General features: G+C 48.0%; 12 protein-coding genes across 17 annotated transcripts in view; 4 read left to right on the top strand and 8 right to left on the bottom strand.

Moving 5' to 3' along the window:
• LOC117146525 (trithorax group protein osa) overlaps positions 1-14968 on the top strand; it is a 16681-nt gene extending 1713 nt beyond the window's left edge. The window contains exons 2-3 of one of the 2 annotated variants that reach the window (XM_033312792.1): positions 1-3608; positions 12088-14968. The exon at positions 1-3608 is cut by the window's left edge and continues 672 nt beyond it. In XM_033312792.1, the coding sequence (XP_033168683.1) occupies positions 1-3608; positions 12088-12158 (3679 nt within the window). In that variant the 3' untranslated portion in view covers positions 12159-14968. Of the gene's footprint in view, positions 5375-12087 lie in introns of those variants that run through there. The other variant, XM_033312791.1, reaches the window with a different exon arrangement.
• Positions 14969-18765: 3797 nt separating this feature from the next.
• Positions 18766-21918, top strand: LOC117147568. The gene is made up of 5 exons (XM_033314511.1): positions 18766-19821; positions 19878-20588; positions 20676-21070; positions 21133-21367; positions 21429-21918. The coding sequence occupies exons 1-5, from the start codon at positions 18844-18846 to the stop codon at positions 21720-21722; spliced, it is 2613 nt and encodes an 870-aa protein (XP_033170402.1). The 5' UTR covers positions 18766-18843; the 3' UTR covers positions 21723-21918.
• LOC117147569 (ATP-binding cassette sub-family D member 3) lies at positions 21813-30020 on the bottom strand. 2 transcript variants are annotated; one of them, XM_033314513.1, is made up of 9 exons: positions 29665-30020; positions 29261-29459; positions 24567-24679; positions 24311-24501; positions 24146-24243; positions 23617-24080; positions 23117-23546; positions 22809-22983; positions 21813-22742 (listed from the first exon to the last, which is right to left on the bottom strand). In XM_033314513.1, exons 2-9 carry the CDS (start codon positions 29371-29373, stop codon positions 22329-22331), a joined length of 1998 nt encoding a protein of 665 aa, XP_033170404.1. In that variant the 5' UTR covers positions 29374-29459; positions 29665-30020; the 3' UTR covers positions 21813-22328. The 2 variants fall into 2 exon arrangements, with proteins under 2 accessions (XP_033170404.1, XP_033170405.1); XM_033314514.1 differs by having other exon boundaries at positions 29908-30019.
• Positions 30021-30719: 699 nt separating this feature from the next.
• Positions 30720-32453, bottom strand: LOC117147573 (FAD-linked sulfhydryl oxidase ALR). The gene is made up of 4 exons (XM_033314519.1): positions 32327-32453; positions 31572-31976; positions 31254-31492; positions 30720-31194 (listed from the first exon to the last, which is right to left on the bottom strand). The coding sequence occupies exons 1-4, from the start codon at positions 32426-32428 to the stop codon at positions 31032-31034; spliced, it is 909 nt and encodes a 302-aa protein (XP_033170410.1). The 5' UTR covers positions 32429-32453; the 3' UTR covers positions 30720-31031.
• LOC117147571 (beta-parvin) lies at positions 32417-34855 on the bottom strand. Its single transcript, XM_033314516.1, has 4 exons — positions 34615-34855; positions 34180-34269; positions 33829-34100; positions 32417-33629 (listed from the first exon to the last, which is right to left on the bottom strand). The coding sequence occupies exons 1-4, from the start codon at positions 34733-34735 to the stop codon at positions 33009-33011; spliced, it is 1104 nt and encodes a 367-aa protein (XP_033170407.1). The 5' UTR covers positions 34736-34855; the 3' UTR covers positions 32417-33008.
• A 354-nt stretch (positions 34856-35209) lies between these two features.
• On the bottom strand, positions 35210-35871 carry LOC117147576 (transmembrane protein 203). The gene has a single exon (XM_033314521.1). It carries the CDS (start codon positions 35844-35846, stop codon positions 35400-35402), a length of 447 nt encoding a protein of 148 aa, XP_033170412.1. The 5' UTR covers positions 35847-35871; the 3' UTR covers positions 35210-35399.
• On the bottom strand, positions 35823-36521 carry LOC117147574 (ribonuclease P protein subunit p20). The gene is made up of 2 exons (XM_033314520.1): positions 36272-36521; positions 35823-36198 (listed from the first exon to the last, which is right to left on the bottom strand). The coding sequence occupies exons 1-2, from the start codon at positions 36419-36421 to the stop codon at positions 35848-35850; spliced, it is 501 nt and encodes a 166-aa protein (XP_033170411.1). The 5' UTR covers positions 36422-36521; the 3' UTR covers positions 35823-35847.
• A 48-nt stretch (positions 36522-36569) lies between these two features.
• On the top strand, positions 36570-40257 carry LOC117147577 (cytochrome c oxidase subunit 6B1). Of its 2 annotated transcripts, none has more exons than XM_033314523.1 (2): positions 36570-36671; positions 39774-40257. In XM_033314523.1, exon 2 carries the CDS (start codon positions 39799-39801, stop codon positions 40030-40032), a length of 234 nt encoding a protein of 77 aa, XP_033170414.1. In that variant the 5' UTR covers positions 36570-36671; positions 39774-39798; the 3' UTR covers positions 40033-40257. The 2 variants fall into 2 exon arrangements, with proteins under 2 accessions (XP_033170414.1, XP_033170413.1); XM_033314522.1 differs by having other exon boundaries at positions 36571-36671; positions 39771-40257.
• On the top strand, positions 37303-39489 carry LOC117147572 (arginine/serine-rich protein 1). 2 transcript variants are annotated; one of them, XM_033314517.1, is made up of 2 exons: positions 37303-37492; positions 38042-39489. In XM_033314517.1, the coding sequence occupies exon 2, from the start codon at positions 38066-38068 to the stop codon at positions 39161-39163; it is 1098 nt and encodes a 365-aa protein (XP_033170408.1). In that variant the 5' UTR covers positions 37303-37492; positions 38042-38065; the 3' UTR covers positions 39164-39489. The 2 variants fall into 2 exon arrangements, with proteins under 2 accessions (XP_033170408.1, XP_033170409.1); XM_033314518.1 differs by having other exon boundaries at positions 38029-39489.
• Positions 40258-40466: 209 nt separating the features above from the next.
• On the bottom strand, positions 40467-45199 carry LOC117147570 (transmembrane protein 198). The gene is made up of 5 exons (XM_033314515.1): positions 44660-45199; positions 43424-43789; positions 43202-43366; positions 42752-43093; positions 40467-42661 (listed from the first exon to the last, which is right to left on the bottom strand). The coding sequence occupies exons 1-5, from the start codon at positions 44744-44746 to the stop codon at positions 42476-42478; spliced, it is 1146 nt and encodes a 381-aa protein (XP_033170406.1). The 5' UTR covers positions 44747-45199; the 3' UTR covers positions 40467-42475.
• An 887-nt stretch (positions 45200-46086) lies between these two features.
• LOC117147340 (AP-1 complex subunit beta-1) lies at positions 46087-49687 on the bottom strand. The gene is made up of 3 exons (XM_033314198.1): positions 49578-49687; positions 47848-49297; positions 46087-47782 (listed from the first exon to the last, which is right to left on the bottom strand). Exons 2-3 carry the CDS (start codon positions 49270-49272, stop codon positions 46442-46444), a joined length of 2766 nt encoding a protein of 921 aa, XP_033170089.1. The 5' UTR covers positions 49273-49297; positions 49578-49687; the 3' UTR covers positions 46087-46441.
• Positions 49688-50453: 766 nt separating this feature from the next.
• Positions 50454-63025, bottom strand: LOC117147642 (probable cationic amino acid transporter). Of its 2 annotated transcripts, XM_033314610.1 has the most exons (13): positions 61294-63023; positions 57796-57921; positions 57577-57730; positions 57226-57357; positions 57058-57156; positions 56777-56985; positions 56512-56683; positions 56091-56274; positions 55438-56030; positions 55057-55222; positions 54768-54978; positions 54590-54686; positions 50454-54254 (listed from the first exon to the last, which is right to left on the bottom strand). In XM_033314610.1, the coding sequence occupies exons 1-13, from the start codon at positions 61327-61329 to the stop codon at positions 53986-53988; spliced, it is 2448 nt and encodes an 815-aa protein (XP_033170501.1). In that variant the 5' UTR covers positions 61330-63023; the 3' UTR covers positions 50454-53985. The 2 variants fall into 2 exon arrangements, with proteins under 2 accessions (XP_033170501.1, XP_033170502.1); XM_033314611.1 differs by lacking the exons at positions 50454-54254; positions 54590-54686; positions 55057-55222 and having other exon boundaries at positions 54825-54978; positions 61294-63025.
• Between the last annotated feature and the right edge of the window lie 4280 nt (positions 63026-67305).

The following is a 67305-nucleotide window of genomic DNA, read 5'->3' as shown; positions in this document are numbered from 1 at the left end:
CGGGGACATGCAGCAGCAGCAGCAGGGCTACGCCAGCAGCTACATCAACAGCTACGAGCAGTTCTACCAGCAGCAACAGCAGCAGCAGCAGGGCACTGATTACGCCTTTGGCGCCGTTGGCGTTGACTACGGCAAGAGCGCCGGTGTGCGCTATCATCCCTACCTGCAGACGCCAACCTCCGGACTGGGCGGCATTCCAACGGCCAGCGCGGCACAGGAGGAGCCGGGCAGTGCGCCCAGCGCGGTCAGCACCACCACAGCGGTGGCCATGAGTCCGCGTGTGGTTAGCAGCAGCAGTCCAACGTCGACGTCCTCGCACCTGCAGCTGGGCAGCTCCAGTGGCCAGACACCAGGCTCACCAGGCGGAGCCGCCGGAAGTGCCGGATGCAAGTTGCAGTGCAAGAAGTGCGGCATCCTCACCACCAACGAGTCGGAGCTACAGGAGCACATCGCCAACGTGCACGGGGAGTCGCCGTACGGCAGCAGCGGCTACGCCAGTTCGCCGTACATCAAGGAGGAGATGCCCACGCCACAGCCACCCGGCGTTGGATCCGCAGCGGCCAATCCCGGCGAGTTACTCGACCTAGATTCCCAGAAGATGGTCTATCACCAGCAGCTGCTCCAGCAGCAGCAGCAGCAACAACAGCAGCACGACGTGGTCGCTGGACTGCCGCTGGGCGCTCTGCCGGATCCGCTGCACTCGATGCAGTCCATGCAGCAGCGCGCACTCCACAGCTGGGAGCAGCAGCCACAGCAGACGGTGGCCTCCGTGGAGGGCCTGCCACCCTACATGCAGCAGGGATTGGGCGTGGGGCTGGGAGTAGGCGTGGACAAGTCGCCCTACTACTCCCCAAAGCAGTCACCCTATCATCAGTCAACCGGCGTTGGCGGAGCCACGCTGATCAAGCAGGAGTACGGCGGCCACGGACTGATCAAGTCCGAGTATCCCGATTCGCAGCATTACGTGGACAAGTCCTTCGATCCCACAGCTGGCGGAGCCGGTGGCGCGGAACTGTGCGCCAGCGTGGCCACCAGTCCGGCGGAGTTCCCCAGCACCACTACAGGCGGACCCGGGCAGGAGGGCGCGGCGGGTGCGGCGCCAGGAGGTGGATACCGCGGATTCGAGCCACCCAGCTCGAGCTCCGTGCTGCCGGCCAACAGCCTGACGGCCAAGGCGGCCACCTGGAAGTCGAACGAGGCGCGCCGTCCGAAAACGTACAACTGCACGGCCTGCAACAAGTGGTTCACCAGCTCGGGCCATCTGAAGCGCCACTACAATACGACGCTGCACAAGAACGCGGTTAAGTCGAGCGGTCAGCCGGATCCAGCCACCTTGCCCATCTCGGCGCACCACCATCCCGCCCGCGACCCGGTGACGAAGCCCAGTCGCAGGGGCAATGCCGCAGCCGCTGCGGCCGCCGCTGCAGCTGCCGCCTCGGCCAGCGGTCAGGGTCAGCAGCAACAGCCGCCGATAGCGCCGCCGCCGGCCAATGTGCCACCCCCGGAGCCGCCCAGAAGTCCGCCCGATTATGGCGGAGGAGGCGGCTTGGGCGTGGGAGCGATGGGCGGCGCTGCCATGTCCCAGTACTCGGCCTCACCCTCGCCCACGCAGCAGCAGCAGCACCACCTCAACCACCATCAGCAGCAGGCCAACGGCTACGCTAATGGCACCGCCAACGGCTATGGCTACATGCAGCAACAAGTGCAATCCACGACAAACGCTTCACCACAGCACGCTTCCAACAACAACAGCAACAACCAGCAGCAGCAGCAACAACAGCAGCAGCACCATCAGCAGCAGATGCCGCAGCACCACAACTCCGTTTTAAACGGTCACCCAAACGGGCTAGCAGGTCCCTCCGCCCCACACAACAACAACACCACCCAAATGCCGTCCTCCCAAATGAGGGGCCTGCTGAACGAAACAACAACCACGCCGCCACCAACAACAACAACCCGAGCACCACAAATCACAACAACAGCAATAACAACAACAACGGCGGCCACCACGGTAGCTATAAAGAGCGAGCAAATGGAGGACAGCAACCACACTCACACCCACACACACACGCATCCCAAACACAGTCACAGCCAGGACAGGAGCCACAGCAGCAGCAGCAGCAGCTCAATGGCCACGGAGGAGGCGGAGGAGCAGGAGCTGCGGGATCAGGAGCAGGCGGACGATCACCTGCATCAGCATCAACAGGCGTCGCAGCAGTATCTGCTGGCGGCGCGCCACTACCACAGCAGCACGCCCAACACGCTCAGCAGCAGCAACACCAATCCCAGCACGCCCAGCAGCAACTCGCCCCATACTATCTACCGGCAGGAGCAGCAGGGAACGGATTTCTCGCGCACCACCCCGCCGCCGCAGCCGCTGCCGCCTATGGGAATGCTGCCGCCTATGGCAATGGACTACAACATGCTGGCTTTGGATATGCCCATGCCCATGCCCACGCTCATGCACAGCAATATGCTGCAGTGCAGCAGCACCAGCACCACGCCGCTAGCTACTACCATCACCACCAGTATGCCGGACACTATGCAGCCGCCGCAGCAGCAGCTGGTGCACCACTACCAGGCGGTGCTCCACCCGCTCCATCAGCAGCTGGGGGAGCAGCACCAGCGCCAGGAGGCGGATCATCATCAGCAGCAGCGGGAGCTTCACCAACTGGATCAGCAGCAGCAGCAGGCGTTAATCCTGGCGGACAGTTTGCCGCACAGCAGCAGTTCGCCCACCAGCAGCTCCCCACCGCCCACCATGCCCATGCCGCTCACCACCATCACAGCGCCGCAGCTGCTGCCGCTGCAGCCGCCGCCGCCGCACATCACCAGCACCATGCCCATGCCGCCCACCATGCACATGCCCATCATGCCGCCGCCGCCGCAATGCTACCAGCAGCTGCAGCCGCTGGACCCCACAATGAGCTATCACACTATTATTGGTAGTGGCCCGGAGGCGCATGCCGGAGCGGCCGGCGGGGGCTACAGCAACCAGATCACCACCAGCGATGGCCAGATCCTGCAGCTGATGCCGACATCCCTGTTCGCGCCCTATGCCCCGCTCTCGCCGTACTCGGTGGCCGCCCAGCGGTCGCCGCAGGAGGGCGACCTGCCGCCGGTCCACACGCTCACCACGGCCCTGCATGCCCATCAGCAGGGCGGGCAGCAGGAGGCGCAGACGCCAACGCTGACCGTGCTCTCCACGCCCTACTCGCCCACAGTGAGCAGCTCGCGGGCGACTCCCGCGCTGGAGATGGACATGGCCACGCTGATGCAGCACCAGCAGGACTATGAGATGGAGCAGTACCAGATGCAGCACCAGCAGTTGGAGCAGCTGCAGCAGCACCAGCAGCAGCTGGACCACCAGCAGCAGCAACAGATCCTGGCGGATCAGACCCAGTCGATGGCCCAGCAGCCGCTGGCCAAGAAGCGGCGTGGCGGCAACGCAACACCATCGACGACGAAGCGACGCCGGAACAGCAGCGTCGGATCGACGTCGCCGCACTCGACCACCCTGCCCTCGGGACGGATCAAGTGTCTGGAGTGCGACAAGGAGTTCACCAAGAACTGCTACCTCACGCAGCACAACAAGAGCTTCCACTCCGGTGAGTACCCGTTTCGCTGCCAGAAGTGCGGCAAGCGCTTTCAGAGCGAGGATGTCTACACCACGCACCTGGGTCGCCACCGCACCCAGGACAAGCCGCACAAGTGCGAGCTGTGCCCCAAGCAGTTCCACCACAAGACGGACCTGCGCCGACACGTGGAGGCCATCCACACGGGGCTGAAGCAGCACATGTGCGACATCTGCGAGAAGGGCTTCTGTCGCAAGGATCATCTGCGCAAGCATCTCGAGACGCACAACCGGCCGCGGGTGGTGGGCAAGAAGTCCGCCGCGGCAGCAGCAGCCGCAGCAGCAGCAGCCTCTGCCACGGCGGGATTGGGAGGTGCGCCAGCCGCCGGTTCCATCAAGGCGGCATTTGCCCGCTCGCTAACGGTGACGGCTGTGGGCAGTGAGCCAGGCGCAGGAGTTGCACTTCCCTCAGCTCCTGCCACTGCCGCATGTGCTCCTGTATCTGTATCAGCGTCTGCTCTTGTCCAGGCCGTCAATCCCAGTCTGACTTCCGGCCTCAGTCTGAAGCGGCACATCGACGATGTGGCCGTGGACGACGACAGCCTGCTGGAGGAGGACGAGGATGAGATGGAGATGGAGATGGATATGTTGGAGGAGGAAGATGAGGAGGAGGAGCTGGGCGCTCATCACATGATAATCAAGAGCGAGTACGTGCAGGAGGAGTTTCAGATGATCGAGAAGAGCATAGAGCTCTACTGAGTAGTGGGCAGGCCAGTTTCTGGGTTTTGAAATGCTCCTGGGCTTTGGGCTTTGGGCTTGTCGAGGATGTGAGGATCTGAGGAGCGGAGGATCAGCGGGCAACTGAGTGCGGCTTGGGCTGCGGGCGCAGCTGGAGCGGCTCTGCAGTTGGGGTACAGGATTCGGGTCGGGCTGGGGGTTGTTCCGATTCAGTTTTAACGAGTTTCGCCCTTGCTCGTTAAGAAAAAAACACACTTTGTTGCTTGGCAGGCAATAATTCGCTGTTTTAGCCGTTTCACTCGTTAAATTAATTGTTTTTTTTTTTTGTTTTTTTTTTTTTGTATTGTATTTTTGGGGGGGGGTAAACACAAACACGAAAGTATTTAGAATTGATCGCAAAGCCGCAGCATTTCAATAACTTAGACAGCAGGCCGGCCACTCCCCCCGCCTCGCAACATCGCATCGAAATGCCGAAGTGACAATGTGACAATGTGGCAATGTGGCAATGTGACAATGTGCCACCCACCGCGCCACAATCCCAATTAATCCATTCATTCCTGTAATTTGTAGTGAGTTTGCCATATGTATGTGTGAAACGATCGAAAGACAGCCAGAATTCCTAATTGTTGTAGCAGCAAATTATTTAATTTTATCTGTATGTTAAATTGTATTATTATTATTTGTAACATTTACGCATTATTTGTAAGGCCTCTATGATAACGTGTAAACCTAAACCATCAAGTATACCTCAGCAAACAGCAGTCCACGAAACGCTTTAAATCAGGGCGCATATAATTATACATATATACACACACCTATATATATAGAGAGATATATAGATATTTATACATATTCCATTTTACATGTGTAAACTCTAGTTGTAGCACTTTTTTTTGCCGTATTTTAATTTGTAACCTGTTTTAACTATTATTTGATTATTGATTATGTTTTGTAATCGGGAGGAACAAACACACACGAATGCCATATACACGATATGTAAACTAAAAATCAGCAACTACATGCCAATTGATATATATACATACAGAGGTGGTCAAAAGTATTTACACAACGAGCTTTTTTTTCAATTAGTTGACAATTGAAAAAAAAGCTCGTTGTGTAAATACTTTTGACCACCTCTGTATGTTAGCCTTCAAAACGCCAAATTGTCTGTCATAGCAAAAGGAAGCAAACGCAAAAGCAAAAGCAAAAGCAAAAAAGAAAAGCAGAAGCAAAAGCAGAAGCATGAGCAAATGCAAATGCAAATGCAAATGCAAATGGGAAAACCAAGCAAGGAAATGCGAAATCAGGGATATTATTATGTTTCTAAGCCACAAACGCACGCACCTGTTCGCGTATTATTATACCTACATATATATGTATTTATTACGTTTAGTTGCCCCTAACTTATGTTCCGCCAATAAAACCAATTGTAATTATTTAACATTATCATTTGATACCCATTTCTAGACACCCAGCATCTTGTTTGTAATTATTTCTCTTACCTTATTTGTTAACCAATGCGATGCTTTTCCCACAACTTTTTTTTTCAATCACAAATATAAAACAAAACCAAAAAAAGTGAAAATTACGCAATTTATGTTTTTCTTTCATTCGATTTCATTGGACTGCATATTATTCAGTTTGTATTGCATAAGTTTGTATGCACATGTGTGTTTTTCAGTATGGCTTGGATGTAACAACCATTATCCGGATTCTTCAGTTTTGCTGACCATGTTTTTCTTTCGCCCGAAATCGCCGACCAACCGTTGGCCATAAAATGTTGAGCAAATGCGTGTGTGCGTGTGTGTGTGTGTGTGTGTCGCTTCTCTCTTTCGTTTTTCTTAATTATTTTTGTAGAAATTCATTGTGGTTCCTGTTGTTCTTCGCAGCTAGTTCCAAAGAAATTACGTGCGTGTCTTTAATATTTATTTTTCGACGCCGCCTCTTCAACCCCCCCGCTTTTCAGTCGTGCCCCCCCTCCCCTTCCCCCCTCTGATCCAGTTGCTGAGGTTGAGAATCCGCATCCGAATTCGTAGTTCGGCTGTTCGAGCGAGGCTCAATTTTTGCGAAGAAAGAGGCGCAGCAGAAGCGCCGATTGGCGGGCCAGAAGCGACATGTGTAGATACAAAGATACGCGTCGCTTGTGTGTGGCAACCGGCTGGCCTGTTGCTCCGCTGCCGCCGCAGGATCCTCGGGCACAAAGGACTTCGCCATCCTTAGCCTGGCGGTGGCATCGCCAGGCGATCTGGGTTTTCGCAGCGTGAAAACATTGCGCCAACACATGTTCGAGTATCTTTGTATCTGCTGCTACCTTCCTCCGCTCCCAGGGAGCGTAGAAAAACGCACGAGATATGCTCGGCGTACAGATCGGCAAGCACGAAGCCCAGGGGTGCCCAATAGACCCAGATACAAGTTATGTATGTATCTGTAAGTGTGTGCACGCACATACACTGGCAATTTCAATCTGGGTTGCATAGCAACCACATAGGATTTCATTGGAAAACAAACTATTATTGTAGGATTCACTCCATACGGAATGATCTATATCTATATCTATCTATGAACTCTAATCAACAGATACACTTACTCTGACCAAATGGTTCTTAATTAGCCATTTTAAGCAAGGAAATCTCTGCACAAGATACATTGTCTTGTTGTCTACCAGCTACTTAGTTAGGATCTCTCAGGATCAGTGGGCAGCTTTATAAGATTATGCATTAGCTTGATTATCTCTGTCTTCTAGCTTAATCCCTATCTATGGGCTCTTGGCAACTGTGGCTCCAAGTTTGCCGGCATTGTTTTCGGGCGGGTTTTGGGCATTTTCAAAGATTTTTTGGGGGCTGCGCTTGCGCGACACTCGAAGCAAAAGCAATAGCAAAAGCAATAGCAATGGAAAGAAGGCAAAAGCAAGAGCAGCGGCAGCAGCAGCAACAACAACAGCAACACCAGTTGCGGCAGCAGCAACAATTGCGGCTATGCCATCATAACGCTGCCCTCCGCCTCCTCCAACGTCGCCTCCTCCTCGTCTTTGGCCGCTTGGTCTTCTTGCCGCGTTTGGCGCGCATCGGTGTGTGGTGTGTGTGGTGTGGTGTCCGTATCGGTGTATGTGTGTGTATTTGTGTGCCGCCGCATGTGTATCTGCATCTGTGTTTGTATCTTCTACTCGGTTTTCGGTGCCCGTGCGTTTCTTGGTTTCTTGGTTTCTTGGTTTTTGTTTGTTGAACATAAAAACTGGTTTCCTGTACATATGCTCATCCAGCAACAAACCATCTGTAATTTTAATTTTTCGGCAAGATGTTGCGCTCTGTTGCTGCCTCCCTCTTTCGCCGTTTCTATCTTCTCGCTCTCCTCCTGCTCTTCGTATTCGTATTCGTATTCGTTTTCGTTTTCTTGTGTTTTTCGGCAGAGATTTTGATCGGGTATCCAGGTAGAAATTGTCTACCTTCGTGTCCGTTTGTCCCAGTGTGTGCGTGTGTATCTTGTAGATACATTCGTACCCTCGAAAGACAGTAGATCGCCCCGTCTCGCTCGCACGCGAGCAGTGTAATCCTTGAAATGTGCGCTCGTTCTCCATCCCTTTTGTGCTGTTCTTTCCTTCTTTCCACCGATTCTTCAGCTATACGGTACGGGTATATGTATGTATGTGTATGTATGTATATGTACAGCGTTAGCACTTACCATGATTCATAGTTATACACACACAGATCGGGCGAAGGAAGGAATCTTCCTTTGAATGGCAAAAAAAAATAAAATAAATATGTATATATGTATATATGTATATGTATCTCTGTATATACATGTATATTGAAATCTTCTCGCACAATACACAATAGGTTCGCCTTGACAGGCTTTTGTGTCTTTGTTTTGCAGAAGGAAGCGGCACGAAGGCACTATGCTATTCAAAAGTGAGGCAACCGCAACCGAAAATTGTGCTATATGATCGATGTGCAAATTTCGCATTCAACTTCTCCACACTCCTCTTCCTCTTGCTCTTCCTCTGCGGCTCCGAAGACCCGTCTTGCACATCCACAGCCCCTTCTTCCCACGCGATTGCCGAAACATGTGTGATCCGCTCGCTCTGCTTCCTTGGCTCTTTCCTCTTCGCCGACTGTGTTTACATTTCTGGCCGGGATTGGATGTGCGTTCCCCGCGCCGGGCTAACTGTTCTTTTGTATTTGCTGTTCCCAGGGTCACCCCTGCATCTCCATCTCCTGGCCGAGTTCCCCAATTCCTCAGCCTTGTTCGTCTAGAAACCAGTAGTTGTGCGCCCAAGAGTTTACAGTTCTAAGTGGGCAAAGATACTGGGGTAAAGATACTACATTACACTATATTATATACTATAATACTATATATTCATATGACATCATGATATTATCATATGATTTATACACACTTGTGCAAAGTACATGTACATTTGCAATCTTCATTATCTACCCTTGCACTTTGGCATTGACAACCAAAGAATTGTGTTAATGTTGGTAAAAAAAAATAGAATAGAAAAGTACCAGCTTACATAATCCCAAAATAATCAAATGGTCTTGCCTAATTTCACGTCCTCGGTTGGATGAAAAGGTTAAGTTGGAACTGTCAGAAAGCTACGGCTCTGCTGACATCTAACACAGGAACTCAATCAAATTAGCTCTCGGAAAAATGGAAATTATCCCACTGCCCACCCCCGTTTACCCCATTTTTGGGATGCGAAATGTTGTTCTTCTTTCCGGGGAAATGTGAAATTTTCCATCGTTTCTTTTTTTTAAGGTTTCGATAGGTTTTCCCCCCTTTTGACTTTGGCTTAGACCGAGAAATTTCCTTTTTAATTACCAAACATTTGACAGCATCCTAAAATACTTATTGTGTTCCACATATAAATGTATGCGTGTGTGTGTATTGTGTGTATACTCATCAAAGGCTCTACACAAGCGTCTTGGCTGTTTTTGTTAACCATTTCTTGCTTTCATTTCGGGCATGTGTGTGCGTGCGTGTGTGTGTGAGCACTAGAGGAAACCAACCCCCGAGAGCTACGGTCTTAGATATTTGATTTCCAAAATTCAATGACAAACGGCAAGAAGAACAACAGGAACTCGAAGGCCAAGAGATGCGAGCGGACCAAGATGACAGGATAGCATGGCCGCCGCATCATCATCGGCATCATTATGATTATCGTCTCCGCTCGGCTTGGCTGAACATTGTTTCGAGCATCTGCCATGTCCGGCCAAGAATGCGAGCGTCGGTCTAGAACCTTAATTACGCCGCTTGGAAAATGGCCAGATATAGATACAGATACCAAAACAGATACCAAAACAGATACAGATACAGTCGCAGGACTCGAAGTATCTAGGCGTAGTTCCTTCCTATATAGAAATGGTATAGCTACACAAATCGCCTGCTAAATGCATTTGGAACAATACAAATTGAAGGCACTTGTCTGGCAGGAAATGAGAGAAAGTTGCAGAGATATATAGTATATGATTCCCAAATAGCGATGCATCTTATTTTATATAAGAATAATACCTTAGAATCCACGATCCTTTGGGGAATCTAAAACTCCTTCTCCGCATAGCAATACATATTTGCGAGTATGCTTTTGGGGTTATCCGCTCATCTAAGTGACTAATTTCTACCCATTTTGCTGCTTAGTAATAGTGTTTGTATTTTATTGAGTAACACTTTTGTGTTTATTTTTATGCTACGAGGATTGGTTGGTCCAAAAATAGAGTAGCTCAATTGTTACCACTTCCTGGCTATTCCGTGCCATTCCTCCTGCTTGATCCTCTCGGATATATCCTCATATATCCCTGCTTTATCAGCCCAAGTCGATCGGCCGCTAACTGTATATTGAAAATGCCGGTGGGAATTCAAAACAAAAGACTTAGGCAACGAACTTGCTAACGAACTCCGCATCCTCGGCGAAAAGTAAGCGCTGAGCGGGGGGCGCGGGGCAAGGTGTCGAGCTGTGGGGCATTTCAAAATCTGAAATGATAAATGGAGAGCAGGGGCGGTGCTGGATGGGCGGGGCAGTGGTGCTGTGCTGCCGCATGGCAAAAATGAGACAAAAAAAAAAGGGAAAACTGAAGATAAAAATAAAAATAAGAAGCGGGGGGAGCGTCATCAAATGGCGCACAGCTGCGTCTTCAAGCGAAAATCAACAACGTCGTGTTTTTTATTTTTTTTTTGGCCGTTTTTGTTGGCCGTTCAAAAAATTGTTGCTACATTTCGAAGCTTCACTTCATGTGTGTGTCCTAATTCCAATTCAGACGAAATTTTGTCTCACAATCAGTTAGAAACAAAAAACCTAAAAAACACACAAAAGCAAAAACAAAAGCAACGACGACAGCAAGAAGTAAAGTAAAACAAAATAAATCTTTTTGAGCCGCGAAACGAACCGGCGACTGAGTTTCTGAGTTTTTGAGTTTCAACCAAAAAAACAACAAAACTTAACTATGGCCAAAACATTTTTTTTTCTGTTGGTCTTTTCGCTTTTATTTCTATATACATTTTTGTTGTTGTTTTGTGCCTTGTTGCTGTCGGCGCTTTATCCCCATCTGTGTTGTTGCTGCTGTTCTCCCCTCCCCGCCGCCTCGCCCTGCTCCTCCGGTACTTTTTTATGACGAGTTTCCGCTAATTGCTGATGCGCTGCAGATTAAGTGAAGCCCGGCGATCCGGCAACAAAGATCCCAAGTCCGAAATCCAGCCAGCCAAGATAAATGGCTGGAATGGCATAGAGATAGGCGGCGTGGGAGGTGGGGGTCGCATTTGGGTTAGAAGCGACCATGCCGCGCATTGCATGACTCCAGCTCCCAAAGTCTAGGGCAAATTGTAGAACTATATTAGCTTTAATTAAGTAGAAAACGATTAGTGTGGCGATACTAGACTGCATACTAGTGCTCATTCCACAGACCGAACAAAAACGGTGCTTAAGTTAACAAAGCTAGAAATGATCAAAAAGCAGAAAGCGAATATATTGTTATATCTTTTATTGTTATAAAATGCATTAATCTGATTTTCTGATTTTTTGAGTTTTATAATTTCTCGCTGTGTATAATCTAAGCCTTGGTGTGACGCATGCATACACACATCAAGATGTAAGAAGAAGACAGCCGAGCTGAAATTAAAAAAAAGGAAAAAAAATAAAGGCGTTCCCCCTTGTTGTTGTCGTTCTTGTGGATTGTGGGCCACAGAAGAGAAACAACAAAGCGAGCGATGGAGGAGAAGATGAAGAAGAAGAAGCAGAATCATACGAATTATAGGAATTACGCCGAAACCGAATCGGCGACGAAGGAGGAGGGAGGGGAGGAGTGGCAGCGGAATAGGGAGGCAACAGGGAGGGCAATCGGTGGAAAAGAGCAACATCTTAGATATCAGATTATAGAGCGCTGGCCTTATGGCTAATCACTTTCGGGGGTGCGAGCGAGACCGCTGTGGGATCGTGTGTGCATATAAGCATAATGAGTTAAAATTGGATTAGAGATTTATGGGATTTGAGTTCGATGTGATTCCTTTATAGCAAGCCTTACACCGAAGCCCCCATTCCCCGATCTCGTTCGATACGGAGGAGATACAGATACAAGTACCGAGCTCGAAACAGATGTTTCAAAACTCGCTGATACAGATACATTTACAGATAAAGATACAGATACAGATACAGTTGCGTACTTGTCATCGTCTGTCGTTGACTAATTAGCCAACTTGGGCTTTCGGTTTGGCCTTTTCGCCCCCCGACACTGGCATTAATCTCGCACTAATGGAACAATCCCCTCGCTTTCGATTCGTTGCAGCATCCAGGAGGCAGAACAAATCGCATCCATCGATGTACCCAGCGAACGCCCAGCGACGGATCAAAATTTAAGCGAATTGAATTATTTCGGACAAGCCGCGAGCTCGGCGCCTTGGCAAGGACACCAAGGAAGGAAGGATACCCGTAAATTTGAGCGGTGTATGGTGGATTAACCACATGCACTGCAAGCAAACCAACCAACCAACCCCTCTCGATCATCATCATCATCTGCACGAAGGATTCCGGGATCTATAGATCTACATGAACGTTTTTGTTTGTTTGTTTTTGTATTCTTAGTGCAATCAACTAGTTTCTGGTCGAGAGAAAGACGAACCCAAGAAGCCCCCACGAACGAAATCGAATCTCCTTAGCGTAAATTTAGCATATGTAACTCTTTGTGTATCCAAGGATCTAAGTAGCCAGCCAAGTAGCTGCACCCATCCGGGCATTATCTCGCGTACTTTTAGCCCACTTACCCCACGCTCCTAGCCACAAATCCACACACAAATGCAATTGCAACCGTTAGGCTGTACATACCAAGGTTCAAGGACTAAAACTTAGATGGGCAGGATTGAGAAGATGCAGCAGAAGAACATTGTCTCCTATATCAACATTGTGCATATCATTTATTGGGCAAACGACAAAAAGAAAAACAATAATTAAACTTAAATAGCAAAAGGTTAAAAGCAGCAGGGCAATACTTTTAGTTGAAATTGATTTGAGTTGAATTGAAGTGAATTGGCTTGCGAAGCGCATTTCATCCGTCAGTTGGGAGTGTCTACTGTGCAATATGAAACTAACAGATGTATTCTTTTTTTTTTTTTTTTGTATCGAAATGTTAAGGACGAAAACTAGCGATAGCAAAGAACCACAAAGGATTACCTCGGCAGAACCGCTCAGAAAGTAATAGAAATCTACCTCTTTAGCAATAAAACAATGATCGATCGAAGCACGGATCGGATCGGCAGGAATATTTTAGTTTTAGTTATAGTTTTAGTTTGAGAAGGCGAACGAATCGAAGAGAAGGTCAACTAATTATACGTAAAGCTAAAACAAATAACTTTAAATGTAATTGTTTATATGCTATTTATACACACACCTATACAATATGTATGTATATCCTGTACGAAGGATACTTCTAGGCTTAATGGCATTCGCTCGCCGCCCTGCCACGCCCCCTGCGCCACCCATCCCCCCCCCCCCCCTCGAGTTGCGCGGCATTGTCATCAGTTTAAATTTGAATCTTTACAGTTTGGCCAGCTACCGTGAATTTGTTGCTCATATGACAACGCAACGAACACGCCCCCCGGGGGCGGTGGCGCAAGGTGGGCGGGCGGTGACCACACCCACAACCACATCTATACCCTGCCCCAATCATCTCAACAACGAAAATCCCATTGAGAACTAGAGAGTGGCAGCGAAGCAAGTGATTTCGATGGTCCTGCAAGCAAATATAATTATGATGCAACAATTGGAGTTTGTCCGCTCTATTCACATACATAGATATGTGTACATATATACATAAATATGTACATGCATGCTACTGAAAAGGATGCATCAGAATACGGTCGATTTAAAGAGTATCCTTGCAGGACTATTTCATTTTTCGGAACACCGAATCTATCTTTTTCCACCCCTCGTTTGTGTTTGCAACTACATGTGTGCAAACTATAGTTCTATTATATTTTTTTCTTGATGCAGAACACCTAAGCAATACTTGATGCAGGCGAAAACCCCTTTGGTTCTGATTATGACCCTTGACCCTTTCGGTCTGAGCCAAATGCAATTTCTTCAAGGAGAAACCGAAGCGAGAGAAAGTAAACATATTTAAATTATGTAGCAACTACATGTTAAATTTTAGCAATTAATTATTGAACAAAAGGGAGCACAAAGAAAAAACTCGAGCGAAAGCAACCTACAAATTACACACACACACACATACGAATATGATGATCGGGTATATGTATATTTAAAGGATAAAATAACATTTTAAGCAGCACCAAGTGAAAAAAACGAACACGAAACACTGAAACCAGCCATGGAGTTTATAGGAAAAGTATGTGTGTGTAAATATGGGTGCTTCTTTTACAAACCGACCGGAAATTCACAATAATAATATTTGATTTTATTCACATTTCGGCGAAAACTCAATCAATATGTTTAAAGTTATAAGTGGATAATGAATTCCCTTCGGTTTGTAAAGGAATTTCCCACATGTGTGTGTCGTAGTAATGCCAAAATAAAAAAAAGAAGGAAAAACACTTTAATTATATTCAATAATTCGACAAGGAACCGTGTACCTCTACTAACGCTCCACCAAAAATGGGAAAAGCACACAGATAATGGTTTAAAAATATCGAAATCATTGTCGATTGCAAACAATGATTTTGCGTATATGTTGTGTGTGTGCGTGCATTGGTATTTGTACATTTTTACAGACTTATAGCCACAAAAACAAAACCGAGCAGGAAACAAGTAACCTCAAGAGAACCCATCTCGTATCAGGAATTTTAACAAAGATTTTATATAATAAAAGTTAGGAAAACTCAGTGTTGAAAAGTCAGTCTAAATATATATATATATATATATATGAATATGTATATGTATGTGTGTTCTCTAATAAGCACATCTCAATGTACCCAGAATGAATTTATATAAATTGTCACCCGTTACGCATCCCTAAAATACACCTGTACATACATCTATGTGTACATCCATGTAAGCGAAGGGGTCCCCTCCCCTACGCCTCACCACCACCCCCCTCACATTGAAAACTGTCAAGCCAAAAAAAGAAAGCAAAAGGTATTGAAAGTAATGCAAAACTGACACACGACAGACGAAAAATGAATTTTTTTGAACCGAAATAAAGAATGTAAACTACAGCCTTCTCGTTTTACTGGGATTTTGTAGAGGGTATGTCCTTGCAACATGACAACACGTTATCCTCGAAGAAAAATCATCACAGAAAATTGGCAACATAAGGAAAGTAATTTTTCATACGCAAATAAATTTCCCAGCAAAGGATATTTAAGCAAATTATCCTACTTTTTGATTTGATCTTGGGAAAGTTGCCTGCCATTCACTTTCTCTGCATACAAAAAAAAAAAAACAGATAAAAAATAGATAAAATAATACATAAATATAGATGGAACACATTTTCCCATTAAGAATGTGTTGATTAATTTGCACAGCAATTGCTTCGCTTTCAGTTTTCCAGCACTTGAGAAGCAGCAGCAGGTACACGAACGATTACAGGGGATGGAAATGTGGAAATGGAAGACTCTGGGGCGGAATCACGCAGACCGTGTCCAACGAAAAGGCGCCGTGCATCATTTGGAATGACGCCATCGCCATCGACGCAGCCGTGCAAATGGATGGGAATCAACAGGTAGTGGCGACGGCCCGACGACCGACAGTTTTCCGGGCTCGGAAAAAAAGAAAACAGCTACGAACAGCACGGAGAGCGGGAATTGATAAACGAAGAAGCTTGCAGTGCGTGCAGTTGATGGTGGAAGTGGAAAGTCAGGTGGGCTGGCCAGGAGCAACGTTTATGCGCGGCCAGTTCGCGAAGTGCGCAGAGTTTACAAAACCAACAGATTGCATTTTGCACTTAATCAGTATAATCAAAGTAAAGTTAACCTGGCTGTTTGCATATCTTTTTATATTTGAAGAGGTTTGTTTTAAACATATTCCTTAAAAAACATAAATTAAGTGAATTAATTAATGAGTTTAAAAAAGTTCATATTTTGTGGCTTGAAAAACTGGTTATCATTGCTTCGATTACGAGCAGTGATTAGTTATTGCGTTTGCTTGGGTGATGATCTTTGTTGATCGCAATTTTGCTACCCCATAAACGCGCTACACTGAAAATAATCGCTCAAGGACACCAGTGAGAATGGTTTCCATTCTAAGACGCAATGTGTCTGTCATATGGCCGTAATTTATTGTTGCACGCCAAGTTATTGAGTTCTGTGTGGGAAGAACAAGGAACTCAGAGGACGGCATTTCGTTGCACCTCAGCTCCTCACCCATGGAAACGCCCATCTGCACTGGGAGAAAATATGATAATCAAATAATATTTCATAAATATTTTAAATACAAACCAAAATAAAGATGTGTTTAATATGTTATATAAATGATTATTACAATAAATATTTTCAATCAAGTAAATGTTAAGTACGTTTGTTATGCCAGTAACCACATTTTCTCTGCGTGTACACTTAATCCAGTGGAAAATCAAGAAAGATAATAGCATTTCGGGCCAAGCCGGTTACATAGCCCGAAAATCGATTCATGTTCCTGTCCGCCGTTCAGTGTCCGTTTTCCATTGTCCAAATGACTTTCGAGTTTCAGTTTGAGTTTGATTTTGAGTTTGTGTGCGGGTGTGTGTGCGGGTGTGGGTGTGTGCCAGTCTTTTGATTAAACAATCCGATTTGGTTGCATTCGCTGCAGCCGCGCTGGAAAAATCAGGGAAAATCGAGGAGTGGTTGAAGAAAGTGGAAAGTAGAAAGTCACAAGGTAACCGAAATTGAGGCGGGTCAGGGATATGAGACGATCCACAGATGCGCATCTGGTGGTGGGTAAGAGTTGGATAGTGGGATGCAGGTCCCATCATCGCTGGCCTTGGCAATCCAAATCTGGTTAACCAGAACAAAGGAAACTCGAATTTAATCCACTGGCCAGGTGGCTTCCAGTCAGAAGCTTTTCCATCTTACTGGACATAAGAGTATGAAATTGAGTTGTATCTGTAGAAATATTCAATTTTATCTAACAGGCTTTCAAAGGGGCATTCACTAGATACCCATTCAACTTTCTTCGATAAAATTGTAATTTGTAATCAACTTTTATGAAAGAAGAGAGGCTACATTCAAGTTCCGGACTAACTAAAATGTTCAATATCGTATTGGTGAAAATTGTGAAACTAAATTTAGCGCTATTTTCATTGCGGTACAAGATTACAAGTTAACGGCTATTTGTTTATAAGCTATCTACCTTGACAATTGCAAATAAAATAAGTATGTTTATCAACTTGTAAAGCACTGAGTAAGCCCACCAAATGGTTTTAAAATTTTGGGTTGAGCAAAGGAGCCAAAGTTATGCTGGGAGCTGGGAGCTGGCAGCACGGAATCGGAGACCTTGTAGTCGAAATCCCTCCGGGAACCGAGCATTCGACCCCGCCCACCACACACCGCCCACTCCGCCCACGCCCACCGTCGATTCCTTGGTCAGAGCGGGATGCTTCCGCTTTGAATAAAGCGCATTTTTCAAAAGTGCCGATGTGTGTGTGCATGAATAATGTAAATGTATATACATATACATAGGCACGTTTGCATGTGTGTGCCCACATATGTATGTGCTGTCAGTGTGTGCGTTCTTTGGCCAGTTGGGCAAAAACCACCCACAGTACTCCCACAACCCCCCCGCCTCCCGGCCCCGCCCCCCGCGACCTTCGACTGAGCCAATATTGAAACTTTCCACTACACAACGCCTGCACACACACACACACACACACGATTCAAATTTGCCATGTGTGCGTAAGCGGGATTTGTGCACTGAGCAAAAAAATGTAAAGTGGCACCAAGCTTGTACTTAAATTACCACATACATTTATTCAATATCAATATTCAATAGTTTTTATGGTTAACACATGTTTGCAGCATGCAATATCAAGGATTTTTTCGTTGCTATATTTAACTTTAGTTCGATTTTGAACGACGGCTATTTATAGCAAATTTTACATACAGATTTCCAATTCATTTTATTAATTGCCACAATTTTGTACGCATTTTGCTTAAATTCCTGGCTTATCCTACTTTCGGGCGAGCAAGCCTTAAATTCCGTATCCCTGCCCCTTTGGATATTTAATTTCGTTTAAATATACAAACACATGGGCACAGGGCGACGGACACATACGGACACATACGGACGCACACGGACACACACGTGCGTTACATTTCAAATAGCGCATAAATTTTGAAAAGTCCATGCAAAATCAAAACGAATTTTCCTTGCTGGACAGCACCCCCCCTTTTCTTTGCCAGAAGGTAGGGGGGAATGGGGCTAGGACGTGGGAGCTGGCTGCTCCACTGCGGTGCCACATGTGCGTTGCCCAACCCCTCGGAATTACGCATGCCTTTAGCTCTAGGCATTGTTGTCGGCGATTGGGCGGCGGTGGGTGGACACACTGGGCTGTGCCCAAATGTGCAGAAAGCATAAGCCAAAGCTTTTTTATCGTTCCGAAAATGAGGCTAGCCAGGCCAAAATCGCTGGCTCACAAAAAAGTGAGAGTAGTTCGAACGCACGCCGAAGAACATCGCTTTAAGACGATTCGGAAAAGTGTGTTTTAAAGTATTTGCAGTTGGCTTTTACTCAAATTGGTTTTTTTTACCCTTCCATTTTAACTAGAAAACAAATCGACCAGCCTAAAATTTGTAAGTAATATAATATTACATATATTACAAACATACAAAATGTATTAAAGTTGGGCCTTCGCCTTCAATTCAGCTTCAAAATGGCTTACTTACTTGTAAAAAAAACAGAATTGAACGTTTGTTTTCAAATAAATATTTAAATTCCGTATGGCGTTTTGCAGCACTAGAAAAAAGATTACGAAACGACCAGGGCTGCATCGACGAGCTGTCCGCGCTTTATCGATATATCGAGCGGCAAGATATCGAGAATTTTCGAAATTATTTTCAGTTCGACGCTTGTTGTTTTTTTTTCTCTTGAAAGTCAAGCTCGAACGGATCGGAACCGAATGGCTACGCTACGGAACCACATATCGGCGGGCGGTGGGGGGAACCACAACGGCCAGGACTCGCCACAGGAGCCGCAGGACGCGGTCGCCACGCTGGCCATCGGCTATGTGCGGGAGTTCAGGATGCGCGTGGCCTCTTTCCAGATGCAGCGCTCCGAGGAGTCGCTGGTGTACGTGCAGCGCAGCGTGGCGCTGCTGGGCACCAAGGTGCTGCCGGCGCACTTCGCCCCCACGCCGGGCAACCTGGAGCTGGCCCGCTTCTACGTGGATCTGTACGCGCTGATGAGCGCGCTGAAGAACGAGGGTGCCGAGGGCGATGTGCTGTGGGCCTGCATCGGGCTGGTGCAGCACTGCACACGGAATTTGGAGGCCCGCCAGGCGGTCGTCGAGCATTTCTGCTTTGTGCCGCTGCTGGGAATGCTCATAAGGAAATACAAACGAACGGAAAGGGTGCACCGGCTGCTGGTGCTTCTGCAGGACCTTACATACGGCATACGCATCGCCTGGGAGGAACCCTTCCTGCCAGCGCTGATCGATCATCTGGTGGGGATCGTGCTGTGTACGGATGACGCCTCCAGCATCGCGAGTAGTGGGTCCATTCGCAACGACGACGACGAATTGCATATGCTCGCCCTCTCCGTGCTGGTGAACCTTTGCTACAAGAACTTCGCCGTGCTGTTCCTCTTTCTGCGCAGCGTCAACATTTCCGACTTTTGCCGTCGCATCCAGAACTATGGCCTGCTGGCATACAAAATGCTCATCATCCTCTCGGAGGACGTCTACGCCTTCCAGCAGTCCGAGCTATGCACCTTCCTGCGCCTGTCGTTCGCCGGCATCGAGGACTGCCTGAAGCAATGGAACGTGGCCCAGTTGCGGCACATCGTTGAGTTCCTCTTGGACTCGCAGGCCCACGCCGGCCTGCATCGGGCGATGTTGTCGCACGGCCATTTCTGCGAGGATGTGGAGAAGCTGCTGGACGTGAGTAGCGCTGAATATCCAGCTGGACGCACTTCTTACAGCTAACCCCTTTTCAGAAAATCGACGCTCGCAACGATATGGACGATTCGCAGGAGGAGACGAGCAAGCACCAACAGATTTCGCTCGGCCTGGTCTTCCGACTCGTCAGCTACATTCTGCAGATGTCCGAGGAAGCCAACAGCTGCATCAGCCTGGACGCCATCACGGCGCGCCTGTATGAGATGGTCAGCGACTGGATGAGCTCCGATCAATGCGGCGTGGCGGCTATTGAGCTGATCTACACCCTGTTGCGTCTGGGCAAACGGGCGGCGGTGGCCGAGATGATCGCCAACGATCCCTCACGCGTGGCCAAGTTGGTGGCCAGCGCCGAGCGACCGGACACGGATGCCGGTCAAGTGTTAGCCACTCTGCGCCTGCTGATCGCCCTGCTCCAGGAGACGAAGACCAATAAACTGGTGCTGTCCAAGGTCTCCGAGTCGTACTTCGATAAGATCCTGGCTGCTCCGCTCGCCCTCGTTCCCCAGTTTCTCAGCACCCAGAGCCTGGCGCAGTGCGAGGTGGAGAAGGCTTGCTTTTGCCTGCTGCTGCTCGTCAATGTCGCCGGCATCGCCAAGAAGGCCTATATGGACAAGTGCTGCACGCTGCTGGTGCAGCCGCAGCTGCAGTACTGCTTAGCTCGCGGTATGGTCAGCAAAAACGAGGCATTGGTGGCTGCCGTTCTACAAATTGCGCAGTTCGAGCATTTCCCCAAGGCATCTGTAGCAAAGGTATGTGACTTTGCACCTTCAAAGCCAGCGTATATCTGTAAATACATATCTAGAAATGAGTTCTATAACCTCTTACTCCCTCTAAAGCATGTGGCTGCTATCACCTCTAGTCCAAGTGGAATGATGGCGGGGCCTTCAGCTGTCGGCACCGACCAGGCCGAGCAGTGGCGCAATCTAAGCTCGATCTTCAAGGCCTATCGCATCTCCGCCGACAAAGGCATGGTCCAGCGGTTCAACGCACTTCTGGACAAGATCGGCGGCATTGTGAGCCGCAACGAACTGGCATCGGCACCCACCTCGCAGGTGATCGAGCTGTACAACCACCGCATCGACAGCCTGAACGGCACCGTGGCGAACCTGCAGCAGCGCCTGGAGCAGGCTGGCGAGCAGCTGACTATTGGTACACAACTTGCCCACGTGCAGAGCGCCGAGCTCGAACGCTTTCAGTCTAGCAACTTCCAGCTGCTTATTAGCCAAGAACGGTAGGTGAAGTAAATCCCACTGCGATATAACTTGCTCATCACATTTTCCTCGTTATCCTTAGGCTGCAAACCCGGTGCAAGGATCTCAAACAGCAGAAGGTCGAACTGAAGAGCAACATGACCATCCTGCTCAAGCAGATGTCCGAGAACACCGTCCATTTGCAGGCCAACGAGCGGCGATTACTCGTGAAAAAGGCGGAGATTGCCGATCTTGAAAAGGAGTGCGAGAATCTGCGATCGAAACTGAGTGCCAAAAGCGAGGAGCTCACTAAGCTGGAGGTTCACAACAAGGAGAACGTAAGATCCTTAGCGTAAGACCATTAGATCGCCAAGCACCCATGTGGCACTCTCTTTGCAGATCTCTCGTATCGACAAACTCAAGAAGTCCATGGTGGCCTACGAGCAGGACATGACGGAGAAGCTGCGCACCATCGCGGAGCGGGATCGGGAGCTGGCCAAGACGCAAAAGGCTCTGGAGGAGCAGCGGGAGGCCTGCAAGAAGTCCGAGGACCTGATTTTCGTGCTGGAGACGCAGCTGCAGGAGCGCAAGGCTCAGATCGAGAACCTCGAGATGGAACAGAAGGAGACGGAGGACTTGCGGAAGACGATCATGAGTCTGATGGAGAGCAAAAAGCCGAAGAGGAAGGCCTGATACTCAGCTGCAACTCATTTTTAATTAAGCTTAGACAAGTAGCATCTATCGTTGAACTCCACCGCCGGCATCAAAACGTTTTTTTTCATATTTATATACATTTATTGCGTCTTGCACTGTATAATGCAATACATTGTTGCCGTGCAAGGTTCCATTCCAATTCCAATTTAACCAAAAATACAAAACATTTGAATAAGCCAAGCGTATTTTACAAATTACTATAAGTTCTCTATGCGCGATTTGGGACTTGTGCGGTACGCAGGTCTACAGGTATGGGTGTGTTATTCACTAAAAGGTTTTCTAAGCGCTCATCCATCGCTTGTGGCTGTGCGCCGACTACTTTACGCTTACATCACTAACACCAGCTCGATTCTCAGAGTTACACATCTAAAATCCCAGCGAAGGAATTATATTAAACGGAATATAGTGTGGAATAGCGTACAAAAGAGACAATCACAATCGAAACAAGGAAGCATTTCCAACTTGCAATATATACAATCTCGGTATATACAGTGCACCACATGGAGGAGGAGGAGGAGGAGGAGGAGTAGCCAGAGCGGTATGATCATCATCGGGCTTGGGCTTGAAGAATGGGAATTGCTAGTTTTAGGAGCCGAAGTGGTCCTTATCCTGGTCGATGGTCGCAAACTCGTAGCTGCCCCGGCCGTCGAACTGGAGGTAGTAGTCGTGGTGCGCCCACAGCGACTTGCGGTGCGAGACCGTGAACAGCGTGATGCCCACCTCGCGGCAATAGCTGTACATCTTGCCCTCCACATCAACGGAGACGGCACTGGTGCACTCGTCCAAAATGGCGAACTGCGGCTTGTGGTAGAAGAGCCGGGCCATCGCAATGCGCTGCTTCTCGCCGCCGGACAACACGTCGATCCAGTCCTCGATGGAGTCCAGGCCGTTCTCGCGCTGCTCCAGGTAGGTCAGCTGCACGATGTCCAGGTAGTGCATGAGATCCTCGTCGCTGTGTCCCAGGCGACGCATGTCATCGCGCGTGTGTGGATAAATGATCTGTCGATGGCAGCAGATGATGTTATAGTTAAATTACAAAAACCCTGCTATTAAATCGCTTCTCACCTGGTCACGCAGTGTTCCCAGCGTCATGTAGGGCCTCTGAGGTACGTAGAAAAGCTTGCCGCGCGACGGTTTCGTCACTTTGCCGCCCCACGTCGGCCACAGCTCACCGAGGATGCGGAACAGGGAGGACTTGCCACAGCCGTTGGGACCGCAGACCAGGACGTTTGTGCCAGACCTGCAATGATCGAAATCAATGAGCATTAAGCAATCAATCGCCTATTCGTCACAAGGATAATGTAATAGTGATCGCCATAGCCGGATCATATATGTAATCATGATCGCCATAGCCGGATCATATATATGCTTACTTCACTTCAAAAGACAGCTCCTGCAGCAGTACATCGCCGTTGGGCGTCACCAGTGGCACCTTTTCGAAGCGGATGATGTTGTCCTCGAAGCACATGATGCCCTTGTTTGGTCCGAAGTTGCTTGACGCCGATCCGACGGCGTTTTGCGCAAGGTTGTTGCCGTTCACCATGGTGCGTTCGTAGGTGCCCTTGTTGAGGTCGCTCAGAACCTTAATTAGCTCGGTCATGCGGGCGGTGAAGCCGGCCAGGCGGGACATCTCGCGTCCAGCGAGCACCAGGCGTCCGATGGCCTCCGCCAGCTTGACCAGCATGCGTCCGTAGGTGTAGTAGGCCTGCAGGCGCTGGCCGCTATGCTCCCCGGACAGCAGCGGATGGTTTTCGGAGAAGAAGGGAATGGAGACGGCGTAGAAGCCCACAATGGAGGCGAAATCTGTGGGCGAAATTTGGATTGGTTGGAATCAGGTGCACTTGAATGTAGATAGTTGCAGATGCATTCGTACATTTGCCAATGATGTTGTCGATGATGCCCATGCTGACGCGGAACTCGAGGAACTTGCGCAGATGCGAACGCAGCTTGGAGTAGCTGGCCAGCAGCGTGAGCTTCTCGCGCACGTTGCCCTGGTAGAAGGCCACCTCCTCCGAGTTGGTGATCAGTCGGCTGTTCACATAGCGGAACTCGCCCTCCAGCTTCTGCTCCTCGACGGTCAGGCGACCAGTGGGGCGGCGCAGGCGCGTCAGGAAGACGCCGGCGAAGAGCAGGTAGAGCATCAGGATCGATGGCGTCTTGCCGCCCAGGTTCACCGTCAGGCGGTACACGTAGATGAAGATGTCCAGCACGGGCTTGCTGATGTTGGAGTAGAGGTCCGTGGCGCTCTCGCAGAACTTGTCGATGTCCGTGGTCAGCAGCTGGTCGGCGTTGGCTATCCTGTTGTCCAGGTTGGACATTTTGTAGTACGTGTAGCCGCTGCAATCGAACGAGTCTGGTTAATATCTGCCCGACTGGCGCAGCAATCTGACCATGGCACTCACTTTAGGTACTGACTGTACAGGTGGTGTGTGAGGTTGGTGCGGAACCTCAGCTTCAGCTCACCCAAACTCCACTTGAGGACGTTGGTCACAACGGAGATCTGCAAGAAACAGCAACGCGAAGCTAGAACAATTCGTTGTGTGGGCAATCGCATTAGTATCCCATACCGCTGGCAGAGCTGTCAGGTATTTGAGCAGCGCCGTCTTGAACTTGGTGCGATTCATGTGTATGATGGTGCTCTCCACCACCGTCGCATTCTGGATCATCCAGATGTCGCTCACCGAGCGGCCAATCAGTGCGGCGGCCACCAGGAAGAGCAGGCCGGTCTCCACGCTCCAAAAGCCGGGAATGAGGATGGCTGCAAGGGAACGGAAGGTTGCAGGTGATCCGAGGGACTGCTAAGGGATCTATGAGTCCACTTACGGAGTAGCTGGCGGAGCTGTTTGAAGAATACTGAGTTAACGTGCGCCTTTCCCGCCTTCTTCTCCTTCTTCTCGGCAATTGTGTACTGGATCTTGTCCTCATAGCCGGGTTTTCTGCAATGAAGATAGCATGTTGAAGCAATCAAATGTGATTAATAACTCTATTAGTTAACCGGATATACAAATAATAATACATTTGGTTGGTCTTTGTGGTTGTCAGACAATTGGGCTGCCTAAAAACCTCCATTGAGTGCTAATGGATTTGGGTTATGGCTCAATAAACTTAATAATAAATTAAAAATCGTACAGCAGTTATGAGAAATGTTGACAAGAGGAGTGGTCTTATCACTCCAAACCGTTTTCAGCCAACGATGTTGTGCCATTTCGATCATTGGCCACTCGACTCACTTGACAAATGTGCAACGTTGATGGCAAATTTATGAAATAAATCACAATGGTTTAACTCCCTGTTGGCATAGCCAATTTGAATAGCAACCTTTGCCTTTTCATAGCCAGTCGCTATCACCGGCGCCGCACATAAAGAACGAACTTCGTGTTTAATGCCTCCATAAAGTCGCTTATTTGCAATGGAGGTGTGCGATTAAATCCAACAATTAAGACGCCGAGATGAGCCATGACTTGTCACACCAGCGCACTTCATTAGGCTGCTTAATGACAAATAAATAAATAAAAATTAAATAACGGCTCGCTCATCGATCGTACTTTTTACAATCCGGTCAATTATCCACATGCAGCCTGTTAAAGTTTGTGTGCGTTAGCAAATCGCCACTCCAAATATTCGACTCGTTTGATAAACAAACTGCAAACGAATTCGCAGTATTCAATATTATATATAGAAACTTTTCCAACCAAGACGCCATGGAATCGACCTATAAATCATTTGGCCAACTTTTTAACTCCACCATTTAACGTACGTAATTCGTAAAATGTTTAGACTAATTAGCCTATCGATAAGTTTTATCAATTAATCCGATTATAATTTCGAAGAACCCTAACATATTCATTTTAGATTGCATGCAAATTCGGCTAAATTGTTTATCTATCTCGAACATTACTCACAAGCTATGGGCATTCGTTATCGCTTTTGCTTGAGCGTACTTTAAAAAAAGCGCATTTCCCCCAAATTTGCTGCATGACTTGCTTCCGAGAAAAGTGCTCGAATTCCTTTGAGCTGCTAATCGCTGTGGGATCAAGGTCCGGATGAATAGAGCTGACCAGCTCAACACGAGCCACTGGGCCATTGGCTATCCGGCATTGGATCGCCAATCGGATCGGATCGGATCGGATCGGATCGGATCGGATGGAGTCCGACATCGCCACCTGCCCAGGGTGCGAAGTCTATGGGATGATGTGGGTGATGAGATGCGAGGTGCTGGTGGTGGTGCTACTGGTATGTTAGGCCAAACAAAGTACAAAGCTCGCGCCTTGGTTATCTGCAGGCTGGAAAAAGCGACGAGTCGTGATGACTTGGTTATTTCTTAGATATCGCTGCGCAGATCACTGAATTATTCATAGCGCTCTTGTATTTATTTCTATATATATATATATATATATATATATATATATATAGACATATGTTTCCATCTATCTATCTTTCAATCCGTCTGTGTGTCTCCCGTGTGGTTTTCCTTTTTTGATTCGTAGTATATTAAACTTGTTTTCACCGCCTAGACGTGGAACATGTGTTTGGGTCCATAGGTCAACACCGGTGGCTCCCATTGCCATACCCATTCCCATTCCCATTCCGAATCGCCTGCCCCTGCAATTCATCCAAAGCTCTCTTTCGCTAATCGCCGGCGATCGCCTAATGGGGGGCACATTGAACCCGGGCGCGAGAAGATCGGCTGGCGTCTGACTCAGATAGAGATATTGCCGCCGATTGCGATCAAAGTTCAGTGGTTACTTCTTGTGCCGCATAGCAGCCGCTATCGAGCTGGTGTGTCTGATAAACGCTGGCCAAAATCAGATAGCTCAGATAGGCGGGCACACTCATCACCTGTTGCCTTGACTGTTACCCGTAGACCCGTAGTCAGTCTGCCGGCACTCGCACGCTCACTCCACTCCGCTTGCGATGTCTCGGAAGTGAGAGCGAGTGAGTGAGTGAGTAAGTGAGTGAGCGGTAGACAGGCCTTGGCAACGTGGCATCCGCAACAGGTGCAAATGTCAGAGCTCGGCTGCGAATCTGCATTGGAATTACGATCTCATTTCACGCACCGTCCGAGTAAAGGCGAAAATTATACAAATTACACGACAAATGGCTGCCTTGCGGGGCAAGCCGATTACCGCGGGCCAAGCGTTTCCCGGGCACAAGGTCTCTCATCCATCCGACTCTTCCACTTCCCCATCCGAAACTCTGGAGCACACCGAGTACGGCGCACACAAGGTATTGCGCAACAGCCGGCGGGACGGGTGGGGCGAGTCAGAATGTGTCTACCTGCGAAAAACAGAGCAAGTTGTACACAAATTAACACCTATACCCCATTACCCATTACCCACCTCGAAGGCGAAGAGCTCGGCATGGGAATGGGAATGGGAATGGGAATGCGAATGGAAATGGAAATGGAAAAATGAAACCAGAAGCCACTGGTCCTCTGCGCTTCTCTCCATCCAACGTTGTGGCTATATTGTGGCCCGTCGCAAGTCATTAAAAGGCACGGCTGTAATGTTTATGCTTTATACCCGGGTGTCATCATGTCATCCATGGAATGGGTGTGGGTATGAGTATGGGTACGGATTCGGGTCCGGGTAAGGGGTACAATCGAGTGCTGTTGCAACACCCAAAGCAATCTGCCCATCGGTGGTTGCGTGTTCGCTTGCAAGGCAGGTTGCTGGATGTCAAAGTGTTTGGACCTTTGGACAGACGGGCTTGGATGTGTTGTCCAGTTGTCCAAACCCTTGATGCGGGCTAGCATAACCATACCATATCAGTTGACAATTCTAGGGCCTGTCCTTGATATGGGGCTATAAAAACGCCGATAAAAAAGCGCCTTGAAAGTTGTGCAAGAGGCGTTGCTACTCGGAAACTCGTTGACACAGTCGAAAAGTCCCTTTTAAACTTTCAACGTTCTTAATCATTTAGCGATTAGCTCTTGGACTTGAAAGTGAATCATAGAATGAATGAAATTAAATTAAATGATACGAAATGAGCCACAAAATTGAAAAGCATAATAGAAGTGGAGCTCCGCTGGCGAAGCCCATTTGGTTGGCTGGACTCTGGAGTGTCCAGTCACTGCATCCATTGAACCGACTCCACCATCCACTGTGCAGAATTCGAACAATGGAATGGCGCATAAATTTAGCGGCCATCCACAAGTGGCGGCTACCTTGCTCGCAAAAGTTGCATAAAAAAGTAAACAGCGCATTAAAATGCTCGATTTCGATCGCCTGCCAAAGTGCAGTGCACTGCAGGGAAGTTGCTGAAAGCGGTGGCCACCAGTTGGGCATTCAATATCGGAGTAATGCCAGCAATTATCGAGTGGCACATGCAGCCACGGCAGATCCCCCCAATCCCATGCCGCTGGCTACATACAGCGCAATCTGTCTAATTAATTGGCTCTGTCATGCAAATAGTCGATTGCGCCCGCTTTCCCCGTCCAGTTTAAGTTTATTCAATTAGATGGAATCGACTGATAGCGGGCAATTGCGCGCCGAACCCCGCACACATCGAATATGGCCAAATATCGGGCACGTTAACAACAGCATAATCGGCATATCGGCACGAGTGGCGATAGTGGAATGGGGCATATAGATGGAGTGCTGTAGACTGGCTCGTTGCCGATTAGATTAGCGCTAAAGACCAAGTCCATCCGAGCACCGAAACGTGGCCCTTAACCGGGGAATCAAGTCCGCATCGCAGGTGCTCGATGGGGAAATCCTTGAAACGATACCGCAATGGAGGAGGCCGCCAAGAAGTGGCTATTCGGGCCATAATAGTCGAGGGCGCCGAGAAGGCTTTGGTAATCGAGTTTGCTGTTTGGCCGGAAATGTAGTGCCTATCTGGGTCTACCTGCTAAGTGGGCGGAATTCCTCCGTTCCTCCCAGACAATATATATACACTCAGACCTCTCCTCTCCTCCTCTCCTAGATATCAGTATATCTATATAATAGGGATAGATTGCAACAGATCCAGCTACTTTGGTTCATATCTACTCAAGTGAATCGATGATCTGTTGACTTCATTTATTGGGAATGCACTCAAAAACATCTTTTTGAGGATCTTTTGACTATTTTAATATGAAACGTAAGCTGGCGGTTGCCAAACTTATTATAAGATTATGGCAACGGGTAACACAACTGAAAAGCACAGCATTTGAGCTGCAAACGAACTGTCTGGCCCACTGTGCGCGGCTGCTGGACGAATCAATTGAAACCGGACTACAATGAGGGGGAAGTGCATACAGTGTGGCAGAAAAGGCCATCGGAAAACCAGTTTTGCAGTCCGCCAGATGACCCACAATGGTGGCATCGCATCGCATGTCCGGCAAACAAATCTGTATGTACATACATACACATACACAGCAAAGCAAACTCAAGTCAATATCACGGACACTTCGATGGCCAAGACCGAGACCTTGCGCAATAAGATGTTCGTAGAATACTGCATATTGCACAGGCAACATAACATGGTTGAGCCACAATTATCCGTAATTAAGATCAAGAGGGGAGGGGGCTTACCGCTTCTTGTTGGACATCTTTCCGTAGGCAATTATCCAGAGGGCCGCCGTCATGCCCGCCACGCCGACGATGGCGCTCTGGTTGTTGGCCAATTTGCTTAGAGCCGGGGCCATTCTGCTATTGCGATGTGGCTACGGATCTCGTTTGGCTTCGAATTGTGCACCTTGTGAATTTTACAATTCGCAATTTCGCGTTCGCACTTCAGTGGTCGATTAACCGCACGTGGGGAGGGGCACGGGGAAAAAATTAAAAAAAAAAATTATAATAAATAAATAAGTATGAATGGGGAACAGACACTATTGTTTATTGCACGGTTTTCAATATTTTAATCGGCTGTTCGATGACGACACAACACACAGACATGCACACACACACACAGATGGCGGATTGCAGGATGTAAACACCTGGTTGTCGAACAGCCCTGTCTTAGCTTCGTCCTCTCTCTCTCTCTCTCTCTCTCTCAGGGCAACTGTTTCTTCTTCTTCCTGTACTACAACTGGTGGTGGTGATGGCGCTGCTGCTTCTTCCTCCGCTGCTAGTGGCGCTCCTTTTCTGACCAAAGGGGGTGGGCAAAGTGATTGTCACACACGGCGGGCGCTTTTATTTATTCAATTTGAGCCAGGCGCATTTCTTTGTTTGGTAATTACACTCTACTCTGCTCGGCCAAATCCAGAAATCTGACGAAGTGATACGTGCGACGCGCAAAAGCCAGCAGGCAACTAACTGTAGTTCGATCTGTGCCAGTGTTGGCTACCAAGACAATGTGCGGGCAGCGGTGCTGCGGGGGCAGCTATTTCTCGGCCAAATCTGGCTATTTCTGAACGAAGAGCTATCGAACGAGTTATCGCAGTTAATTACGTATCGAAAATATCGTTCATCTAAGTTGGAGATATTAAATATCTTTAATTAAATTTAAATTTCCCCGCTTAAACTACTTATTGGGATTGCTGAGTAATTCTGTTATGTTATATAAGTAAATCATATAATGGCTTACTCTTACGAAAATTTCACTAATTTGGATATCTCTCATTTTAAACATATTAAAATATTATATTAAAAACATATTACAAATGTTAAGTGAATAAAATATGAATGTTTCGTTGCTTGCAATCAATAAAAATATGATATTTAAGATAAATATTAAAAAAATATATAAACAGAGCAGACAAATTTAAACACCTTTAGTTCGTTAGGTATTATAGAAAAGAAATCTAAAAACTATATAAGTATCAGCCAAATCCCCTAATTTTGAACCAACTAAGCTTTGTACCGATCTCCGAGGAAGAAGTAGTGAACGCTCTAGATCTTTCCACCACCAGCTTATCGAAGTGCAAAGCATTTGCCTTCCCCATACACCTATGATTCGGCATAAAAGGGCCACCATTCTAATCTAATAAACGCCAGTCGGCGGATTAGAGATTGCGATATCTGCAGGGCCAGTGAGAAGGCAACATACGGGTCCTCAACATAATGTGTGTATTCTAATGGAGTTCATAGCCAGCAAATCATTTAACAATGGACCTTCAGTGTGTCGCTCTATTACAACATAACTCAATTTAATGTCACGCTGACGCAGGTTCCGACTGGTGAGCAGCATGGCCTCCGGCCAGAAACAGGGCACAGTTTTGGGTGGCGGCGGTACCCCAGGTGTCCCGTGTTCCGTGGTTGTAGTTGTGGGCCAGCCGAGCAAAATGTGGGACAAAGTCTGGTCAACATGGCAGCCTGCAACGGGCGGGAGACGGGGCTTCTCGGCGAGGGTTGGCTGCGGCGCCTAGTCGCAGGAGCCGTCCAGCCAGCCGTCGCGCCACCTCTCGTTCACCTTGGTGCAGTCGAAGAGCGGTTTGCCCAGTTTGTCGTTCACCCGGTTGTGGAACTTGCACAGCCACAGTGCTAGCTCTTTTTGGGAGTTCACATTGATGGGATTGACGTTCAGGCTGCAACAGAGGGCCAGTTAGAGTGTCAGCTTTTTCAAATGGGTCGAAGATGCACTTACTCGGTGCGAAAGTCCTTGGCGCAAAACTCGCAGGGGTAAAGGCGCGACAGAACCTCAAAGAAGGTCTTCATGTCGCGCTTCTCGGTGTCCGTGGGGTTGTCCGAGTAGAAGGCGGCCATGGTGTGGAGCAGTCCCCAAGTGGAAATTCCCAGCCTCACCTTGTCCAGCGGGCAGTCGTCGCGGGGCAGATCTTCTGCGGCGTTGACGGTCAGCTTCTCGGCGGCGGCCATGTGCTTCACCTGGAGGAGTATGAAAGTGGAAGAGGCTTGTGTTAACGTCCTGCTTGCGAATGCGAAGTGGGCAATGGGGTCGCGTCACCTTGGCGCTCTGCACGTTGGAGATGAGGCGTTGCTGCTTGGACCACGACTTGAAATCGTTGCAGGTGCGGCAGTTCGAGTCCTGTTTGCCGGCACCGCTGGCACCGGCCTTGCGGTGCGCTGCGAATGGGGACTCCTGGTGCTCCTTATCCATCTCGGGATTCGCCTCGGCGGACATGATGAAGTCCGGGTCACGGATCAAGCGGAGAACGGTGCGCTGCAGACGGCGGATTACCAGGCGAGTGGCCTCCCGGCTGAGTTCGATGTGCGTGGGGCTGGTGTAGTCGTAGCCGTAGTTGTGGGACTGGCGGCGCAGCAAGAGCGTTGGTGTGATGGGTAGTTCTAGAATCTTGAAACTTCGCTCGGCTATTGTGAAAATCATAAAAAGCATGCGCATGGTTGCCACCTTGTTTCGAAACGAAACACATAACTTTAGGACATATCTGGTTAAGCGGCTTAGTTAAGCGGCTGCAATCAACGCAAGTTGCTAATTACTGGCTTTTAGAATAATGGCCAACATCTGGCCAAGAACCAAAATTCGGTCAGCAAAGTAACTTTTTCAAATTATACCGGCCAGCAATCAATAATCGATGCGAAATCGTTCCCATACGGGAAGCGATCTGGCAGCATGCTCGCGGCTGTGATCGATAACAGACCGTTGCGAATTGCGCGCGCAACCGCGACAATTCAAATAGCAAAGCGTTCAGCAAATTATTAACGTTTCTCAATAAATTCGAGACGCTCGAAACAACTTACATGTGTATGGGATGGAAGCTGGCGTTTGTGAGTGCTGCAGCCCCGGATAAATTTTGCGCCTTGGAACTCTTTAAAATAGAATAACACATATGCTATTGGCATTATTTATTGATTTTTTCTAATCCAAATTTTTAACGTACACAATAAAATTTTTTTTGAAGACTTTTCCGTAAACTTCTACATTTACAGAGTTAAAATCTGATCTGTGACATAATTTGCAAAAGCTCTGTGTGATCTGAAGGCACAATCTCGGTTATTGTGTTCAAATAATGTATTAATACAATAAATTCACTTAGTAACAACTACAACGTCTGGCACGTGAGTAAGACAAGTTAACAACTGGCCGCCGGATTTTGGGTTTGGGTTAGCTCTGCTCTGCTCTGCTCCTTCCTGCTCCGAGCAATCTGAATCTGGAGCAGTTCGCAGTGGTTAGACGTACGACACACATAAATATATATATATATATATAAACATTCCTTGGGCTGATTTTACGCGGAGCAGCATTTAGTTGTGGTTTTGAGAGTTAGGATCAGTAAGTATTAACCGCTGCATCGCCTACAATCAGTTTCGAGAACGCACATAAATTAGGCGTGTAAACACTATCAAAAAGTTAATATAAAATGTAAAATTGGCGCCGCTTGTTGCTCCTGCGACCCGCTGGCTCGTTCCATCCGGTTCCCACTCAGGCATAGTCCTTGAACATGGTGAACAGGCTGTAGAGGACGCGCAGGGTGGACTTGAGGTCCATGTTCACGATGTCCTCCGGCCGCGCCTTTGGTTTGGGCAGGCCCACGTCCTGCATCAGGTCGAAGGCGAAGGCCACGTTGCTGACCATCTGATCCACGTCCTGCGGCGTCAAATGGAACTCGTGCAGCGGCACGAAGAATCCACCGAGCAGGCCCATCAGCAGGCACAGGTAGACACCATCGCGGAAGTCCGTGTTCAGATCGCTGATCTCGAAGTTCAGCTTGGCCAGGTGCTTGTTTACGAATGTGATCAAGGACTTCTTCACCACGGCCAGCTTGTCCGGCGCACAGTTGATCAGCGTGTCGAAGGCGTCCTTTTCGCAGCGCATGCCCAGGTCGTCGTACTCGGACGTTATCTGCTCCTGGAACTTCTGCGCGTTCAGCACGCCCGCATTCTTCTCCGCAATCACGACGGTCACAAACACGTTCTCTGGCAGGCGAACGGGAGCCCGGAAGTGGCGCACCAGAGCCACCAGCAGATGCAGTATGGCCACGATGTTCTTCGAGTGCACGCTGGCCACCGACCACTTGGGAATCTTCTGGTGAAAGCCGAGTGTCTGTGGGGGCAGTATTATGTTTATTCTTATATCGCGAGAAAGGAAATGTTACTTGTAAATCGAATAATAGTTATTCTATTCGACTTTAAGAAAGGATAAATAATGAAATTTTATATAAAAACCAATAACCCAATTTATGTATTAAGCTTCTTTTGGTAACTCCGATTTTTAAAATCTGCAGTAGCTAAACTCTACTCACATGATTGACGGCCTTCAGGACGATGTTGAGCTTCTCGTGCTGGCCCTGCTCCGACTGGGTGACCTCCGGAACGTCCAGCTTCTTGCCGGTGAGCTTCTCCCACAGCTTGTGCAGCACCTGGCCGTCGTACATGTCCTCTTCCAGGTGCTGAACAATGATGCGCTGCTCGGCCAGCTCGTCGTTGATCCAGTCGACGAGGATGCGCTGCAGCTTTATCACCTCGGGATCACTGATGGACTGTGGATCGATGACGGCGCGTTGTTCGTGCTCGCCTGTAGGATCAAATGCGATGAGTTGTGGGAAATGCGATGGGTATACGAGCGGATGCCCCTTCAAAACGAATCCACTTACGCAGGGCATAGTCCTCCGGCGGGATGTCATACTGGCTGGGCGATCCGGGCGAGTCGATGGCGTACTTGCCCTCCTCCTGGACCTTTTTCACTGCAAATGGAGCAAGCGGGGGTGTATTAAGGTTATTTAAAGAAACCATCAACAAGGTAAACAAAAACGATGACGACACAAGGCCATCTCACACACACGCACACACTCTCGATTGTCAGTGCCGTTTGCGTGTGTGGGTCAACAGTGACGCAATGTTCTGATTAATCAGCGCATCCGCACATCTGTTCCCAGAAGAGCTTCCAGTGCGCAGGGGGAGGATCCATTGGGTCATTTTGGGCCACCTTTTAGAGGTTCAGGGGTCCAAGAATGGAATACTCTGGTATAACCATCAATTCCTGGCCAAGAAGAGCCATCTGGAGAGCTCCAATCACCAAGGGGACTTACCTTCGCGGGTGCCGCGTTTGCGGCCCAAAGTGCTGAACTTGTCCCAGAAGCTGTCCTCCTTCTCGCCCTTTTTAATGGCGGTAGGCGTGTGCGGGGATTTGGGGCGGTTCAGTGTGGACATGGTGCTGCTGGATGCCAAGAGTTCCGGACTAAGTGAACAGTTTGTGTTATTGTTTCGATTCGTTTCGGGCGGAGCTGAGCAATCAGTTTCCCTTGGGGCTGCCACCTGATCGCAGGCGCACCACCCGTGTTGACCAACACTGGCGTTCGGACTCAAGAGAAATTTCCAAAAAAATCGAATAAAAACTAAATGATTTAATTGGGAGTTGCTAAATAATAAATTGTTGATCAGACGGAATTAATTGTTAAATAATTCCAACTCCATTATAAAAATTGCACATATTTTGTTTTGAAAAACATTAGCTCTTATACTTATACACTTATAATTTATAAAAAATGTTGCTTTAGGCAACAACAGCAAGAAGAAAATCATATTAGCTTAATAAATAGAATTTGTACATCAAATTAAATTGTTTGAAATTTTCAACAAATGATAGTGCGTAGATCATTAACCATTGATTAAAAAGCATATGTCCTTCATACCGAATCAGATCAGACATTATTCTTATATATTAAATTTCGTACCGCTTAAAAATTATTGTACCACATTGCGTATATAACTACCAATCCATGCAACACCCATTGATTAAAAGGCTTCCACCGGCGTATCATATCAGAATAGTTATATGCATAATACAGAACTAGGACTTTGCTATGTCTATGGTTCAGATGGAGTTGGGCAACTGGCAGGCGCGCACAGCCACAAGCTGCAGCAGAACGAAGATTGGCGAGAAGACCTCCGAGTACTCGAGGCCCGTCTTGCTGGATAGCTTCAGGCAGAGCAGGTACTTGAAGATGGCGATGAGCACCAGGAAATACGTGCTCCACATGAAGCGATGCAGGGCTTTGCGCTTGTTGTTAGAGTCCAGGTACATGCGAATGCCCACAATGACGCAGAAGTACGCGTTGCAGATGTCGATGAAGAACAGGGGGCTGAAAACGGTGAACCAGTCGCCCATGGGCTCCGGGAGTATGCCGCCGGGTCCGGCCCTGGCCTGCAGATGGAGCTTGACGGCCAGCGTGATGGTGAACACAAGCAGGCCGCACAGGTTGACCAGGATCTCGAACTCGGTGAGCCCCAGCCAGCGCACCAGCTCCGAGAGTTTGAACATGCTACTGCCTGACCTTCGCCTTGCCTCGGAACTGGCCCAGGGACTGGGCTTGCGTCTGGGACTGCGACGGTTGCGGCACGACGATGTCGAAGAGACTGTTATTGGAGATCTTGATGTGCAGGGCCGAGTTGTTGCGCTGGCGGAAGGTTATGTCCTCGGCATCGCACAGAGGGTGCAGTTCGTCCACCAGCTGAACGGTGGAGGTGTTGATGGCGTAGCTGAGGGCTCCTTCAGAATTCTGGACGAGGCGCAGGGCGATATTGAGGCCGCGGGTGACGGAGAAGCCCATGCAATGCAGAAAGATCTCGTGGACCCCGGAGTTGATCAGCTCCTCGCAGCGGCGCTGCTGGGCCTGTTGAGGAGATGGACTCAGTCACTTAGCACTTGGGCGATTCACCATCCAGCATGAGTTCAGTTCTACTTGCCTTGAAGTCTGTCTTGCTGGTGATGTAGATGTTGTGGCGGTCGCTGACTGCAGGACGCGGCGGCTGCTTGCGCACCACTCGGTGGATCTGTTGTTTGTGGTGTTTGGTGGATCTCGGCTTGGTCCCGTGCTCGGGATGATTGCTTCCCATTATCAACGGCGGAGGAGGCGACTTGTGTTTTCCATTTGCCTGCGCGTGTCGCAGTTTCGGACTCGAGACTCCACTCCGAATCCCACGCTAAGCAACACTGGCCAACAGCTGGGCGATCTGGCAGCCTGGCTCTAGCTGTCACTGTGACAGCTCTCGATAGTTTTGTGCCAGCCCATCGCTATACCTATCGCCAGGCTCGTGAGATTCTCGGCAGTTGAAAATTTTTCGTCGTACTCTCGTAACAACAAAGGTATGTTTTTCGTTTTGGCACCTTATCAAGTACACCAGACCGTAAGCCAAGGCACCGATCGATGCCATCCAAAGCAAGAATTAACTTGGCCGCGCGGCGCCACTTCGCCACTCCAACTCGCAACACTCGCTCACACACACACACACATACACTAGCGCACTTACACACTTCCGCTGGTGAATTCCTCGGGCAGCAGGAAAAGAAGAAAGAAAAAAGTACAAGTTACATAACTCGCTGATGCACTCGGGGTAGTCATTTCTGTCGGGGTGAGTTGTTTGAGGAGGGGCGGGCCGGGTCTGCATCCTCCTGCGTAAGTTGGCCCCCACCAAATGGATCCGTAACCGAATGGGCGTACGGATCCCCAGGGTTACATAAGTCACCGCTGTCCACCGAGGGGTTGCAACGGAAAGCGAACAGAAACAGTCCCCTTAACGTAGCCACTTTTTGTAGCCAGAAAGAAAACTCAACTCAAATCAGATCAGATCAAACCCCCTGCACAGCGCGTCCTGGTTCGAGTAACGTTTTGTATTCATGCGTTCAAGTCATTTTTCCATGCAGGCGAATCCGAAAATCCGATACGTTTCAGAGTCGCAATCAGTCAAGAGTTAAGCACAAATCGCCACTAAAAGCTAAAAGGCTAACAAGCTGAATCGCACTGATTCGCACGTAGCCAGCCAAACGGAAGGACTCCTCCGCATCCACAGCAGCAGCAACGGCGAGCAGCACGAACAACATCCACGGATGATAACGTAACGTAGCCGCAACGTTGGAGCAACGCCACCTTCCACATCCACTTCCACCGCAGCGGACATCGCAAACAAGTAAATTACCATTTCTCATTTTATCAAACAGAAATCTGCCAGCCAAGTACCAATCCAATCAAATCGAATCGAATCAAATCAAATCGAGTCCAAATCAAATCAAATCAATGCATCCAAATCCAAGTCTGAGTATCAAAATTGCATAAGAGTCGCGTCTGCGCAGTGAAGCATTACTTGTCGCGAGCATTACTTGTCGCCCGTCCACTTGGTTGGAGTTCCGGCTCCCGAATCCGTACCCAATGTCACCCCGATTTTGATTCTGATTCGACCCGGTCAAGGAGCCAGCGCCAGCCAAGTCAAGACACTGCGCGAAAATAATGCTAGATTCTCGATTATCGATTCCTGGTTCTCCATTCAAGATTCTGACACGCGCCAAACCGAACAGAAAAGAATAGAATCGAACCGTACCGAACCGAACCGAAACGCAGATCCAAAAAAAGAACAAAAAGCTAACTGATTACAAAGTATACAGATATTGTGTATATAGGTATTTCGTAAACGCGCCTCTGTCAACTGCTCGATTTAACGCGGCACAGTTTCGATTTGCAGATCATCACTACATCCACAACCGACATGTCGGCGGCCCGCCTGCCCTACTATCAGCGGGATCAGGAGGACGGCCACCAGCGGCGCGCCGCACGCGGCCATCAGCGCGGCTACTACGAGCGTGGCTCATTTTCCGGATCCTCCAGACGAGAGCACAGTCGCTACAGTCGCAGCCGTTCGCGTTCCCGCAGTCGCAGCCACTCCGCCGAACGCTTTGGCCAGCGTCGCCGCCGTCAGAAGCGGCAGTCATCCCGTTACCATAGAGACCGCGACTCCAGAGATCGCTCCAGAGATCGCTCCAGAGATCGCTCCAGAGATCGCTCTAGGGATCGCGAACGTGATCGCGATAGGGACCACTCAAGGCGCTCTAGCCACTATCGACGCTCGGAATCACCGTCCTCTTCTGACATTGGCCATGGATCCAACAACAGCCGAAGAGGCCAACATGCATCGTCATCCAGTAAATCGGAGCTAAGCGCCGTACAGAAAGCAGCTGCAGCAGCTGCTGCCGCCACAAATCAGGTCCAGTTGGCTGGCAAAAGCAGTGGCGCGTCCGCGGTGGGCGCCTACTACAACCTGGACACCGACGAGCCCTTTGACAAGGAGCGCATTCACCGCGAGATGGAGCAAAAGCTGCGCGAGGCACTGGCCAGGGAGGGCAAAGTGTATCCGCCGCCAAAGCCGGAGCCACCATCGCATCCTGTCTTCGCCAACGACGGCTCGTTCATGGAGCTGTTTAAGAAGATGCAGGAGGGCCAAAAGCAACAAGCGACCAGCCAGTTAGTGCCGCCAGCGGTCAAGGAAGTCATGCAGCAGCAGTTGGTCCCGCCGGAGACGGCCTCCACAGGGCCTGCACTGCCGGCCATTGCAGTGGGAGCTGCCAGCAGTGCTGCGGCGCCGTACATTGCTGCGGCGGCGGCCGGCAAGCTGGCGCCGCCGCCACCCATCGTGGGACGACGTCGCGGCGGAAAGGTCCTCAAAACTGGCGTAGTGGCCAAGGTGAAGACGCCCAATGAGAGCGACGTGGACCCGAAGGACTTCTGGTCGTTGTACCTGGCCGAGGTCAACAAGTACAAGAGCAACGCCTGCGATACGGACAACGGCAAGCGGCCGCTGGTCAAGTAGTCGCCGAAATAGTCGCGCTTTCCATAGAAACATGAACTTGAACGCAAATAGAGCGAGAAACGTTAACTGTCCAGCCGCAGATTCGATTTCGATTCGACCAATACCCCTGTTACGCATTCCCGAGACACCATCACCTAGCGATCCCTTCCCGGCCCCTTTGAAAGTTTTGTACACGAAAAGCAACGAACAGAGATGCGTAGCTTATAGTTTAAGTCGAGGGTGGGCTTATGAGCTGCAAGCGCGAGCAGCGTAATTTGTATTTTTTTCACACGAATCGATATAATATAATATAATATGATATATACCGCTCATTAAGCAACCGCAAACTGAAGAACTAACCATTGTGATTTATATATCTATCTCTTCCTTCCCGTTTGTGCACTGAAATTGTATTTACGTTTGATTTCGATTCGGTTGTGTACCGCCTAACATCCCCATCCCACCCCATTGTGTTCATCTCTTTCTTTTTCACTTGGACAACGCTCCATCTGTCCCGGTCTTCGCCTTGGTTTACTTTTTGGTTGCCCTACCGTTCCGTTTCGTTATGTTTTTATTTTCGTTTGCCAACTAAAGTCTATATGCAATTTTTCATGTCCAAAAACAAAAGCAGCGACAAATCGTCAGACAGCAGCAACATGTCCGCCTACAAGCTGGAGACCGCCCCGTTCGACCCACGGTTCCCTAACCAGAACGTGACCCGCTACTGCTACCAGTCGTACATCGACTTCCACCGCTGCCAGAAGAAGCGTGGCGAGGACTTCGCGCCCTGCAACTACTTCCAGAAGGTCTACAAGTCGATGTGCCCCAACGCCTGGGTGGAGAAGTGGGACGACCAGCGCGAGAGCGGCACATTCCCCGGCCGCATCTAAGCTGCGCCCGTTTAGCAGCCACACACAGTAAACCCAGCAATCCAGCACCCAAACACACAGGACGCGGTCGATGGACGGACGGAGGTAGAGGAGCGTGGTAACCAGAATCCAGCAATTGCAACAGAGACTAGTTCGTGTTTGTGTTTGTGCTTTCCCCAGCGATGAATGCAGACCATCATCGGCAATACAACAAATACACGAATGTTCAATTACTTGAATTCTGAACCGATGGTTTGTGTTTCTTCTTGATTCTCGATTCTCGATCCTTGATCCTTGATTCTTGCTCCTGCCGTTGCTGGCCGAACTGGCATCCGAATCAGAACGACGCCACGCCACTGTATTCCGATGTGTTATTATTAATAAACAATTAGACACGAAGAGGCCAGTGTTTTGTCATTTGATCCACTTGGTGGTCAGGAGATTCTGTAACTCAAAGAAGAAAAACGCACGTGTGGCCTGCATCGTTTATTTAATATTACTTTTCTGTTTGCTCATTACAAGTTGTTTAATCTTTGGCAGCCCGTCCTCGAGACTTGCTTTCATTCGGAAATCGGATTCTTCCTGGTTATAATCGCTTTTGGCCTTTTTGTTATATTAGTTTTTAATTGGATTTCATTAGTGGTGTATACATGTGTGTGCAACTCTTTTATGCTTTTCACTACTTTAGTTTGCAGTGATTATGCTTTTGTTTATATCTTTTTTTAAACCGAATCGAGTGTGTCGAACCCCTTACTGTTTGCCGAAGTTAAATGCATTATCCTGCGATTAGACATTGCTGTTGAGCATTAAAACGACAGGAGGATGGGTGAGCAACTAATAGGAATCAAAGTGTGAGAACAAAATTCGCAAATATATGCATATTCATAGTAATAGTAATAAATCAACAATTGCGGACGGCAGCCATTCCTAGAAACTAATTGCTAATCAACTTAACAGGAAACTCGAGTTGTATGGGTGTTTGCGATTTGGAAACCAACCGATTCGACATGGAAGTTCCTGCCCGGCAATGTCCAATCCTCCTTCGAGGAGAAAGAACCCCCCAGTTCTAGTTCCTCCTCTAAACGCACCACTTTATCTAATTATCTTGTAGTTGTGTCCAGCTAAAAGGGCTTAATCCGTACTGCGGAATGAAGAATACGTCCGTACTTTGAAATGAATTGCAAATTGCTTGGAAACAAAGGAGCATGGAAGACCGCAGGACTTCGTAAAACCAGATGCACGGACTCATTTCGCGCTAGTGAACCGATTAAGCCCCTTAATCAGACCGTTTAAAATGCTTTATATCACTTAAATTGGTATGTCTCATCTAGCATTTATAGCGTGAATTTCTGAAGTTTGTACCGCTGTTTGCATGGATCTAATGTCTTAAAGTATATATATATATTTCGAACGCTAATCTTACGGATAACGCTAAGACGGCTGATCGAGCGGATCGTTGGATACTGACTTGGTCGCGCCCCAAGTGCGAGCCCCTTGCAGCGGATTGTGATTCACTGGCATCGACAATTAAGTGGCTTAGCTTTGGCTCATCCGGCTAACTGGCTAGTCCTAGTCCTAGTCTAGATGGCTGTGTCCATTCTAGATGGAATGCACACACCCCCCTCCCCCCTCTCTTATTGTACTTAATAGGTATTGTATTGTATTTTCGCCTGCCTTGAGCCTCCGGGAAACTGCTCTGCATCCGAATGTTTGGAGTTTACAACGTAATGCTATATATATATATCTTGCTAGATAGTTGAAATGGGCATGGCATGGGCCCCTGCAGCTGGATGCATCCCATTATAATCGTAGAGTTATCTATAACACAGATATGAACCGGATTAGTAATTGCAATTGCCTGGCTATATACGAAGTGGGAGAAGCTACGAGTACTGCGTTGGATATAGTGTAGTTGCAGGAGTCCCAGGTACCCATGATCCGCCACGCTCATGCATCACGCAGCCCATCGCTATGTAGTAGGTATTCCTATCTGTAGTAACATTCGATTAAGTGAAGAGAACAAAAGCGCCCTGCCAGCTTCCTTCCGTGCTGTCCATCATCTTAGACTCCAGCTGTGCACGATGCGATTAATCTTAGTCTAGGCTATCTCGTCCCGCTGATCTGCGGCTGGCACGAGCTCCAAGGCTTCCATGCGAAACCAGCTCCAGATCCGTCGTATATCCTCTGATATTTAAAGCTTCCAATGACCATCCACTCGGCTCTGTGCCACCATTTCCGCTTCCGTTTGTGGTGTGTCCGGCACTTGGTGCCTCGTCTACAAAGTCTACATGCAACCGTACTTGTGTGAGTCCTCCGCCGCCCCCTAGAGCTCCCTAGAGCCCCCAATCCCGTTCAACTATCCAACCATACGGTTGTGTCCCCCGACCATGGCCACATCCGCGCCCAAGTACCGCAGCCCGTAGCCCCCCTACGGGTATAGTTACATGTAGCTATTGCTTGTTTGTTATCCAATGTCACGGACGATCTCGATCTTGTCGCACAGCTCCGAGTCCGGATCGTGGATAGTGGTGAAGTGCGTGCGGTCGCTCCGGAACGTGTTCCGCTCGTTCGAGCTGCTCTTGATCGATCTCTCCGACGGCGTCTCCGTGCCGCTCAGCTGGATGCGCTTCTGCAGAGCCGACACGAAGTTCTGCAAACAAGAGATCAGGATCAGCTTGGTCTGCTACACTTTACCTTTACTCGCATTTACGGGCCTGTGGGAGAGCAAGCCACTCCTCACCTGCGATATGATGTCACCACGGGCCGTGCGCACCTGGTACAGATAGCGGAACTTGCGCTGCCTGGCCTCCTCGCGCGTCTCCCGGGTGCGGGATTGGGATCGCCGGACGGGAGCGAGGGCGTGGTTGGGTCCCGCCTGCTGCTGGCTGTGCGGCAGATGGGCGCCGTGGGCGTGGCCGGGATGGTTGTGATGCCGCATGTACACCCGCTTGCGGTGATCCACGCGCCAGGCGGTAATGAAGCACTGCACCATGATGCTGAGCACGATGGTGACGGGCCAGGCGGCGATCAGGAGGCCACCGTAGCAAGGTGGCGGCGAGGGATGCGGCCGCATGCCGATTATCTGCAGAGAGCAATGTAATTCCATCAATGGTATCCCCACTCTCCAGACCAACTGCACAACTTCACGTCGAACCAGCCAATGGTGGACATGTGGAGCAGACTGACTCACCCAATTGATGGTCTCCAGGCCGTGCGTGAAGAAGTCGATGGCGCTGAGGATCATGGCCGTGCCCACAATGCTGGAGGTGAGAATGGTCACGTACTTCACGCAGCACAAGGTCAGCACGGAGCAGATGACGGCTCCACCCACCACGGCCACATAGATCTCGCGGTACTGCAGTAGGGGAATCGATATAAGCATCTGATGCAAGCAAAAAGGGGAGGAACTTACCCCGAACTCGTTGTCCGGAAATGTGGCCACGCAGACGGCCATGGCGGCGCCGGAGAGCAGGGCGCCGGCGAAGGCGCTAATGAGGACAGAGGCCACCGGATATGTGGAGCCGAGCACCGCGCCCAGCAAGCCCGCCACAATGGCCAGCGCCGAGTCCGCCGGCTTGCCCAGGAAGGTGATCTGGAAGTCCTGCAGAATGAAGATCCCGTTGGCGCCCACCAGCAGTCCGCTGAGGAAGCCCACGGCGCGCAGACATCGGTAGCCGAGCAGCGCGTACACGATGCCGAACACGGCGAAGATGGCCCACAGGATGGCGGCCAGCGGCTCCGGCGCAGTGGGCGTGCACGTCTGGCCCTCCAGGATGCCCTGCGGGAGGAGGTCACTGGTTATCGGGGGCGTGTCACCGTAATGCGACCAAGGACACGACACACTTATCAAGCAAGGGCCGTGCGCTGACGCCACTACTCGCCCTGCAGCACCACCCTGCTCACTTCTGGTCACTGGCTCAACCTACTTTGGGTGGCTCCAAATTGGCCAATTTGCAGCCACTTAGCCAACGCACTCAACGGTGGCAGGCATATCCACTTGGCTCACACAAAAACACGGGACATATCTCCTAAGCCTAGTATTATATCATATTAAATCGGTTTGAATCAGCGGGTACTGATTAACTTATAACCTATAAGTTCTGTAATATTTCATATTCAATATTTTCTAATGAAATCACTATAGAATTCATTAAGAGGGGTATGGAATCGTTATAATCCTTCAAGAACTTGATGAAAGGAACTCTCTTTAAAACCCCAATTTGACTAAATATATTTAAAATATGAATCAAGGATTATAGTTGAACATATCAACCATATCAACATTGTTCGGAAAGTATAAACATAGAAACATAAGAATGATACGAAATATGAGCTAAGGATGTACACATTGTATTTAAAGGGACTACGGATTGTTTACAGCTGGCGGAGTTTTCCCCTCCCAGATCCGATAACAAGGTGGAATGAAGCCTTCGGGAGCCTGTCAGGGATGCACATGAAGCTCCACATACATTCGCGTCCTCGCAGTGACAAAGCTGTTGACACACAAACCCCACTTATACACATTATACTCGACACTTTGCATATTGTAGTCTCGACTTAACCTAAAAAGCGTGCAAATATGTCGAGGGTTTGGGGAGGGGATGATGGACGAGGGCGGGTGCGGGTGCGAGGGGCTGCAGATACGAACCTTGATGAGGAAGGGCCAGTCCAGGTGGGTGGTGCTCATGGAGTCCTCGCTGCCGTAGTCGTACACCATGTCCGCCGCCACCCTCATTCCGGCGGACTAATTTTTGGCGGACCCTTCTCTGCGGAATCTGCGATCTAGTGTACTCGATGCTCTTGGTCTTGTCCTTGTTGTTCTGGTTCTCGTTCTTTTACACAGCACTGGCGGATTGTCCGCTTCGTCGTGGCGTTGTTTCGTGTTGGTTGCTCTTCACTGGCACAAAAGGACTCCGCATTCCTGCACCGTTCGCAGGGGCATGGTTTCTTCCACCTCTGCCTGTACACCTATACTACCTGGCTGGATTGACTGCGAAATAGGGCGTAGCACCTGGATGTCCTTTTGCAGCGAGTGTCAGGCGATCCTGCGGCCAATTTACTGCGGGTACATTGCAGTATTTGCACACATTTTCGCACTGCGACGTGCGATACGGATTCGTTACAATCGGGGCCAAGCCAGAATAGCTTGTGGTACAACAGGAAAACAGTGGAGCAGGCAAACAGTCAGTGTGTCCTGCGGCCACGACAGGGATGGCTACACGTCCACGTCCTCGATGGGGAAGCCTGTCCTCTCTTGCGCTCTCGTGGGCCGCACAGGCATCCAAACAACCCCCGAAGGGCTCGCGCGAAAGCTCCGAAAGCTCAGGAGCCGAAGCTCGACGCCACCACCCATCCTTCGCATCCCTGACCAGGTATACCACATTCCGTTTATACCCTTCACTTGTTCACAGCTGCCTTGATGAGCCCATTACAACCATTGCTGAGTGGGTGCCTCAGTTAGGACCAATTGCCGCAATCTTTCCACTGACCAGCATTATCAGTTGGGAATTAAATATATATCCATTGCATACAACATGGTTATCCCTGTAAACAAGGAAGCAAAGCTTTCACTCTTCTTCCATCATTGGCATAGGGTTTGACTCCTCGGTAGCTTCGATAGCTTTGGGTGTCTGTACAATTCGCTATCATGTGGGTTCAACATCTCTACTTCTCCAAATGTGGCTGCTACAGAATGCTCCACTTACATACGTGGGCCAATGTGGGCGTGGCCAAAGTAAATCTGCGCGGGAAGAGCGCTTTGCATCTCCTATCTGATGGAGTCTATAGTTCCTCTTTCTCCTTAACGAATTTTCGCGTAAATATGATATTTCAAATCGAACATTTGAGTTGCAAGCCTAGTTTTGGATCATTATGATCCTAGACCTCAATGTAATGACTTTTAACCTAACTGATGCAATTAATTAATCAGATCTTCTACTTTATATGCTTAGAACACTAACTTTGGTGCACTTTAACTTTGAGCTGAAGGTATAAAAATCTTTCAGACTTGCGAACGAACAAATATTATAATACACAAATCATATATAATAATCATCAAGGAAAACAATGTGTCAATTATTTAGGGTTATGCTTTTTACTAGGACGCAAACATATACATAGATGCCGACCATAGACATATGGGGTTACAGAGTTTTGGAATGCGGTTATGCAACGTTGCTATTACACGTTAGTACACCGAAGACAAGCAGCTCCGATTAACAATTAACAGATCTCTCGACGAACCCGATTGGTTTTTATATGTGTGCATATGCATAAATAATATATGTAGGCGGCGAATTGGCCAATACACAATATAATAATAATACGTAAATTTACAACTTATTGTTGAGCTAATCTTCAACACCCGCAAATCGATCGCTCCAATTGCTTTGTGCTAATCGTCCGCCATCCGATGTGCGCCATGGAACGCTTATGGCGAACGGATGATGGCCTCGTAGGCGGCGAAGATTATGTTGGCCACCTCCACGGAGCGCGATTTGAGGCTGAGAGTGGCTTCCGGGTTGCCCGGCTGCAGCTTCAGCTCCAGCAGCACCCAAATGTTGTTGGTCAGCTTGAGTGACTGGTAGAGCATGTCCTGGCCCTCGACGTTACGCTTGGCAATGGTGAAGATGTTGTTGGTGGTCATCTTGGAGGCGATGCCGTCGGTGGTGCCAATGACACCGCTCAGGCTGTACTGCAGTTCGTTGGCGGCGGGGATCTCCTTCCAGGTGTTGAGGAACACGCGCTTGTCCAACTGCCCATCCTCGGCGAACAGCACGTTGCCGTGCACCAGGCACGCGAAGTAGAAGATGTCGATGTTGTTCTTCACGGCCACCTGCAAGTTGTTGAGCGGCTCCATGCGCTGAATGGGTCCGTTGGTGCCCAAGGCCATGCTGACCTCGATCGACTGGTTGGGTGGAAGGGGAGCAGCCTGCATGGGCGACGCGGGCACCAGGCCGAAGCTGTTCTTGTTCAGTTGGATGGCGAAGTTAGTCATCGGCTGCATGGCTTTGTTGGTCAGAGTCATGTCCATGAACACTTCGCCGTTGCGGCGTGAGAACGTTCCTTGTATTTCGAGTCCCTTGCCCTTCTCCGCCGGCAGCCATGTGACCTTGGGAATCTGAACACCCACCGATAGCGTTGCTCCGCCCAGTCCGAAAATGTCGCCTAGCAGGCTGGTGGCACCGCCGGGAGCCGCCTCTGCTGGCGGGCCACCGAGGAGTATGTCAAGACCGCCGCCCAGAAGGTCCACATTGCTGGTGGCTGCCGGAGCAGATGGCATGGCGGGTGCGTTGATATCCATGGAGAGCAGATCGCCAATGAGCGACTCCTGGTTGGGAATGACCATTGCCTCTGAGCCGGCTGCGTTTTCTGCTTGCTCTGCACCAGACGCAGATCCAGTTGCTCGGTTGGGCAGCGACTTGCGCACACCTGCTCCGCGACCCTCCACAAACGCGGTGGGAGGCTTATGATAGACGCTGGCCAGCGAGCTAATGTGGCAGATGAGCTCGTCCAGCAGCGTCGGCTCCAAAAGGTCGGTCTCCTCTGAGATAAGTGGCTTGTCGGCCAGCACCACCTCCTTGGCGGCGGCCGGGTCCGTGGACAGGAGACGCCAGTAGATAAAGCCACGGTCACGCAGATCGGGGTTGTCCGAATCCTGGGTAGCCAATGATAGTACGTGCTGCACCAGCTCCTGGGTGTCCGACGGGCGCTTGAGGAACAACTTAACCACGGCCGTCAGCAGCTGCAACTGCACCTGTGCATTTTCATCCTGGCGAAAGAGAAAATAGCAATTCAAAGACCTGATAATGTTGGCAAATCCAGAGAAAAACTTACCTGGAATCCTTCAAGGAAGCTGTCAAGCAGCTCGTCAGCGTTGTCAATGCGCTCTGCGTACTCGCCAATGATCCAAACCATCGATGCGCGTGCCTCCGGCTCGTCCAGAGTGTCCAGGTTCTCGCACAGCGTGCTGATAATGCTCTCGTACTTGTTGGGGTACTTGCGGAAGATGTCCTTGATGACCACAATGGCCTCCTGCACCACGTAGTTGACCTTGGTCTGGATAAGATCAAGCAGCGTGGACACGCAGCGTTCGGCAGAAGGCTCCACCTTAATGGCGCATCGCCCGATGGCGCGGACTGCCTTGCGCACAAAGTCCACGTCCACCTCGGTGGCGTACTCCTTCAGCTCGCTAAGCACCTGGGCGATATTGCTCTGGTTGGCCAGGCGGATCATGATGTCTAGCTTCTCCAGTTTCACGTAGATGGGATCGTTGTATTTCACGAAGAACACCTTCATTTCGTGCTTGAGAATGTCTGGTCGCTTCTGGACAATCAGATTGATGTTGCGCAGGGCCACATACTGCACCTCCGGCTCTGAGGAGAGCAACGTGACCAATGGCGGAGCCAGCTTCTTGGTGAGTGTGGCGCAAAAGTCGCTGTCGCTGGACAACATCTCGAGCAACTTCATCAGCACCTTGACGGCGCTCAGAACGACGGCGGCGTTGGCGTGAGCCAGACGCGGAGTGATTCGCTCGCAGATGGACTGCGCCTCGCGCTCATCCTTCGGGCTGTAGTTGGCCAGCGAGTCCAGGATAAAGACCTGGCCCCACTCGGTGCACTCGTTGAGCGCCGTCAGCAGCTTATTAATGGTGACCGAGTTCATCTCCACGAGGGGCTGGCCGGACTGACTGGCTTCGTTAATCTCGCTCAGAGCAGCCACCGCATTGGCCACTACCATGGGATTCGAGTCGGATAGCAAATCCTTCAGCTGATCCAGGAAGCCTTGGTCCTCCACCATTGTGGCCGAAATGTCGTACAGCTTGGCTACGCACACGGCGGCCGTTTTGCGCACATACGGATCCTCGTCCTTTAGGCACTTGCGCAGCGGCTCGCACAGGTACTCGGTGATCTTGTCCACCCGAATGCAGCCCATGGTGCGCACGGCCAGCGCCCGGATCAGCGGATTGGAGTCCTCGCAGTCCTTCACGAACGTATTCACCGCCATGATGGCCATGTCCGGCTGCGATTTGGCGTAGTTCATCAGATAAAGGTAGACCAGCTTCTTCAGCTCCAGGTTGTCCGTCTGCATGCAGTTTACTACGTCCGGGAAGAGAGCGGACACGTCTTTGCCCACGGTCATGCTGGCGATCACCTTCTTCACCGCCTCCTTCTTCTTCTCCTTCTTGTCGTTATTCAGCTCCGACTTGAGCTCGAAGATCTCGCCCTTCTTGGTGGTGGTGAAGTACTTGGAATCAGTCATCGTGGCTGCTGCTCCTAGCTGCGTACTGAAATTTGAATCGAGATCGAGTTTAGAGAAGGGAACGCAGAGTTTCCGGCACAAGAACAGCGATTATTGATTGCAATCCCCCTCACACCGCACCACCTCTTGGGGGCGGAATCACCAGAATACCAACACATTCACCCCTATCGCAGCTTGAACACGTCTCAAAAGGGGCCCGATTTTCGGGATGACTCAGAACTGGCCAGCGGAAAAGAAGCCCCCAAGTGGACTGCCCCTATGCCAACTTAGGGAGACTTCTGCAAACGCAGCTTGCTTTTAATTACCTTTCAAATAGTTAATTTTCGGGCACAAAAATTTGTTAGCTTTTCTCTTCTCTCTGCAATTAGTGCGACCGTTTGCAGGGGAGTGACTTGTCGAAGCACTGGTATTTTTCTGTTTAGTATTTTGATAAATCGATTAGTTTTTCCGATTGTATCGCCTTTTTCGTACAATGAAGTTTTGTGTTCCTATCGAAATATTTTTAAATAGGTGGGTGAATTAAATTCTTTTTTTATGATATTGGTGGCTCTGATCAAGGTCAGCATCTCTTGCTCGTAAAACTCAGCTCAGTTTAATGAAATCGTGCAGACGATTTTTCCAGATATAATACAGATATAGGACAGCCGATGAAGTGAAGTCGACGCTCTCACTGGAGAGCAATATAGCGAATTAGAGTGAGATGACTATATTACATCTGAAAAGTAACGGATCGAAAAAGCAACAGGCTATCTTATTTATTTATAATAACGTTATCAAACATTTAATTTTCCTTAATATTTAAAAAACATTTATGTAATTGATGTCAATGTTTTTTTCCAATATTAAAGGAGAATGAAAGCAAGACGGCAGTAACATGAATTATAATATTTATTTCAATAAAATGGGTCTCTTTAAGTCTAAAAGGAAAGTACATTATGTACGATTGTTTTAAAATATCTTTTTTTAATTTTGCGATGCCTCATCAAAAAGCGAGACTTCTCAAAGTGTCGCATTTCTCCATGATTCCCCATTGAAATAGACATAATTGAATATCCTAACAATTTTATTTTTTAATATTCTCAAGAAATATCATTTAATAAGTTATTAACACATAAAACAAATCAAGAGTAGTATTGAATTAAAAAATGTTTGGTTTTCTTATATTTTAACATCATTTTCATTTCATTTGCTTTTTATCGATCCATTGAAATATATATATATATATATACATATATATATATATCATCATTTTCATATGGGGATTTTCCCATATATGTTGTATATTAATAGTTGCATATTAACTTCATTCGCTCACGACTTTCTCATCACTTTTATCCCCTTTTCTTCTCCTCACTTTCATCTATTTTTTTTTGTTTTTTTTTTTTAATAAATAAGTTCGGAATAACTTTAAAAATTTTGATGTTTCATTAGTAAAAGTTGTAAAGTTCGCTATTACACCTTAATTATATACACGTTTAAATAAATCATATTCCAGTAATTCAGTCTTATGAAATAAACAGAAACTTAGGTCCGGTATATTCAGCTGGAAAATCAATCAATAAGAAAACAATCGCCCAAAGCCATTTCGAATCAATAAAACAATGAAAGGCGGATTATTCCGATTTCGTTTTTTTTTTTTCATAATCAGGCTTGGCTCCTAAGTAAGCGGTCTTCTTCGTCCTCGCAAGTACAATTCTCATCGATTACGGTCTTTTTATTGCTGTTCTTATTGTTGTCCGGTTCCTTTTGTTGTGTGCGTGTCTATGCGTGTTTGTGGGTGCGATTAGGTTTGTTCGTCCCCTGCCTATCCAGTTTTTCTGATTCTGAGTGAGCATAGACCTTGGAGTGGGTTTTATCCTCCGTTCGAGGGATTAAAAAAGTACGGAAACAATATGTGGTAGTAAAATGCATACTTTTGTTAACGGAAGCTTCTGGTTTTCCCTTTACACTTATCGATATACATATTGCACGTTATGTTGACTTGGTTGTTATTCGCTTTAAATTGGAACTGTAGAAAATCTATTAAAACTATCATATTCCCATAACATTTATCTTAAGTTGGTGGTATCGAAAGAAACGAAAGGTGGAAGAGCGAGCAGCTTCAGCCCGCAGTTACTGGATTGCCTGTACTGTAACATTTGTCATTTGTTATTGGTATTTCTTATTTATGTGGGTGACCGACATGTACGGATAGTACAGATTGTAACTCTTCGGAGCGCACACTCAGCGGATAGTTGGGAGCCCTTTTCGCCGATGAGCACCTTAGTCCGCATAAGAGATTATGTATGAAAATGAACAAAGTTTGACCCAACTTGGTAACGAAAGCAAAACTTGGAACGGGACTTTCGCAATTGGTTATCGGCGATCGGCGATCGGTGATCGGGTACCGAAACTATCGGATGAATGTGGGCTCGCTGAGCTCCGTTATGTTTTGTATCTCAACTTTAAGCTGTGTGGTAGGATATGTTATTCTTTAGTTGTTACATTTGTATCTGAGTTTCGTTTCCCTTAGTTGCATTTTCTAGTGTCTTGTTCATAAAAATATACACCTTTGGTAGTATGTACGTATAAGTTGTGTATGTACAAATCGTGTTCGGTTCTGATGTTTTGAAGCGAGTAGAGGGAGTCCTGGTGAACAAAGGCATAGATACATATTACGTGGTGCAGGACCGTTGGGTGGCACTATATCTTAAGTAGTTGGTCCGGAAAGCTCCTCTTCGAAAACCCTAATATTGAGTGAGTGGAACATGGAACTCGTTTGGTTTCGGTCTACTGGTTCAAGAAGTGCATGGTGCATTGATTTGGCACTCGAAATTTAACAGATTCAACGGAAATTAATGGACTCAAACGAATTACATACATACATAGGTCGAAATCAAGTATCGAATGTCTTAGACGGTACGTTTGTTTTGTATATAAATAGTGTTCTTCTCTGTTGCGGGGCTAGATCGAAAGATCGAGGGCTAGCCCTAGGTTATTGAGTTCTTGTTGCAATCTTTGATATTCGCTATTCGGATTCTTTCCTGTACAAAGTCGTGAAGTACAAAAGGAATAAATTATCATAAGTATTATTATTATTAAAAAGGTTGATTTTGCTTTAACTTGCCATATATGTACTTGTAATTTAGCTAAAAATAGTTATGCATGGTTTGCTTGTACATAGTATATAAAGTGGAAAAAAGTATGCTTGTACTTGTACATAAATGTTTTCATTATCATATTTGCTTTTGGTTTAAGTATCATTGTGTTTATACATATTTGTAGTTATGCTTGCTTTGGTTTTATCCTTGGTTTAAGTTTGAATAGTTCAATAAATATTTGGTATTCTTTGGTATTCGTCTATATGGTAATTTTTATAAATATATATGCATATTTGTATAATTTTTGCTTCGTATTCCATTAGTAAAATAAATTGTATTACAACGAATGCGAAATGCCGCTTAAAAATGAGTTTTAGTTTAGCGCGAGCTCTAGAATAAAAAAACAAATAACATTTCGAAAGAGTGTGTAAGACGGGACGGCCGTAGGCAGAGCGTACTGTACTGTAAATTCTCGCGTCCAGGCGCCGTATAAAATGCATAGCATAAATATGTAAACAACAATATCGAATCATAGGTGCATAAGGTTAGTGTTCAAGATCGTCCGGTGTCTCGTTATATCGTCTATATGTCTGTCTGTCTGTCTGTGTGGCTGAGCAAATCCCGACATTGTGCAAGGATCGTCTTGGGCCAGAGGGCCAATATCATTTGGGGTTACGAACGGCGACCTCTGACCTGCTAGGGGTATCCATCCACAAGCCCAGGATTTCAAGTTTGTCGCTGGCATTGGAGCGTGTCAGTGAGTGAGTGCGGTTGCGAGTGTGGGGGTGATGGTGCCTAAAATGTACAGTTGTGCATGGTAGCACCCCGACGACCCGACCACCTCACTGCCGGTTGTGTGGTACATGTCTGAACTGGATCAGACACACGCCCGAGTAGTATTGTGTCTGCCTTCCTGATGCCTGTGCTGAAAACCGATTGACCAACGTCACCCAAAACGCCAGCCAATCGGAGTTGAGCACAATCGTTCATTGGTTATCGGTTAACGGTTGTTGGTTATCATTTATCAGTTATCTATTATCTGTTATTTGTTACGTTTAATCGGTTGTCCGTGGCTTTGCTTATCGTCTATCGCTAATCGGTCGGTTTGGTATCAAGGTTTGGGTAATTTGAATTCGGCAACTTTGCACTTTAACTCTTGCTGAACTAATAACCCATCGCTATATATGTAAATATATATTTGCTTGTATAATCAATATATATATATATATCAATATATATATAAGTGTATATTATGTATTGTATATGGTATATGTGTATAACGGTGACCTCGCTGTTGGTCCAGCGGAGTGCTGTGAACAATGACTCCACCGTCCAGGCTTGTATACGGTATGCATCTGCAAACCGCCAACAACACACCTCGCCATCCATATGGTTAAACTTAACATCTCTAATCGTATTTACAAGTGAGTGAGCTGCATCCGGCTGACCGGATCCAGCTACTGGTCCGGATCCAGCGAACTGACTGCCTTTGAGATCGTAGCCGATGTGAGTGGGTTGTCTTACGTTGATGGAGCATCACTCGGGAATTAGCGGGAATCGGGCTTGGGGAACTGGAACTGGATTTGGAATGGTAACTGGGACAGGGACAGGGACTGCAACTGGGTCTCTGTGCTTAGTCATCCCACGTGGGGAACTGGCCCTCGTCCACGAACATGCTGAACTGGCCAGTGTACTGGCGTTCCATCGGAGGACCGCTGCCCGATCCCGATCCCGATCCCGATCCCTTCGCCTGGACGGCGATCGGAGGTGGTGGAACAGGTCGGTTTGAGCCCGCAGTGCTCCTGCCAGCTGGCTTCTCCGGCGCACTGCCCTGGCCACTCCTCGAACTGCCCTGGGCCGACGACGAGGACGACGTGGTCTTTCCGTAGTTATAGCGCTGCTCTGCTGGACAAATTATGGTTATATTAGCAAGTAATACGATTATCACTTCTTATAGATGGGCTTTGAGTATAGACTCTCTACCAAGTATCATGAAATCGTGATTTCTTGATTAGTTTTCATATTAAGTTCTGTTTACTTTTTATGAAAATCACTCATCCGCCATGTTGTTCAAGGGGATTTGCATAACTTAGTGGGAGAATGTATTTACTAGTTCGAAATGATTGTGGATGCAGAACGCATTCGCAAGATTTGAATTCTTAGGTCACATTTTCAATAATGTCTTACTAAAGGATCAAGGATCTTGCAATCAAGGGGGACAAACAAATGAGACTCACTCGACGGCTGCTTCACCTCCTTGCTGGCCCAGACGGGTTCGTGGGTCTGGTTGTACGATTGCTGATCCCACACGGCCTTCTCCTCGACGTTTTTGCTCTGGAAAGGAGAGAGAAAGGGACTTAAGTTGGATGGGACGGAAAAGTAAACCAATGCCAAACCAATCGGCAGAGCACTCACGTAGTCGACATGCAACTCCAGGTCGTCGCTGGCCTGCTCGAGGCTGCTGTGCGTGATGCCGTAGTAGAAGTACATGATGAATCCCAGCGACATCCACACGGTGAAGCGGACCAGCGTGAGGATGCTCAGCTTGAATATCAGGTAGATGTTCACGGTGATGGCGATGGTCGGAATGAACGGGAGTCCGGGCGTGAGGAAGGCCAGCGCATATCTGGACGAGAATGGAGCAGGAGGAGACGGGTTAGTCGGGGATGCTGGAGCTGCTGGTGGAGCAGGGGGATTGAATTACCTATTCTGCGGCTGCCTCGATATAATCAATAATATCACAAATATGCCGATAAACAAAATGAAATAAATGAAGGCGGCGAGGCCACCGGACCAGCCAATGGCCGCGAACAGGTCCAGGAAGAATATGAGACCGAACATGATGCCCACTAGCTTGGTGACGTACATGCCTGGTGGATCGATTTCGATGGATCGGTGGATACGGTGGTGCGTATTGGATTGGAAAAGCAAAAGCAAAGAGTCAATTTCAATCGCAGTTTTTCTAGTTTGTGTATGGATATTCAGCAGGAACCAAGAACGGATGTGTGCATAGTTTTGGATCAACCAGGAGCACCATAATTGACCCAAAACTACTAGGGAATCATATTCTTCTAGGTCAACATACCACTCTCGGCGGTGGCCTGGCCGGGATTGATCCAGGGAAAGAAGCCTGGGCACAGGTACGCATAGTCGTGGATCTTCCGGGTGACGAAGTTCAGGCCCATGGCATCGAAGGCGGTCGCCTGGCCAGTGGGCCCGGTTGGTGCGCCATGTACACTGCCGTAGAACTTGTTCTCGGAGCGATCGGACACGAGGAACTGGTCGTCGCGACCGCCCAGGAATCCCTCCGGACTGTCGTCGATGAAGGAGTCGTCCGAGTCGGACATGCCGCGCGTGACACGCTTGATGGTCAGCTTGCCAGGCACCTCCAGCACCTCGGCGGGCGTGACGTGGGATCGGGAATCGCTGGCCGTCCCGGGCGCCACCGGGGTGCGCAGCTGGGCTGGGAGCAGCTCCACCAGCGAAGTGCTGTGCGGCTGATAGCGCAGCACCAGGACGCAGGTGGACACCAGCGTGTAGGCCAGCAGCGTCCCAATGGACATCATCTCGACGAGGATCTCCAGGCGCACGGTGAGCGCCACCAGGGCGGCGGCCAGTCCGCTGCCAATGGTCGCCAGTCCGGGCACATTGGTGCGGTGCCACAGCTGCGACAGTTGTCTGCACGAAATAGAAATCCCATTTCAAGCTCCATTTCAAGAATGGCTATGAAGCACTCACCTGAATATCAAGCCGTCCTGGGCCATCGCATAGATGACACGTGGCATGGGGAACATGGAGCCAAACATGGCCACCGAAAGACCTGCGGTAGCTCCGATGGCCACCACCGCCCGGCACTTCGGGGCACTCACGTACGACCACATCTGGACCAGCGCCGCTCCCGTGTTGATGTGGTCGTAGGGAACTGGAACACGGAAAGCGTTACATCAGTGTAGTTCGAATTTCAAGCCGCAGGATGATAGATATCTTAAAAGTGCACCAATGCATCTTCTTACTCCCAATTTCATCAATATGATATATATATCACGATTAGATCGATCTGTCATCATCGTATATGGTACATTATATATAGTAATTGGGCCTTAATCTTGGGATTACCATTGGATTGTGGGTTACATTCACCTATCACCAAGATACTCACCCACTAAAGTTAGGACTAGACTAACGCTAACATAGGCGATTAGCACGACGACCAGGGAACCAACGATCGCCTTCGGTATACTCTTCTGCGGATTGTGTGCCTCCTCGCCGGTGGTCGCGATGATGTCGAAACCGATAAAGGCGTAGAAGCAGGTTGCAGCACCGGAAAACACCTGTAAGTCCATGCATCGTGGAGTGTTATATGAGTATGTGATATCATTTGCCCTTAAGATAGACTTAAGTTGCAAGGTAGAATGGATACTTACACCACTCCAGCCGTAGGGCAGGAATCCCTGGTGCTCGGACCACGTCTTCGTGTCCACATAGAACAGTCCGGCGGCCATCACGAAGACCCACGTGGCCAGGTTGACGGCGTTGAGTGAGTGGTTGAAGATGACCGACTTGCTGGCACCCATCGCCAGGACGCAGGTCATGAGCAGCGTGATGCCGAAGGCAATAAAGTCCGGTGGTTTGCCTGCGAGTGTAGAAGATTCAATCATTATTAGCGGGACCAAAGGGCCAGGTCCATGGAGCACCCAATACTCACCGAATATCGTGCCGATGGACTCGCTTATCGTTCGCGCAATGGCATTGCCGGTCAGGGAATCGAAACTTGAACTTAACGCACAGGCACAGGCACTTGTTCCTGTCGAAGTCCGGAATTCAAAGCAAAGCGTTAGCATGAACATTGCGACATTCCGGAGGATGCACTCACCTATTAGATATTCCAATATCATATTCCAACCAATTATAAAAGCTACGAATTCTCCAACCGCCACATATGAATACATATAGGCCGAGCCGGATGTGTGTGGCACACGAACGCCAAACTCTGCATAGCAGGCGCCTGTGGATCAATGAAATGATATAGGATTGATATATAGGATCACAAAGATGTGGCTGAAAGAGCATCTTAGTGCTGCCACAGCATAAGTAAGTAAAACATATGATAGGTGACAACTAGTATGCAACACCGCATTTTGAATGGTTTAGTGTTGTAAAGCGCACTTGAAAGCACACAGTTCACCTTTGCGAAATTAGTCCAAACCATCTGAGCTTTACTTACCTGAGAAAATACTCGCTATGGCGGCTATAATAAAACTAATAATCACTCCGGGTCCGGCTATCTTCTGGGCCACCATGCCGGCCACCAGGTACATGCCCGTGCCGCAGCAGGATCCGATGCCCAGCGAGGTCAGGTCCAGCGTGTTGAGACATTTCTGTACATGTACATGGGTATTGGGGTTATTTGGTGCTCGAAGGGCGTATCCCTCCACTGACTCACCGTTAGCTTGGGCTTCTGTGGCTGTGCGTTGCCGTCCTGCAGCTGCTTCACGTCCTTGGTGCGGATGAGCTTGGGCAGGAGCGTCGTCGAGCTGACTCCTGGCGGCAGGGGCACCCTGAACTTGACCTGCAATCGGAGCAGAGCAGCACAATTAATTCGAGGACCAACGTTCGAGCAGCTGCTATTGAAAGATGAGTGCCATCGAGGACCACAACCAGTCATCCCCTGCCACCCAGTCGCCCAGTCCCCCAGTTATCCAGTCTCCCAGTCACCCAACCACCCACACGGAAAGCGAGTGCTCTCCACTGATAACTGCTGTCAGCTATGAGCAGCGGAATATGAATGGCAGGATGTGCTTGCGGCAAGGTCCTGGCAATCGATATTTGCAACAAGTCCTGTGACCACTACTTGCACACTCGGAAAATAACTCATATTCCGAACATATTATCTCCGGAACATATCTTCTGACCGCAGACACAAGTTTGCAACACTGTGACTGACTGTGATTTACTTCCCACTTCACTTCTTTTGATATAGTGTTTGGTAATTCCTAAGAATATTTCCCCACCCTGTGATGTTAAGATACAATATTATGATGTGCGGATTCCTCACTTAATAAATATAAAATAAAAAATAAAAAAAAATTCGTGAGGAAAAACCAGATAGTATCATGTTTCCCTTTCCGAATTATTTATAATACTAATAAATATATATTATTATATATATGTGCAAGGGTATATAAACTTCGAGTTGCGAATGCAAGCTCAGGGAAATTAAAAACGCAAATTATTTGGAAAATGGAAATTAGGTGAATGAAAAAGTATCCAATCCAAACCCATTGAATGATATTACGCCAATGTGCTGAGTTGTTATTTGCACAAACATAAAATACATTTAAAATCAGTTGCGAGTGCTTTCAGCTGCAACTTGATTTATTCGAATCGACACAAATATTGTTTATGGCCATTTAAATGTATGTATAGATAAACATAGACACGCAATCATATTTTAATCTGCGTCGATGCTTGTTTTTTTTACGCGCATAAAATAAAAACGTAAAGACAGTTTAATTAAAACCGCCATGAATTGAAGTGAGAATCGAGCAATTATTTGGATTGCCTGGAGGAAAAACTGCTTCGCCACGCTTCCCACCACCACTGATTCATGTTTCTTGCTCCCCTTTTGAGGAAATGGCTCGTAAAGAGGACCTCGTTGCATACATTTCAGGAAGAGCCTTTGATGTCAGCTGCAGTGGCCGACATTATTTGCTCCCCAGTTTCCCAGCTAAATGGCATTTCAGCGGGCAGGCGGTCGACCGCAGATGTGTGTCTCCTCCACGAGTGCCTCCATCTCCATCTCCACCTCCACCACCAGCTCCATCTCCATGACCATTTCCTGTGGCATTCAAAGTGGGTGCGTGGGCGCCTTGGCTCGTTTCCGCACTGGGTAACCATCCAGGCAGTGGCCTCCATTGCCCGCTGCACCCACATCCCACATATCCACATCCACATGTGCGCGGTGTGGTGTGGTCGAAGGACACCCACCCATGCTCCACCCTTTGTATTTCAATGAAGAGTATCATGCTACCCAAATACTTATAACCTTGCCGATGGCGTTTTAGTTTTGCACTGCACTGTTTGCAAATTCTCCCATCGCATCGAACAACACGAAACAATTGCTCGAAAATGCAAATCCCTTTTTGAAGAAGCTGTCTAAAAGTATGCTACGTTATTATGTCTGTACACAATTGAAAAAGATCAAGAACAAACCTACTTGGTTATTTCATTCAACACCAAATCACGCTGAATAAGCCAAAAAGGCATCAGTTGTCTGCTGGGATACCACTGCCCAAGGATACCATTCTTCCAGGACCCCTTTCCGCTGCGTTTCCAACAATTTGGCGATATTAATGGCGTGCAAGTGCCAGGGGCGAGTGGATGAGCAACTGCAATGACAGCAGCAGAGAAGGTCACCCCACCAGGATGGGGCCTGGTCCTTCGGGGGTACGTTAATCTCGCGGGGGAGTCCTGCGTGCCCTGTTTTCCAAATGGCTTTGTCGACTGAAGAGGCCATCCGCAAATAGATAGATCATTTGTACCCTGAGAGAACCCTCTGTTCTTGGACACAAATATTTCTCATGCTACTAAAGCAAAGACATTACCCGGAAATAGAAGAATTCAATCTTTCATTTTGGAATTTAAAAAAATATAAAACTTTTTGCTTAAAAGTTGGTATCTTATATCTAATAATATGCTATCATATATGAGTTTATAATATGAAAACATGACAAACATATACTATAGGTCATAGAAATGAAGGGTTAGGTCAAAGAAGTTGACGCAATGATAAAGTAATAACCAAATAACGCCAAATTTAATATGTTGCATATATACTATACTATATACTACTTTGGTCACTTTAAAAAATTCCTCAGATAATAACCGAAATCATATTCTTTTGAATGAAAGTTAATCAAGTGTTGCAACAGATTTGCCCATGCCACACTGCCATTATTCCTCGCTGTGTATATATATACATAAATATATATATATATATATATATATATATATATAGCATACTTTTCGGACGGCTAAGCCCGCCATGCAGGCAGTCACACGCGGCGTATGAGCGATATGGTCACAATAAAGCTCCGGCTCTGGCCAAAACACATGCTTGTGTGTGGAGTGTGGGCGGGATCCCGGATTTGGGATTGAGTATCCTCCGCTCGGGTGGAATGCGGTGCGGTCTGGGGTGACTGTGACCCAGCGCTCTGCAGCTGGGGGATTTGGCCTAGAGGAGTTGGGCTCCAATTACAGACGCGGCTGTAAAGGGCCAGCGCAACAGAAGTGGCAATAAAGATAACGCTGAGCCAAAAATTTCGCCCCCCTTCAGCCAACCCCCTTCCCCTGCTGTTTGTGTTGTGTGTGTCTGTGTGTGGGTGTATGTTGTTTTTTTTATGCTTTGGCATTGAAGCTCGGTGTAAGTGTAGTTGTTGCCACGTCTATGCTCGTTCGTCGATTACTTGCTCGCCTGTTTGCCTGTGTGTGTGTGTGTGTGTGGCGAGCTTCTTCGTTGTCAAATGGATTTGCATAAGTCCACGGTACCACACACACACACACGCACATACACACGCTTTCGCTTTCACCCTGTGCGTGTGCGTGTGAGTCTGTGTGTGTGTGTGCGTCGGCGTTCGGCATCATAATGACCTTTTTGGAGCATACCATTACAACGGAGCCCCATTAGCACACGCACACTGTGTTTGGTGCTTGCGTGTGTGTGTGTGAGTGGATGGATGGTGGATGAGGGGGCTCCAATTTTAGCAGTGACCAAAACTCTGTGTCAGATTCAGTGGAGAAATAAAAATACACTTTTCAGTTGTGTGTTTTTTTTTCTGTTTTGTTACTTCTTTTTTTGTAGAGGGGGCAGGAGGTCGAAGTTTGTTTGTATTTTGGGTCTCCTTTGGTCTTTTTGCTATTTTATTGGGTTTTCATCGCTTACCTTCTCCAGCACCAACAACAAATCCGACGGCTTCATTGCGCTTTTGTATCTCGGCCCTCAACAGTTACGAATCAAAAGGATAACAGCGGGGTGGGGGGATGGCTTGTAGCTTGGTGAGTTGCCGAGAATTCGGCGATTGTTGCACTTGAAGGGGAACTTCCGCCTCTCCACTTCTCCGCTTCTCCGCTTCTCTGCTCTGCTGCTCTGCTCTTGCTCTCTCTCGCTCGAGTTGTGCTTATGCTTAGCCTTATAGCGTTATCCTTATCCAGGAGGAGCGGCGCAGACTGGGGATCCTGGCTGTTGTTAGCGTTACTGCTGCTGCTGCTGCTTCTGTTGCTTCCTTGGGCTTCGCATTGATTTTTGTCAGCAGCGTCATTCTATATTCAACAGTTTACGGCTGAAGGATACGCGCCCGTTGAATGCTACGCTACGAATCCTTGCTGTTCCTGCTCCTGCTGCTGCTGCTGCTGCTACTGCTGCTTTCACTTTCGGTTTTTCGCCAGCACTGCCACTGTCACTTTCTCTATCTCTATCTGTATCCCAACCGCTCCTGTTGTTGCGCGCCTTCGCCTTCACGTGGCCCCAGCACACACACACGCACACACGCGCACACTCGCGTGTATATACGTGTATCCTATATCCTTTCGCCGTTTCGCACGCACACAGACACACGGACACACGCTCGCACAAAAACAAAAAGTCAAATGTCTCGGCGACTCGCAGTTAACATAGATGGCTACTTTTATTAGTATTATTATTATTATTAATGTTATTATTGTTTCTCGTCCTGGTCAGCTATGCGCCCTGTGCCCTTCGTCCTTTCTCTCTTTTCTGGCCACGTTTCTCGCAGGCGGTCGCGCTTCTCGCCTCGGTATTCGGTGAATGAATGCCAGCGATTTTTCCGTGTGTATCACTTTTTTGTGCGGAACAAAGCAGCGAGTTCGCCTTCTGGCCCGCTCCTGCTGCAGAGCTTTCGTCCTTACAGCATTACTTGCGTGCGTGTTGCGATGCGGCGAATGGCGAACGGTTAACGGTGAACGGTGAACGCTGAAAGGTTAACGGCGAATGGTAAGCGACGAAGTTGTCGCGATCTGGCAACGCCGCTGAGCAGGAAGTTCCCTGTATCTATAACAGAGTTGTCCTGCCAAAGCTACAAGTTACTCGACTTTCGATTTCAACTCTGCTCTCCCGCTCTCCCACACACACACACACTCGCTCCCGCTTCCGCTCTGGGTCGCTCTCTTGCACGCACAAAAGTAGGCAACGGAAAGTGCAAGCGGCGAGAGCGCAGACGCACCCCCTTCCCACGCACATACACACACTCGCACGCTGTGTGCGAGAGAGTCGCTCAAGGATATGCAAATACACACACTCCCCAGAGGCGCCGCTTTCATCGGAACTGTGTATTGTGTAACGGCACCGAGCAGCATATGTGTGCGCACCTGTTAACTGCTGTTTGCTATTTACTGTTACCTGTCTGCCCACACACCCGAACGCCCGTCCAAACTTGCCATTCACCAGTTTCCAGTGGCGCTTATCTGGCATCGCACTCAAAGCTGCTCAAAGCTCGCACTTCAAACGGGATAATCGCGCACTTGTGCCGCCAGATGGCGCACCTGTCTAAGGATTGCAACTCGCCTATGGATAAACCCACAAGATTAAGACGCTCTGTAAGCACAAAGCAACGTTAGTTTCAATGGTATTACATGCTTCGTATCATGTAACAACAAATCTGAATCTACATATCTTTTCGAAGAATCTATATTCTAAATTGTGCTATTTTCTCTGGGCAACAAGAGCGTTATATGTAGATATTAATTATGTACCTGTAGAAGGTAAAATTATATTTATCACATGCATTGGCATGTTTATTATCCAACTATTAAAATCATAAATATATAAAGTGAAATCATCTTATCCAAACTATATTCGTTTTTATGTAGAGCGATGCAAGTTGGCTTTTGAAATGCTTATGAGGCTGGTACTGCAGTTTAAAGTTCAGTTTTCACAGCTGAATCTTATTTGAGTGATGAGAATATCTCACAGTTGCCCCTCTCGAGTTCTGTATGTATCGCAGTTCGAACAATTTTGAAAACGTTACAGTTTGAATTCCACGAACAACACCCATGGCATATGTAAAGCAGTATGTTCTACCCCCAATGGCAATGCCAAGAATAAGAATCCACCGCCGCAGACTCATCTAATGGCCCGATGTCCGTATGTCTGCGCGTCTTCTACATATGCATACGTATGTGTGTGTGTGAATATCTGTATCTGGGAGCGTTGCAAGTATCTCCGTATCTTTGCGCTTTATAGCTATTGGTTTTTGGTCGTTTGTTGGCTGCCGCTTTCCGTTTTGAAACAAAAATGAGTACAAGGGTTATTTTTAGAACTAAAATTTTCTTGATTTTTACTCGTTAACATTGCTTACGCTCCGTTCTGTAGTTGCTGTCCGTCCGTCGCCCCTTTTCCTCTCCACCCTCCCCCTTGCCCACGCTCAAAATTTCCTCCGCTGGCGTCACGATCGTGAATGTAGCTGTAGCTAATATAATCTGTATCTGTACGCCTGTATGTGCATCCGTATCGCTATGCCTGTATCTGTATCTGTATCTGAATCGGAATCTCTTTCTGAATTCGAATCGGTTTCTTTTTTTGGGTCCGGTGATCTTCGGCGTGGACTGTAAGATTTTCCTCCCCCAATCCCAATGGCAACTTAAGTAACATTAGTTTCGATAGTTTCAGCCCTGCATTAAACATACACATATGTACATATGTATGTATGTATGTACTGCATATGTGGGAACATGTGTGTACACTTGGAACAAAGTCAAAATATTCAGAACGTTGAAAAAAGGAATGGGGCATTCAATTGGTATTCAAAACAGCACATAACGAATATTCCATGATCAAAACTATAAATTACCTATAATGCAAAATATTTCATAGTAATGTTTTCTAAATACATAAATTCACTGTGTTAGGATTTGTTCTGATATTTTAGGATCAATATAAGTATTCATCTAAGCGCTTTCGGTTTGATTTTCCTCAGTCAGAATCAAGAAATATCCAATGCTACTAACATACATATACATATTTTCTTGCAACTAATTTTTCCCGCTTTATTCCGTTTCCCAATAGAACTGATCTGATATCATGGGTACATGATGACTATGGTACATACGAAACCATTCCGAGTACCTAGAGCAAAATGGCTCATTCACATCCTGTTCGATTGAGGACGTGGCAGGTCGATTTTGTTAAGTGTGTGCCATGGTGGACTGACAGATGTTCGGCTGAGTGAGTGCATGTGGCCGATTTACATGGGCTCGGATGCGATGCTCTTACTTTACACGCTGCCACAGCACCGGCGGCACCAAGATCCCAAGATCTCGAGATCAGCGGGGAGCGTTTAACGAACGTTGGCGTTTTTCGCCAATGACGGCCAGCGACGAGAGTACATAAGATTTATAGTTGCTATTTTTAAAGCGGCGTATTAAGAGCCGTAGGCCAGCGACCAGAAGCAGTCTACTACTACTACCGCCGATCCATCCGAACCGATGCGATCGGCCATAGGAAGTAAGGGGAGCTCCTCATGCGCTCCTTTCGGGGTCTTTGGATCGGGATGGGTTGTTGAACTCAGCCAATTTGCGTGAAAACGGGAGCTAGTCAAACGATGATGTTCCAAAATGGGCAGCTATTGAGAGATTTGATTCAATAGCACTGCAATAATGCAACAATTAAACAATACGCTTTAACAATAAAATTATAATGATGTAAGAATAGAGTAATATATTTTCTTGTCTATTTAATGGGCGTAGGCTAGTCATTGGTAAAGTAAATGCATATTTCATAAACGCCGAGCCCCTTTTCCTGCTGGTCATCATCAACCGATCTGAAAGATTGAAAGATCCAAGCGACCGAATCAGAAATCTTCGATCTTGGCTCGCGCTAAAGCCCCGACCGATTTTATCCAGTCGAAGAGCAAATATTTTGATATGCATTGAGTGCTGCTAAGCACATGCAGATATATGCACTAATGTCGATCGGACGAGTGTCTGTGGACAAACTCGAATAGCGATCGATCGTCGTCGTTATTTGGATTTGGGCTTTGCTCGCCCACCTTTGAGACCTCTGCTCGCTTGCCGCTTTTCATTGATTACTATTTGCCTGACTCACGTGTCGATACGATACGACTCGATTCGAAACGATCCAGTATGATCGATCGATCGATCGATCGATTGATCGATTGATCGATTGATCGAAGATCGACGATCGACGATCTCTTCTTTCCGTGGCATGTGGACATGGAAAGCGCCTCACTCTCGTTGGAAATTGGAAAAGAAATCGGATTGAATGGGGCTGGGCGGCGTTGCTGGGGCCGTACAGATTTTAAACACGTCCCCACCGTTATTTTTAATTTTAGTACACATATACCACACGGCGGCGAGCACACACAGAACACAGATACTCGGATACAGATACAGATACAGTCGTAGCAACGCATGCTCTGGCAACGATCGTATTCTATTTGTAATCCAAAATAAGTGTACGTGTCTGTGGCTGTATCTGCATCCGAACTATGTGGTTCGCTTTACGATCTCTCGATGCCCACTCTCTTTTCCACTCGACTCGACTCGACCTGGCAGACGAACGACGAACGCTTTCCGTTGGAATCTCTTCTTTGTGCTCCGTATCGAGAGTCTACTGCCACTGCTCCTGCTGCTGGTAGAGTACAGCCTGTGTCTACCATCTGAAGCTAACGACACTGGCCGATCTGGAGCAGCAGCCAGCGGCGGGAAAGATCCCAAAATGGTTTTCGGGCGCACCAATCCCCCCGGCGCGAAAGCACGAAAGCAAGTTGCTCAGCGGCGTAGCTTCGATAATCTCAGCTCGAAATAACAAAATACAGCGTTTGGCGGGAGCGGGGTTATCTCCGACCCAATGACTTATCACTGTAGCTGGTCCGTAGCAGTTGGTCCGTAGAGTCGACTCGGTTCCGATCTCGAAACCAGAGCCAAGCAACCATCTTTTTCCATAGGACTACTTTTTGATTAGAGCGGCGAGCAGTAGACGAACATCACTTTTTCATTCTACTGCGACTCGAACTTAGTTTTGTGATTAACAAATATTTAAATTCTATTCCAAATTACTTAATAGATATAATTAACACCTCTAAAAGGAATTGTACAGAAAACAAAGCTCTACCAACTAATCTAGAATAATGCTCGTGCACTTTATATTAGACTTGACTCGCTGAAAAGTATACAAAAAGGCCCATCCGTCCATTTGCACAAAGTACACAGAACTATAAGAACTATAAAGCAATATATTAATACTTACTAACTTTTTAAATCAATGATTCCAGTAATGTTTTAAAGATGAGTTAGGCAAATAAATGACAACTTTAGATATGTAATGAAATTTACCAGCAGATGTCGCTCTTTTTTTTTTAAAAAAGAGAGAAGAATTTACTAACGAGTAACGGGTATCTGCAAGTCGCTACATTATACCTGTCTGTTGGTTTCCAACCATTGCAAAACTATAAAATATAAAATCGATTTATTGTGCAATCAAAGCTTATATGTTACTATAAACTAAATAACTTGCTTACAGTTCTTGGATATTACTTTTTTAGTACGAATGCCTAATTGATGAGCCTTTGTTAGTGACGGTGGAATAAATTAATAATGATATAAAATTGTATGTTTCATTTTCAAACATAGATTCCACATTCTAATTTATAGCAGATGATAACGAATAGGTTGTAAGACGGGATACATTTAGTATCCTGTTGCGTTTCGGCCAGTGCTCAAGATGCTGTTGCGAAGAGACGACAAACAGAAGCCAACGCCAACCGTTTGCATCCATACCACATCCACATCCACTTCCACTTGGGGTGCCCATGCCCGCCATACTGCACAACATACTCGTATCTATTTTTAGGCTACGACTTTTCCCATTTGGCCCTTCATAGATCCACATAGGTTCACCTCCGTCCTATGCCATGCCATA

This window comes from Drosophila mauritiana, chromosome X (genome assembly GCF_004382145.1).
Source record: "Drosophila mauritiana strain mau12 chromosome X, ASM438214v1, whole genome shotgun sequence".
In the NCBI taxonomy this organism is placed as follows: domain Eukaryota; kingdom Metazoa; phylum Arthropoda; class Insecta; order Diptera; family Drosophilidae; genus Drosophila; species Drosophila mauritiana.
Note: the sequence above shows the minus strand (reverse complement) of the source record. Positions and strands in the feature narration are given on the sequence as shown.

Bases quoted from the DNA above. Each gene is read 5' to 3' on its own strand.
- LOC117147568 (XM_033314511.1), top strand. From the start codon at position 18,844: ATGGCTACGCTACGGAACCACATATCGGCGGGCGGTGGGGGGAACCAC. The intron at 20,589-20,675 runs GTATGTGACTTT...CTCCCTCTAAAG, and splicing joins CCAAGGCATCTGTAGCAAAG to CATGTGGCTGCTATCACCTC. The intron at 21,368-21,428 runs GTAAGATCCTTA...CTCTCTTTGCAG, and splicing joins AGGTTCACAACAAGGAGAAC to ATCTCTCGTATCGACAAACT.
- LOC117147569 (XM_033314513.1), bottom strand. From the start codon at position 29,373: ATGGCCCCGGCTCTAAGCAAATTGGCCAACAACCAGAGCGCCATCGTC. The intron at 24,502-24,566 runs GTAAGTGGACTC...GTTCCCTTGCAG, and splicing joins ACAGCTCCGCCAGCTACTCC to CCATCCTCATTCCCGGCTTT. The intron at 22,984-23,116 runs GTAAGCATATAT...CGATCATTGCAG, and splicing joins GAGCTGTCTTTTGAAGTGAA to GTCTGGCACAAACGTCCTGG.
- LOC117147573 (XM_033314519.1), bottom strand. From the start codon at position 32,428: ATGCCAATAGCATATGTGTTATTCTATTTTAAAGAGTTCCAAGGCGCA. The intron at 31,977-32,326 runs GTAAGTTGTTTC...TTTCGAAACAAG, and splicing joins AGCTTCCATCCCATACACAT to GTGGCAACCATGCGCATGCT. The intron at 31,195-31,253 runs GTAAGTGCATCT...CCTCTGTTGCAG, and splicing joins GCCAAGGACTTTCGCACCGA to CCTGAACGTCAATCCCATCA.
- LOC117147571 (XM_033314516.1), bottom strand. From the start codon at position 34,735: ATGTCCACACTGAACCGCCCCAAATCCCCGCACACGCCTACCGCCATT. The intron at 34,101-34,179 runs GTAAGTGGATTC...TTGATCCTACAG, and splicing joins GCCGGAGGACTATGCCCTGC to GCGAGCACGAACAACGCGCC. The intron at 33,630-33,828 runs GTGAGTAGAGTT...CTGCCCCCACAG, and splicing joins TCCTGAAGGCCGTCAATCAT to ACACTCGGCTTTCACCAGAA.
- LOC117147576 (XM_033314521.1), bottom strand. From the start codon at position 35,846: ATGTTCAAACTCTCGGAGCTGGTGCGCTGGCTGGGGCTCACCGAGTTC.
- LOC117147574 (XM_033314520.1), bottom strand. From the start codon at position 36,421: ATGGGAAGCAATCATCCCGAGCACGGGACCAAGCCGAGATCCACCAAA. The intron at 36,199-36,271 runs GCAAGTAGAACT...TCTCCTCAACAG, and splicing joins CCAGCAAGACAGACTTCAAG to GCCCAGCAGCGCCGCTGCGA.
- LOC117147572 (XM_033314517.1), top strand. From the start codon at position 38,066: ATGTCGGCGGCCCGCCTGCCCTACTATCAGCGGGATCAGGAGGACGGC.
- LOC117147577 (XM_033314523.1), top strand. From the start codon at position 39,799: ATGTCCGCCTACAAGCTGGAGACCGCCCCGTTCGACCCACGGTTCCCT.
- LOC117147570 (XM_033314515.1), bottom strand. From the start codon at position 44,746: ATGAGGGTGGCGGCGGACATGGTGTACGACTACGGCAGCGAGGACTCC. The intron at 43,367-43,423 runs GTAAGTTCCTCC...CCCCTACTGCAG, and splicing joins TTCCGGACAACGAGTTCGGG to TACCGCGAGATCTATGTGGC. The intron at 42,662-42,751 runs GTGAGGAGTGGC...TCTTGTTTGCAG, and splicing joins GTGGTGACATCATATCGCAG to AACTTCGTGTCGGCTCTGCA.
- LOC117147340 (XM_033314198.1), bottom strand. From the start codon at position 49,272: ATGACTGATTCCAAGTACTTCACCACCACCAAGAAGGGCGAGATCTTC. The intron at 47,783-47,847 runs GTAAGTTTTTCT...CTCTTTCGCCAG, and splicing joins GCTTCCTTGAAGGATTCCAG to GATGAAAATGCACAGGTGCA.
- LOC117147642 (XM_033314610.1), bottom strand. From the start codon at position 61,329: ATGAAGCCGTCGGATTTGTTGTTGGTGCTGGAGAAG. The intron at 56,275-56,511 runs GTGAGTATCTTG...TCCGTGTTCCAG, and splicing joins TCTAGTCCTAACTTTAGTGG to TTCCCTACGACCACATCAAC. The intron at 54,979-55,056 runs GTAATTCAATCC...ATTCTCGTCCAG, and splicing joins TCGAGGCAGCCGCAGAATAG to ATATGCGCTGGCCTTCCTCA.